The sequence below is a fragment of the Pinus tabuliformis genome, chromosome 4_2 (genome assembly GCF_031772625.1).
Source record: "Pinus tabuliformis cultivar Carrire ecotype Pingquan chromosome 4_2, CPIR1, whole genome shotgun sequence".
NCBI classification, from domain to species: Eukaryota; Viridiplantae; Streptophyta; class Pinopsida; order Pinales; family Pinaceae; genus Pinus; species Pinus tabuliformis.
In genome coordinates this window covers 622,366,157-622,438,245 of record NC_142304.1, presented here as the reverse complement: position 1 = coordinate 622,438,245, position 72,089 = coordinate 622,366,157, and the positions used below count along the sequence as shown (strand labels likewise).

Here is a 72,089-nt window from a genome sequence, read left to right as displayed (position 1 = left end):
ATGAAGATAAATATCTTCAAAATAGAAGTTTTTCATTTGCAACATAAATTATAACAACACAGTTCCTAATTATGATAGCAACATATACCTTTCCTCTAGAAAACATAAATTTGAATGCTAAAGATGCAACAATTGTTGTTAGGTTTTCTCAACTATAAAAAGAGTTTATTGAACTAGAGTTAATAAAAAGAATAGAGAAATTAACTAAAAAAATTGAAAGTTTCACAACATCACAGAAATTAAAAAGTAAAAGTGAGATAATAAAGAAAATGAACATTGAAACAAAATAGAAAAAACATATAGAATTATCATATAAATTGATAAAGTGAAAAAATATTTCCACTCCATTTTAATTATAAAGAAAACAACACTAAATATTTCTGACAAGAAATTCTGTCGGCCTCGCGACAAACTAGAGACTTCCCCCTTCACGGGGTGCATCTTTCGAGACTTCTAGAGTCCCTGTTAACGTTCTTTCATCTTGAAATTTCAGAATAAGCTGCTCACCTGACACCACAGGGCGTTTCTCATTGACTCCAGATTTGGTAAACCTTGCCTTTTCTGTCTTGCCAATTTTATCTGTGCACCTCAACATAACCTCTTCTTCCAACATAACCGGGTGAGCAGACTTTCCAGATCTTTCAACGATGAATCTTGTGTCCATCCGGCCATCCGTCGGACGAAACTTAATATCTGGGCCCACAAAAAGCAGTTTCTTCCCACGATATTTGCCATTCCAAATGGTAGCCAACCGATTTTCCAGCTGCTGGAACGGACATTTTGGAATATGATCAATTTTCCAGCTGCTGCAACACGCCCCCTCTCCTACTCGGGTACAACGTGGAGAAAAATTTGCAATATTTGCACCACTAATTCGTTCAACTCCGACTGAATATCGAACTTTTGATTTTCTGCACGACGAACCCGAAAGGAATCTTTCAATTTTGTATAGCTCTATGACTCTGGCAATATAGCATACTTTAAAAGAGAAATGAAGTCCACATTGCTGAGCCTAGCGTAATCAAGATCATAGTCTTTGGACAGTGTCTGTAACTCAGACGCAAGTGCAGCAACCTGACCATTTTTCTTTTGAGGTTTTGCATACTTTCTTTACCCTCTATAATTGGGAGTGAGAAAATCACAGCGGTGATATCCTTCAGCAAAGAACATTGTCTGTTTAGGCATAACAGTTGGCCTAGTACTGATATGCCTTCCTATGTTTAGGTGGAAACGAAACGAAACCGTGACATCATTTTCGGAATTTCTAACACCGCCTATCTTAAGTTTCTCCGTTCGTCTTGGACGTGTCCTCAAAGAAGTGGTGCCGGTGACCACAGAATCAGTCGGAGTTGCTGCAAGAAGATTATGATCTTCAACGCACAGATAAACATCATCACAAAGGTCCATTATATAGCGTATAAAATTGCATGAAACATTTTTCCTTGATGCATCTTTGAGATGGGTTTCTTGATGCCAATAGAGAACAGTGATGACTTGCTCCAAACGACATCACTAGAAGGTTATTGGAAAATTACTTAAGTTCTCATCCAGCCTGCCTCAAGCTTTTCTTATTTAATTATTCGATTAATAATGAATGAAATAAAAAATAATTATTTAATTAATCACTTTATTATTTAATGAATAATAATAATAAACTAATAAAAAAACCTAAAAAATTAATATTATAAATCTATGGTATATAAATCCTAAAATAAATATTATAAACCCTAAAATAACAATGGTTGACCATGGTTGATTTTCATATTGGCAAAATCTTTGTCACAATGCAACGTTGGATTATGGTTGACCATGATTGATTTTCATATTGAGACAAATTTTCTCACAATACAATCTTCTCCAATTGTTGACCAAGATTTACCATGGTTGATTTTTATGTTGAGACAATCTTTCTCACAATGGGCTGTTAGACCATGGTTGACCATGATTGATTTCCATATTGTGAAAATCCTATAACAAAGCCTAAGATAAATATTATACACCAATGGATATAAACCTTATGATAAATATTATAAATGCTAAAATATGAGTCATATTATAAACCCAAGGGATTAATTCTAAAACTCCAGCGTATTATAAACTCAAGGGAATAATATTAAACCCAATGGATTAATATTATAAACCAAAGGTATATAAACCCTAAGATAAATATTATAAACTCAAAGGATTAATACTAAAAACACAAGAGATTATAAACCCAAAGAACAAAGATTCTCTATTGTTGTCAATACTCATATACATTATGTATCTTATCTTAACATACAAATGTGTGCATTTAAGATTGAATATCATTGACTAATATTTAATTCATATACTATAGAAATATTGGATCAATTCAGGCATGTGACACCAGTAGATTTGAAAACTGTGTAGATACTAGGCATTGAACATAGACTTTAAAAAAATCCATTTTTAAACCTTTTCACATTTCAAAAAAATTCAATTATTCTTTTTTTTATATTGTTGTTTTATTATAATAATAATAATAATAAATTACTATAATCATAATCATAATATATTTTTATGGTAATAAACACTTTTACACCTATTTTGATATCAACTACAAAATGTTTCAAAAATAAAATAATATTTGTCTTCACTCCTATTTATGTAATTTCCAAATTATTCCAAATTCTGATTTAGTATGCAATCGCACCATCCAATAGACACTCTGATTTATTATGCAATCACAGTATCCAATAGACACTTGTAAAAGTTCTATGTCGACATGTTTGCAGAAGAAGAGGAGGAGTTTTGATAAGGTATTCCGATCGAATATCGTCCACTAACGATTAATGGTAATAGTGCGACAATTCATGCATGTCGTGACACTGGTAGGTTTGAAAACGACGTGGATACTAGGCAGTGCACATAGACTGCAAAAATATTAAGTCCATTTTTCTATTCTTTCATGTCCCAGGAACTAGATTTCCAAAACGCCATGTTCTCCGATATATGCTGGGCGTCATTCGACAATTCCATGTCAGATACCGAAGACGCCTGAGAGGGACGTGAGGGCTCCTCTTTACTACTATTGTGCAGAGAAGGCGCGGTCCCAGGGATTTCGTTCAAGGCATACTTGGAAGCGGCAACCTGGATTTGCTGAGGGGAAAGAGAAAAGGCGGACGGAATGGCGGGCACAGAATCTGGAAAGTTCAATTTAGTGTTGGGACCTCTCAGGCAATACATTGCGGCGTCAAAGGCTCGGGCGGCCTGCTCGGTAGTTTTGTAGGAGCCAAGATAGATCATGTCCCTCGATCTTGGTATCCGAATTTCTGATATCCACTTAAATTTTTGGGTTGTTTGTCCGCTATCTTCGTTAGGTTGAGCATGGCCATGGTTTTGTTCCTCCGAGGGAGGTATCTACATATTTGGGAACTCAGAAACTCTATTATTATTATAGTAATAATAGTGGGATAATTATTATTGGTTGCTATTTGCTAATATTCAAGCAAAACCAAGTCACTTGGAATCACTGGTTAGTAAACCCACATGCATTAACTCTTACAAAATGTCTCTCAAACTTAGGTTGTTAACTTATTCATTCACATTAAATCACTAGATTTAATTTAATTTTTAATGAAATATTTAAAAAGAATTATAGTTTCAATTCAATTAAAAATAATAAATGAATTTTATATTTTTAAGTTTGTTATTATAAATAAAATTAAAAATATTTTTTTTGAAAAAACTTTATAATATTTATGACATTAAAATAAATTAAAATAATAATTATTTGTATTCATAACAAAAACAATGATATTTCAAAGAATACTTAATTTTTTAATAAATTTAATTAATAAAACACATAGTTAGAAATTTAATATTTTTATATAGAAAGATGTGAAATATATATAAAACATAGATAATAGTTAAAAGTTAAGATTTATTTTATCATATTTGTTGGGTTTTGAATTGATAGTGAATAAATTTACTACTAAAAAAAGTGGTTAGTTTAAATCCCTCCATAGTTAACCCCCCAAAAAAATCAATTTACCATATAATTAAAATAATGATTCATGTTCATAATTATTATGTTTAGCAATTTTATATTTGATTTTAATATTAAAAAAAATATTACTTATAATAATCTTTGGTCTAATTTCCCTTTAAGCATGGTACACCATTAAGACTTTCGTCTACATATGACTAAATTATGAATCAATGAAATGTAGCAAATTAATCTAGAAAAAAAGATACTTGTAAAATATATATAAGGATCTAAACAAATCATCTAGGTTCAAATCTCCACTAGTGACATGATGAGTTATAAGACATTGATGTAATGGATTTGTGCTTATTAATATTATTGTATTGACTTCAAAGCTTATTAAACTTTTAATGGTATTTTTACACATTATATATATGTGTGTGTGAGAGAGAGAGAGAGAGTGAAATTCTTTTCCTTAATTTCATCTTACTTTATTTTATGAATTAATATATTATTTTTATTATCTACTAATATGACTTTTAATTTATTGATATATTTTTGATTCCAAAAAATATATATTATATTGTTGAAAACCACATAAAAATTTTCAATATTATTTTTAAAGATTAATAAGAAAACAATATTTCTATTAAAAAAAATTCATATACAATTTTAAAATATATATAAAAGATAGCAAGTTAAACATTTTACTTATGTAAAATAAATTATATCTTTTGATAATTTAGTCTACGTGGGAAAGTAAATCATTGGCAAAAACAAGTTTCTAAGTATATAAAATGCTTAATGTTTATACTATAAAATAACAATAAAGATTTCAATAAATTCATGCTTAATGTTTATATTATAACAAAATAATAAAGATTTCAATAAATTCATTTTATGTTAAATAAAAAAATAATTTAAATTCTAAATATATAAATATTTTAATACATTTATTTTATTTTTAAATACAAACATAATTTTAAATTTAAACATGGTTTTATAAGTGACTAATCAAATTAGATAAGTATAATTAGTAAATCCTTTGAAATCATTTTTAAATAACTGTATTTCTAACTCAAATAATTGTTCCATGACCGCATTTTCAATGAAATTCAAATCTGTCATCTTCTTCCATGCAAGAAATTTTGAAGCAACTTGTTTCTTTCCTTGAAAAAAGACATAAATATACTTACTTGTGAAAATACTCCTTCAACTTGTTGCCTTCTTGAATTTGATGATGATATAGATAATAGAAAACTTCTCCTTGATGAAGATAGTTTTCTTCAAGACTGATCCTTGGCTCCAAAGAGAGGGAGATCACCTTAGAACTTTTGATGATGATTATAACGTCCTTATTGATGATTATGACAACAACCTTGATCTTACTTCTCTTGGATGAGTAGACTTCAAGTTACTTTGATTTTAAGATTTCTTCAACTTGAGTAGAGGTAGGGTCTTTGTGGCCCTTTTCTTTGTTGATGACTTGAGCGAGGATCTCAAGACTTCTTCAGGTGTAGACTTCTTCTTCGATCTAGGGTTTTGACACTTCCTAGTAGATCTTGAATTCAAGGTTCTTTTAGGATGAGATGATCTTCTAGATCTCCTTTGATGCCCTTTCTAGAATTTCGGTCCTTGAATGCTTGATTGTCCCTTGATTAAATTCCCTTCCTTTACTTGTTACCTTAGCTCTAATACCATGTTGAGAAATCTAGGGCAGAGATATTAGACGATTTCTCTTATAATGATAACTGCTTGTGAGGACTTTCTACATTTCTTAATTAGGTTCTTCTTGTACTTGATTATTATTATGTGTTCTTCTTCATTAAACAACTACCAAACCATAAATAACAATGAGGCAAAGGACAGAAACTATAGGCTATAATCCAGGGCCAAAACGCCTCCAACCTTATAGGAAAACCCATAAGAATTCTTCTTCTTATAGAATCTTCAATTAACAAATTCCAAGACCTATACCCTTGACCAAGAACCCCTCCAAGATCAAGTCAATGCTTCTTCATTGAATAGCTTCTCCTTTTAACAAATTTGATCTATTCAGCAACTGCAACTGCAACTATAGCTTCGAATTTCCTAGAAACTGCAACTTTGACTTGCCCAAAAACTACAACTTCGACTTGCCTAAAAATTGCAACTTCCACTGCAACTTTTATTGCAACTTCAACTGAAACTTTACTTCATTACTTGGGTAGATTCTCCTTCTTAGAAAACGTGACTTCCAAAATAACTCTTCTTGGTGACCTAACTTTATTTCTATAACTCGACTTCACTAAAGCAATATGTGCCTTCATTCTTTTGCACGTGTAGATATAAGTAGCCAAAAATAAACACAAAACTTTGACTTTTTCTCCTTCCTTAGTCTTCTTCTTCTTCGCATTTTTTTTCGTCCTTATAATCGAACTTGTGTGAGTGAGAGTGTGTTCTCAAAATGAGGTTGAGTTCCCTATATATAGGCTTCCTTGATCCTCCTATTAGGCTAACTTGTTGCTCCATTAAGGCAACTTGATGCTTGCATGTTTGACCTGGTCTTGGAGGATCTTTTGACTCTAATTTGACTCAAATAATTTTTGTTACAATATGTAACATGCCCAAATGGGTCTTCAATACATGGCAATGATTCAATTGACTTTATGAAAAACCTAGAAGCACTAAATGGGTGCTTGCTTTAAAAATAAATTTTCGCTTGAGCATGAAACCCATGCCTCAAGAATACAAATAATACATTTATTTTTCTCTTTTCATTAAATACATAAAATCACGATTACGTATGCCATTATGAAGACCAAACCTAGTTACATATTTCAGCACTTGGAACTCCAAAATTGGATAAGAGGGGAGTGTCACATTCCACCTCCCTACAACAGGGCGCTCGGAAAAAGAAACCATGCCACCACTGCTGCTCTAGGGAAGAGTTCTTTATGTGGTCATTTGCTTTAGTTCTACAACACCTGCCTCCAGTAATGCCCCAAGTACATCTGGCCACTAAACCTCAACTATCTAATCTGGTCTCTAGCTTATCATAATTCCATCTATTATCAACACATCGGGTCTTCATGTTCACTAGTTGCTCCTTCTTCCTTCAAGGAAACAACACTTTGAGATTTCTGCCCATTGTTGTTCCTCAAATCTTTTGGGACTTGTCTTCCCACTATAGTCTTCCTGCGCTACTCCAGTGAAAACTAACATAGGGCAGGAGGGTTTCCACCTATCATCATCAAGTGTTGCTTCTCCAACAATGAAAATAGGCTACCACAATTGCTCCTCTGGCTTGCCAAACCTTCAGCTGCCACTCCTAGCAACCCTTAGAATCCATCCCAAGGTCTTCACTTCCACTCACATATGTGGGTGAAGGGTTATTTGTTGTAGTTCGTTGTTCGTGTGTGTAAAAATAACATTAAAAGTTTAATAAGGTTTGAAGCCAATATGATAATATTAATAAGCACAAATCCATTACATCAAATGCCTTATAACTCATCATGTCACTAGTGGAGATTTGAACCTAGATGATGTGTTTAGAGCTTTATATATATTTTACCTGTATCTTTTTTTCTAGATTAATTTGCTACATTTCATTGATTCATAATTTAGCCATATGTAGACGAAAGTGTTAATGTTTTACCATGCTTAAAGGAAAATTAGACAAAGATTATTATAAGTTTTTACATTTTTAAAAATTAAAATCAAATATTAAATTGCGAAATATAATAATTATGAACATGAATCATTATTTTAATTATATGGTAAATTGATATTTTTGGGGGTTAACTATGGAAGAACTTGAACTAGCCACTTTTTTTAGTAGTAAACATATTCACTATCAATTCAAAACCCAACAAATATGATAAAATAAATCTTAATTTTTAACTATTATTTATGTTTTATATATATTTTACATCTTTCTATATAAAAATAATAAATTTCTAACTATGCGTTTTATTAATTAAATTTATTAAAAATTTATATCTTCTTTAAAATATCATTCTTATGAATATAAATAGTCATTATTTAAATTTACTTTAATGTCATAAATATTATAAATTTAAAATATATATATATATATAATATAATATACAATATATGATATACAAAATATTATAAAGTTAAAATATATATATAGATAGATAGATATAGATATATAATTTTATTTATAAAAAAAATTACAATATAAAATTCATTTATTATTTTTAATTGAATTAAAATTAAAATTATTTTTAAATATTTAATGAAAAATTAAATTAAATATAGTGATTTAACATGAAAGAAACAATCTAAGTCATCTCTCAAGAGTGAATATATACAGGTTTATTAACCACTAAACGGTTATTTTAGATGATTTGATTTTCCTTGAATATTGGTAGATAGCAACCAATAATGATTATCCTACTATTAATTTAACAACTAAATTATAATATTTCCCCAAAAAAGAGATATTTACACTTAATTCCATTTTATTTATATATATAAATATTCTTTAGTCAAAATAAGTTTCTAAATAAAAAATTAACGCCATTAAAATTTGAATAACTAAATTATAATATATTTTCCCAAAACAAATTATATTTACTTTTGATTACAACTTAAATATATAAATAAACCTTTATTTATTCAAAATAACCCTGACAAAGTGATGAATAGAATTTGAATAATCTACTTATACGCATACCAGAATACCATAATTTTATACGAATAGCTTAAGATTTCGCCCAAGATTTTAGGAGATTCCACTGTTCGGAAGATTTAAAAGCTTATTAATTTATTAAACTTCTCGAAATTTTACATACAATCTTTAAAATATTAAATTTTAATATTCTTCCTTGCCAAATTCCAAGTACACATGATACCTTCCTGATTCATCCTGTACTCACTAATATCACTAATAGTAATCGAAATAGTTTGCAGGAAACGAACCAACCATACAAAGACAGATGTTAACAACTCATTCATTTCCAAAATGTGATTGGCATTCTCAGCCTGGTCTAGTGAAACTTATGCTTTGTCTTTTGAAACTGTACACAATCCAAAGCTAAATCCGAGCAAACCACCCTCTTGTTGTGTTGTTTCTCAGTTGCTTTGCTGAAATTTTGTTGGAAAATCGGAGTTGGCGCCATCGCCAACAATAGAACACGAAGAAATCAAATCGTAATCCATTTTGAGCTGATTACAGCCAAGTGCCGATACAAGAAGGGTGTTGTAGAAGCTGTGAAAATGTCAGCGAGGGCCATTGGCACTCATCATCAATCCCGCACCCCTTTTGTGCAAAACCAACGGCAAAGCAACGCAGAACTACACCGTCAGTGGGTTGGAAATGTTCGTCCGGTAGCCATTCCACCGAGATGAATGAGACAAGCTATCGGGGCAAGCAAATGATAGACTCCACGCTTGGCAACCTCATTAATGAACCAGGGTATGTAGGCATTTGAAAATTTAAACAGTGACCAATGTAGGCATTTGAAAATTTAAAACAGTAACCTATTAAATTATATGTAAAAGTTTTTTTTGAACCAGATTCTGTCTACATTCCATTACATTACCATTTGACGTTACCGAACCGTATACATTACACAAAGACCAGAAAGTAGCTTTTAATCTCGATCAATAAAACCACAACACAATCTTCACGCCTTATAAAGGATATGTCAAGTGACAACGCAAGAATCCCTGTGAGATCCACATGCCAGTGTTCGTATCGTTGGTTTCATACAAGCACAAGAAAAATTCTATAAAACTGACTTGTCTTTTATGAAAATAAAAATAAAGAAAACAATCATTCGACATAAATACAAAAATACACAAATGATAAAACCTTACAAAATATTTTGATAAAGAATCAAAATACAAAATACACAAAATGATAAAACCTTACACAACTTCACTCACACAGAGAAAAGATTGATCTCGTGATCACATGAAAGAGGTTTTCCTTCTCCCTGACCCTGAGATTTAAAGAATGCAGGAATAAAATCGACGACACATACTGGTCACCTCCGAATAATGGAAAAGCCATACAGAAATAGTATCCTCAGAATTAAGCCCGGAGGATGCCATGATCCGCGAGAGAGCCGAAATATCCTTTGATTTTCGCAAAGAATGGAGTCTTTGGAATAACTGGCCAGATTTATGATTTGGTTTCTAGAAGAGGAAAACGCAGCTTAATTTCAAATTTTCATTATCCCTGACACCCAGAGCTAACGGAGGTCATCGGATGCCGGATGGGTCCGCACGTCGAGGTGGCGATCTCACTCAACCGCTACTTGCCATTCTCTGTCAACTGAATCAGAATGTTTTCCGACCGGTTAGCATTCGCAGACAATTCCTCCACCTAGACTACTCCTAAATTATAATATGTGTTTCTTAAAACCTATGGCCACACCGAACGTTGATCCTTGCTTTATTTTAATGTAAATGTTTTCACTCATCAATGATGACTTTCACAATCTCGGTCACGGCACTCACGTTAAGTCCATCAAGACTTTTTATTTATTTTTAATTATTAGAATTTTTTATTGAAAAAGCGATTATTATTGTGATTGAAAAATATTTAAAATTAATGGTATAAATATTAGAATTATTTGTAAATAGTTACAACTGTTTGAATAGAAGAAATAGTAAGAGTTATCATAAACTAGTGATGCCTCAAGATAAATCTTTCTTGTTATGTGTATTTGTCCACAAACTTTTTGAAGTAGCCTTCCCTAATTGTTGCCTAATGATTCTACATTTAAGAAGATACAAATGAGGGTTGAAAATTAAATAGATTCGTCAAATGAAGATAAGTGACTAAGAGAACGGAACAAACTAGTTTAATATAGACAAACTCCTTCACATAAATCTTATCAAACCAATCAAGTGATGTGTCTACCCCAAAAAGGAAAAAATATTTGTTTATGAAAGGGAATGGAGAGTGAAGAATAATTGAATGGAGATATACATTATATAACTTTCTGTTCATTCCCCAAAATCTATAAAGTTTTTAGACCAAATATTTACAGATGTAGTTGAGACCTGAGCTTGCATATACAAAGTTGATGGGAGGTACAAGAGAATTAATAACCATACCAAAGGTTATTCTCCCAACTTACTATTGATCTGAAATTTAAAAAATTGAAGGTTTCGTGAAAAAGTTTGCAACCTAGTTTATGTCTTGTGGACAATGTATCGAAATTTCAAAAGCACATAAACTTAATAATTTTAGTTAATTTTTGTAGACATAACAAAAGAAAAATAGACAACATGAAACATCACAAAACAACAATTTGATGATGGAGTTCACCCCTCCTGACCTATGTCCCCGAATCCATCTTCCAATGTTGTCGCTTTATATTATATGCTCAAAATACTAATTACATGAACATACAATGCTCAAATCACAAAAATAATGTTTCCACTATGTTCAAAACACCCAAAAACCCCTGTGTAGGCTCTTCTTTGTCTCAAAAACACTGAAAAATGGCAAAGTTAGTCCTCGTTCTCCATTTCTCTCTTATTTGTCATGCAAATTCCATAATGAAAAAGCCATACAGAAATAGTATCCTGAGAATATCCTCAGAATTAAGCTCGGAAGATGCCATGATCCGCCAGAGAGCCGAAATATCCTTTGATTTTCGCAAAGAATGGAGTCTTTAGAATAACTGGCCAGATTTATGATTTGGTTTCTAGAAGAGGAAAACGCAGCTTAATTTCAAAATTTCATTATCCCTGACACCGAAAGCTAACGGACGTCATTGGATGCCGGATGGGTCCGCACGTTGAGGTGGCTATCTCACTCAACTGCTACTTGCCATTCTCTTTCAACTGAATCAGAATGTTTTCCAACCGGTGAACATTCCGACCGGTGAGCATTCCCAAACAATTCCTCCGCCTCGATAGACTACTCTTAAATTATAATATTACTTATGGAAACCAAGGGATATGTGTTTTTTAAAACCTGTGGCCACACCGAACGTTGATCCTTGCTTTATTTTAATGTAAATGTTTCACAATCTCGGTCGCGACACTCACGTTAAGTCCATCAACACTTTTTATTTATTTTAATTATTAGAAATTTTTTATTGAATAAGCGATTATTATTGTGATTGAAAAATATTTAAAATTAATGGTGTAAATATTAGAATTATTTGTAAATTTGATTGTTGTTAACATTTTAAGTTGTTTAATAATTATTTTATAAAATTTATTTAAATAGTTTTTATACTTTCAAATTTATAATATTATTAATTTAAAAAGGAAATATTATTTTGAATATTAATTTTTCATACATTTGAAATTTGTTTCTTAATGTTTTTTAAAGTTATTGTTGTATGAGACACATTCCTCACTTCACCATGAGGGAGGTGTAATTCTTCCGTGCTCAACTTAGGGTTAACACGTGTTCTTTTTAAAATAAAAATAAAATATTTTTAAATGCAAACAAAATGTATAGGTATAATTAAAAGAAAAAAATAAATATATCTATTTGATTAGTTTTAATTAAAAACATTATAAATATCAATAATCTCACTCTCATTGTGCTTATTTAATTTTTTGTTGACATCACAACACAGGAAATGTCATAAAAATATTTTATTCTCACTATGAACCATGAATAAAATATTTCAATGTTCAAGTGAAATGACATTATTTTATATCAACTTTAAAAAATACAAAGTAATTAAAAGTAAAAAAACAAAATTATTATTGCATAGATAGATTCTAGAGCTCAATATGAGCAAGATGTGTATCTAGTTTACAAACGCCCTTTTAAAATAAAAGAAAACTATATTCTAAATATAAAAGCAATGTCAACTATGATGCATGTGATGACCATATTGTAAGTAATTGTGACTAAAGGGAATGGGAATAGACCATAAGAGGGAGTAGAAAGGGAAAAAATCACAATTCTCAGATTAAAAGGCCTAAAAATGAAAGCCCAATGTCTCCCTTAAACTCAAGCAATATGGGGTGTGAATAACCAAAGCTAAATCAAAATAGGTTTCTCAAAATGGATCAAAACTATGTTGCCAACACCTCTCCGATTATCATAATAGGCGTATATTTCACATATATCATCTTACTCATCTCTTAAAATTAATTTATAATATTTATAATACTTGTCAACCTAATTTACATTTGAGAACTATGGGTTATGGAACACTACACATAACAAGTGAAAAAACTAACCGAGTCATTATAGAACAAAACCATTTATAATCATAACCCAACGATGATCAAAACCCACTCAAAAAAATAGTAGTAGTTCAACAAAGTTACAACTTCTAAACAAGTTGGTAACCATTGAAATGCCCATGGATTAAACTTAGAACACCAACGCAAGCTACTCATAAGCCATTTGGTTCCCCAATTAGTCATCTCCAACACTATCTAATATTGTTGCAACTCTCAACCCTATTTCTCTTGTGGCCTTGGTGTCCTACCAAGTATATAACTCTTCACAGTTTCCTCCAATTTCACCTCCTCGCGTCCTCCTTATCCATGCCAATCCAACAACCAACTTTCTTACTATAACTACTCAAGTCGATGTAATGGATCTTTTATTAATGAATGTCAACCACAGTATTTCAAACAAGCGTAATTAGTAGACCTTCAATTATGGGATAATAAAAAAAAATCCTATTTAATACTTGCATCACTCATTCTATCTTATACAAATGTGAAGTTTGAGGACAACTTATCTATAGAGAATATTGAAGAAGGATAGATTAAATCAAAATTAATTTAATAACGTAAACTATGAATATTAAAAGTATACACCTTATCATTCTCCTGGGGGTAGATCAACTAGTGATGGTCGTGAAAGTGAATTTTTTTGTTCTAAGAGGTTCTAGGTTCAAATCCCCCAAGTTTACCTGTGGGCTGCATATTGGGGGTGGCATGGTTCACCTATGGGTTACAGTGGTAGAAGTTGGAATCAACCTCGTGTCATGCAAGTACAAGGACGACCCAGTTGTCCATTCCTCTAGATATAAAAAAATACACCCTATCTTGTCCTCCTCATAGAAGAAATCCTCTCCCCCATTGAGTGTGTGGCCTAATATGATTTACCTAATTATTTCAAACTAATGACATATTGTTATTTTGAAGATTCAATGCCAAATTTGTAACCAAGTTATGAACCTCGAATAAATCGATCCTTTGATTCTATTGAATCAACAAACTCATAATGTCATCATGCTACATGATACAATGGTGCTCCAATTCATTGATCGTAGTGTAGGATAACAAAAGTTCTTCCTATTAAAATGAATTAGTCTTTGTAACTTCTCAAAATTCTTTTGAATTCATTGATATTTCTTTTGTCCATGTTGAGATGATTTTCTATCCAATAGAGATGACCTCATTCCCTAATGAAGAAATTGTTTTCCGGTTCTTGCTTCTAAAGAGAAGACTTTTTTTGGACCTATACAATAGGAAAGATCTTGAATAGGGTTAAGGAAAAACTTATATACTTCCATGAATTTTCATTAAAAGTTTTAGTAGTTCCTGAATCTAAGGATGAATTCCAAATAAAACCGAACTAAAAATAGTTACAACTATTTGAATACAAGAAATAGTAAGAGTTATCATAAACTAGTGATGCCTCAAGATAAATCTCTCTTGTTATGTGTATTTGTCCACAAACTTTTCGAAGTAGCCTTCCGTAATTGTTGCCTAATGATTCTACATTTAATAAGATACAAATGAGGGATGAAAAGACCATGAGGGTTGAAAATTAAATAGATCCGACAAATGAAAATAAGTGACTGAGAGAACGGAACAAACTAGTCTAATACAGACAAACTCCTTCACATAAATTTTATCAAACCAATCAAGTGATGTTTCTACCCCAAAAAGGAAAAAACATTTGTTTATCAAAGGGAATGGAGAGTAAAGAATAATTGAATGGAGATATACATTATATAACTTTCCGTTCATTCCCCAAAACCTATAAAGTGCTTAGACGAAATATTTACAGATGTAGTTGAGACTTGAACTTGCATATACAAAGTTGATGGGAGGTACAAGAGAATTAATAAGCATACCAAGGTTATTATCCCCACCATAACTAGGATTTAGTATTGATCTGAAATTCAAAAAATTGAATGTTTCGTGAAAAAGTTTGCAACCTAGTTTATGTCTTGTGGGCAATGGATCGAAATTTCAAAAGCACATAAACTTAATAATTTTATTTAATTTTTACAGACATAACAAAAGAAAAATCGACAACATGAAACATCACAAAACAACAATTTGATGATGGAGTTCACCCCTCCTGAGCTATGTCCCCAAATCCAGCTTCCAATGTTGTCCCTTTATATTATATGCTCAAAATACCAATTACATGAACATACAATGCTCAAATCACAAAAAAATGTTTCCACTATGTTCAAAACACCCAAAAACCCCTGCGTACACTCTTCTTTGACTCAAAAAGGCTGAAAAATGGCCAATTTAGTCCTCCTTCTCCATTTATGTCTTATTTGTCATGCAAATTCACAGAACTAGAAAAACTAAAAACGTTTTTGTCCTTTGGCAGAACTATCAGGCAACAATCTAGCGGGGGGACGACGGAGATTCTGCTAGAATTGGTGCATTTTTTTGAGTACTTGGTCAGGAACCCACAACCCAACTTCCACCCTTTTCTTCACTCATATGGTAGATAATGTGGTGAGGGGCATACGCCAGAAGCCACACACACATTGACACTCCACCCTTGGCCATGTTGTATGCCATGTGGCGGTACCCTGGTCCACATGCCAACACCCTACTACAATCCCTCTACCGATGGTTTCAAGGTTTCGAACATGACCGAGGCCAGGGTTTCTTGCCCCACCACTTTCGTCATGCCTATGGTTACACCACCACCATGTGACTTGGGGTTGGGGCCATGTGCCCTGCCCCCTATCGCCAACACACCAACATTTTTAAATTTGAATAAAAACTCACCATGTTGTATAAAAAACAAAATGTGTGATCCAATGGTATGGCAGTTAGTTGGTGAGGTCATGGGGTCGAATCTTGCGAGGTCAGTCGGATGTCCAAACAATATTTTAAACAAATGTCAACGTCCACATGGCGCCTCCTAATTGGTCGAGCCAAAACACAATAAACAATGAAAATCTGCCAATTTAACCTATACAACATGCCATGTGTTAGCTCAGGATTGGTCATCTGACTATCATACCTTCCCAGTCAGCCTACTGATGTCAGTGCCATGTCGCTATATGACCTTCCTAGTCAGTAGCCTAATCAACCCTACAACTTTATTTTTTAGATGTTTGTCAAAAACTTCAGAACGCGATAACTTTCACATATGTTGTCGAATTGATGTGATTCAAGCATCGTTTCAATCAGAATGATGAAATCTATGATTTCACAGTATTTTTTTTAGAGGATTTGATCACTTTTATTTTTGAGCATATTTTTGATCGCGTGGATCATTCCTCACCACTAAAAACTTTTCAACCACCAAAATCTTAATTTTACTCAACAATTAAGGGAGGGTATAACTCCCTCACTTTCCCAGGCCTAATTCACCTTTCTTTACTTGGATTCATACCTTTGAGCCCCACTCGAAGGTCTCCACATTGCCTTCGTGTGAAGTCCTTATTCTCCTATCAAGAATTGAGTCTTCCTGTAACTCATCTAAACATTTAGGAGAAAAATACTCTATAGATGGAATTTGAACATTCTCTTCCTGATCGTCAATCATTGGAGGCCCATACAATCTGAAGTTTTCCACATTCGCAATAGAATAAATTTGCATGTAAGGTGGAAAATCTAGTCATAAAGCATTGTTACCAATCTTTTCTAAGATTTTGAAAGGACAATATCTTATTGGCTTGATATTTTTACCTTCACCTTGATTTCTTTCCTTGTTGATATAAAACCAAACTTGATCTCCCACTTGGAAATCATGATCAACTCGATGATTTTCATGCCTTGCTTTGTCCACATCACAATGTCCATCTATTACAATATCTTTACCGTAGATGAAATCCAAAGGATACTTTAGCAAATAACCCAAAAAAGATTCAAATGGAGATACCTGCATAGATGAATGCTTGACATGATTGTAGGCATGTTGTATGTAAGGAAAATGCTTATCCCAAAGTTTAGGATGCTTGCCACAATATCCACAAAGGAGATGGAATATTGTTATGTTTACCACTTCTTTTTGGGATTCATTTTGTTGATGAAATATTGTGCTCTTCTTCAACTTTGTGTCCATGATTTCTGGTAAAATTTACCAAAACATCCCAATAAATCTAGAATCTTGATAAAAAATAATAGAAGTGTGTAACCCAAGGTGAACCCATCAACTTTTACATGTTTTGTAATGACCCTGATATGAAAAATCTCAATTCTTTCTTTATCTTTTTGAGACTCAATAGGCTTACTAGAAGAACTAGTAATTGCATATGAAGCTTTACCTTTAATTCCCATGGATTTGATTTTTGTTTCATCACCTAAATCAGATCATAGATCTTGTTGAGTTGTAGCAGCAATATTTTGTTTCCCCTTGTTATTGAACTTATTTGGTCTCATTTCTAGATGTAATTTCCAACAATGGTCTCCATCATGGCCTTCTTTTGAAAAATGTTTACAGGTAAGTTTCTCTCCCTGTTTCTTGACTGTAGCATTCTTTTTTCCTTTTCCTTTAAATTTCCTCTTTCCTTTGTCTCCATATTTGGATGGTTTCTTGTTAGTATTTTGAGGAACATTCTTTCCTCTTGATTCTAGATGAGTTTCCTAAACACATAAATCAGCTAGATTGGTGGGATTAAACATAAGTATAGTATGTCTCAAATAACTATTGTAATCCACGTATGTATTTAAGGATAGTGTCTTGTGAAGAAAAATCAACATCCAAGATTAAAGATCTTCTTCTAAATTACTGTGTGTAACTTTGGACACTGTGACCTTTAGCTTGTCTAAAATTTTCCAATCCATAATTGTTTTTCGCATATAGAGTAATGGATAAAATTTCCTTCTTAATGAAGCTATAAAATCATTCTAAGAAGAGACAACTTTACCACTTTTCTTCAAGTATTCTTGGGTTCTGGCCTCCCACTAGATAAGGGTTTCACTTTCCAAACGAAGAAAAGGAACTTGGATCTTTCTAAAATCATCCTTAATCTTTTGAATCCTACAATAGACTTCAATTTGACGAACCCAATTATCCAACTTTTCAACATTTACTTCCTCGTTGTACATAGGCAATTCAAACTTGACATCAAGCTTAAGCATAGGAGACTTAGGATGTCCTTTTAGGGATATAGGAGGAGTATGTATAGGTATTAAAGTAGTTGAAGAAGGAGGTGAGTATGGAGGTGAAGATGGAGGTGAAGGAGGTGGTGGAGGTCGAGGTGGAGGTTGTGGCCTTGGAGTCCTACCAAGTATTTAAATCTTCATAGTTTCCTCCAATATCACCTCCTCGGGTCCTCCTTATCCATGCCAATCCAAGAACCAACTTTCTTACTATACCTATTCAAGTCGATGTAACGGATCTCTTATTAAATGAAAATCAACCACGACATTGCAAACAAGCGTAATTAGTAGACCTTCAATTATGGGATAATTAAAAAAAACTCATTTAATACTTGCATCACTCTTTTTATCTTATATAGATGTGAAGTTTGGGGACAAATTATCTTTAGAGAATATATAAGAAGGATAGATTAAATCAAACTTAATTTAATAACATATAATTTGAATATTAAAAGTATACACCCCATCATTCTCCTCGGGGTAGATCAACTAGTGATGGTTGTGAAAGTGAACTTTTTTGTTCTAAGAGGTTCTAGGTTCAAATCCCCCAAGTTTACCTATGGGTTGCATGCTGGGGGTGGCATGGTTCCACCTACGGGTTACAATGGTAGCAGTTGGAATCGACCTCGTGTCATGCAAGTACAAGGCTCACCCAGTTGCTCATTCCTCTAGATACAAAAAAAATACACCGTATCTTGTCCTCCTCAGAGAAGAAAGCCTCTCCTCCATTGAGTGTGTGCCTAATATATTTTACATAATTATTTGAGACTAATGACATTGTCCTTTTGAAGATTCAATGCCAACTTTCCAACAAAGTTATGAACTTCCAATAAATCAATCCTTTGATTCTATTGAATCAACAAACTCATAATGTCATCATGCTACATGATACAATGGTGCTCCAATTCATTGAACTTGGAGTAGGATCACAAAATTTCTTCCTATTAAAACGAATTAGTCTTTGTAACTTCTCAAAATTATTTTGAATTCATTGATATTGCTTTTGTCCATGTTGGGATGATTTTCTATCCAATAGAGATGACCTCAATCCCTAATGAAGAAATTGTTTTCTGGTTCTTGCTTCTAAAGAGAAGCCTCTTTTTGGCCATGTACAATAGGAAAGATCTTGAATAGGGTTAACAAAAAACTTATATACTTCCATGAATTTTCATTAAAAGTTTTAGTAGTTCCTGAATCTAAGGATGAATTCCAAATAAAACCGAACTAAAAATAGTTACAACTATTTGAATACAAGAAATAGTAAGAGTTATGATAAACTAGTGATGCCTCAAGATAAATCTCTCTTACTATGTGTATTTGTCCACAAGATTTTTGAAGTAGCCTTCCCTAATTGTTGCCTAATGATTCTACATTTAAGAAGATACAAATGAAGGATGAAAAGACCATGAGGGTTGAAAATTCAATAGATCCGACAAGTGGAAATAAGTGACTGAGAGAACGGAACAAGCTAGTCTAATATGAACAAACTCATTCACATAAATTTTATCAAACCAATCAAGTAATGTGTCTACCCCAAAAAGGAAAAAATATTTGTTTATGAAAGGGAATCAAGAGTGAAGAATCATTGAATGGATATATACATTGTATAAGTTTCCTTTGATTCCCCAAAAGCTATAGAGTCCTTAAACCAAATATTTACAGTTGTAGTTGAGACCTAAGCTTGCATATAGAAAGTTGATGGGAGGTACAAGAAAATTAATAAGCATACCAAGGTTATTATCCCCACCGTAACTAGGATTTACTATTGATCTGAAATTTAAAAAATTGAAGGTTTCTTGAAAAGTCTACAACCTAGTTTATGTCTTGTGGGCAATGGATTGAAATTTCAGAAGCACATAAACTTAATAATTTTAGTTAATTTTTACATACATAACCAAGGAAAAATAGACAACATGAAACATTACAAAACAACAATTTGATGATGGAGTGCACCCCTCCTAAGCTACGTCCCCGGATCTAGCTTCCAATGTTGTCCCTTTATATTATATGCTCAAAATACCAATTACATGAACGTAGAATGCTCAAATCACAAAAATAATGTTTCCATTGTGTTTAAAACACCCCAAAACCCCTGCGTACGCTCTTCTTTGACTCAAAAAGGCTGAAAAATGGCCAAGTTAGTCCTCCTTCTCCATTTCTCTGCTATTTGTGATGCAAATTCACAAAAGTGGAAAAACTAAAAACATTTTCCTCCTTTAGCAAAACTATTAGGAAACAATCTAGCAGGGGGATGACGGAGATTCTGCTAGAATTGGTGCATTTTTTCAAGTACTTGGTTAGGAACCCGCAACCCAACTTCCACTATTTTTTTAGAGGATTTGAGCACTTTGATTTTTGAGAATATTTTTGATCCCTAGGATCATTCCTCCCCAGTAGAAACTTTTGGACCACCGAAATTTTAATTTTACTCAACAATTAGCGGTGGGTACAACTCCCTCACTTTCCTAGGCCTAATTCACCTTTCTTTACCTGGATTCGTACCTTTGAGCCCCACTCGAACGTCTCCATATTTCCTCTGAGTGATGTCCTTATTCTCCTATCAAAAATTGAGTCTTCCTGCAACTCATCTAAATATTTAGGAGAAAACTATTCTATAGATGGAATTTGAACATTCTCTTCCTGACCATCAATCGTTGGAGGCCCATACAATATAAAGTTTTCCACATTCGCAATAGAATAAATTTGCACGTAATGTGGCAAATCTAGTCGGAAAGCATTGTTACCAATCTTTTCCAAGATTTTGAAAGGACCATATCTTATTGGCTTGATATTTTCACCTTCACCTTGAAGTATTTCCTTGTTGATATACAACCAAACTTGATCTCCTACATCGAAATCATGATCAACTCAATGATTTTCATGCCTTTCTTTGTACTTTGCTTTGCTTTTCTCAAGCTATTCTTGTAGTCTTGGATGCACTAGTTGAATTTGTTCAATGAACTTCTTGGCCTTGTCCACATCAAGATCTCCATCTATTACAATATCTTTACCCAGGATGAAATCCAAAGGATACTTTAGCAAATAACCCAAACAAGCTTCAAATGGAGATACCTGTGTAGATGAATGCTTGACACAATTGTAGGCATGTTGGATGTAAGGCAAATGCTTATCCCAAAGTTTAGGATGCTTTCCACAATATCCACAAAGAAGATGCAATATTGTTATCTTTACCACTTATTTTTGGGAGTCATTTTGTGGATGAAATATTGTGCTCTTCTTCAACTTCGTGTCCATGAGTTCACATAAACCTTACCAAAACATCCCAATAAATCAAGAATCTTGATAAAAAATAATACAAGTGTGTAACCCAAAGTGAACCCATCAACGTTTACATGTTTTGTAATGACCCTGATATGAAAAAACTCAATTCTTTCTTTATCATCTTGAGACTCAATGGGCTTACTAGAAGAACTAGTAATTGCATATGAAGCTTTACCTTTAATTCCCATGGCTCTAATTCTTGTTTCATCACCTGAATCAGATCTTAGATCTTGTTGAGTTGTAGCAGCAATATTTTGTTTCCCCTTGTTATTGAACTTCTTTGGTCTCATTTCTGGATGTAATTTCCAAAAGTTGGTCTCCATCATGGCCTTCTTTTGAACAATGTTTACAGGTAAGTTTCTCTCCCTGTTTCTTGACTGTAGCATTCTTTTTTCCTTTGCCTTTAAACTTCCCCTTTCCTTTGTCTCTAGATTTGGATGGTTTCTTATTAGTATTTTGAGGAACAATCTTTCCTCTTGATTCTAAATGAGTTTCTAAACACATAATTCATCTATATTTGTGGGATTAAACATAAGTATCGTATGTCTCAAATAAATATGTAATCCACCTATGTATTTAAGGAGTGTGTCTTGTGAAGACAAATCAACATCCAAGATTAAAGCGCTTCTTCTAAATTATTGTGTGTAACTTTGGACACTCTGACCTTTAGCTTGTCTAACATTTTCCAATTCATAATTGTTTTTCACATATAAGCTAATGGATAAAATGGCCTTCTTAATGAAGCTATAAAATCATTCTAAGAAGAGATAATTTTACCACTTTTCTTCAAGTCTTCTTGGGTTCTGGCCTCCCACCAAGTTAGGGTTTCACTTTCCAAACGAAGAGAAGGAACTTGGATCTTTCTAGCATCATCCTTAATCTTTTGAATCCTACAACATGCATCAATTTGACAAACCCAATTATCCAACTGTTTAGCATTTACTTCCCCATTGTACATAGGAAATTCAAACTTGACATCAAGCTTAAGAAAAGGAGACTTAGGATGTCCTTTTAGGGATCTAGGAGGAGGAGGTGAAGGAGGTGGTGGAGGTGGAGGCTTGCTCCCATTACCACCATTACCTTTTGATTGATTTGAAATTTCTCCTTGCAACCTTTCTATCCTCTCATTATACAAGAATTTCACCATATCAGACATATCATAGGAAGCCTTTCTAAAATCTATCTCATCCTCATATATCAGCTCCTATCCTTCTTCATGTGTCATGACTGGTAGAGTTTTTGGAGTTTTTGACCTCCTTAAACAAATTTGAGGGCTTGGTTCTTCAGGTACTCCTTATCGTCTCTTCAACTTAGACCTTCAAATAATTCAAAAACACTGACAAAATAGTCAAGCCTTCAAAATAAAAATGCTCTAATACCGAACTGGTCTAAAATTTAAAAATATGAAGGCTTCTTGAAAACGTTTGCAAGCTAGTTTATGTCTTGTGTAAAATGGGTCAGAATTGAACAAAATAAACTTAATAATTTTAGTTAAGTTTCACAGATGTAACCACATAAAAATAAACAACATGCAGTATCACAAAACAACAATTTGATGACGAAGTTCACCCCTTTTGGGTTACGTATCTCGGTCTAGCTTTCAATGTTGGCCATTTATATTATATTCTCAAAATTTCAATTACATCAATGTACAATGCTCAAATCATAAAAATAATGTTGCCATTGTATCCATAACACCCAAAAACCCCTGTGTAGGCTCTTCTTGGGCTTAAAAAGGCTAAAAATGGCCAAGTTAGGCCTCCTTCTCCATTTCTCTACTATGTAACTTTCACATTCAAAAAGTTGGCAAAACTGGAAACATTTTCCTCCTTTTGTAGAATTATTAGGTGATAAACTAGCACGGGGATAGTGGAGATTCCATCGAAATTGGTGCATTTTGTCAAGTACTTCGTTGGGCACTCGCAAACCAACTTCCAACATTTTCTTTGGTTATATGGCATAAAATGTGTTCATGGGCATTGGCTAGAGGCCATGCGCCCACTGGCACTCTTCCCTTAGTCATGTTGTATGCCATGTGGTCACGAGCTAGGCCACGTGTCAGCCCTCTGCTATGGACCCTCCATTGATGGTTCCACGACTTTGAACATGACTAGGGCCATGTATTCTTGTCCCATCCCCTCCATCGCTCCTATAGTTACACCACCACCATGTGACTTGGTGTCAGGGACATGTGGCCCACCCCTTCCCACCAATGTGCCAACATTTGAAATTTAAATAAAAACCTCCCACGTTGTATAACAAACACAACATGTGGTCCAACAGTATGACAATTAGTTTGTAACAGTGAGGTTGTGGAATCGATTCTCCTCGGGTCAGTTGGTTGAGCAAACAATATTTTGCAAAAATCCTGAGGGCCACGTGGAATCTTCCCATTGGGCCATGTGGCACCTCCTAATTGGTCGAGCCAAAACACAATAACTAATCAAAATTCGACAATTCAACCTGTATGACTTGACACATGTCAGCAAAGGATTGAATTGTCCGACCACCATACCTACTGAGTAAACTTGTTGATGTCAACTCCACATGATTGTATGTCCTACCTAGTCAGTACCCTAGACAACCCTACAAGTTGACACTTTAGTTGCTTGCCAAAAACTTCAGAAAGTGATAACTTTCACATACGGTGTCAGATTGAGGTGATTCAAGTGACATTGGAATTATAATGATGAGATCTACGATTTTGCTCCAATCTTGAGTGATTTTGAGCATATTTTTTATCCCCTAGATCAACTATTGCCCTATTCTAACACCTACAAAATCCATTATCCCATTGATGAAAAATATAATATAATGGGATCCTTCTGTTGCGAAAACCAAAATTAATGAACAAATGCATAAGGTACTACAAAGGATATTTCAATCTCCCAAATTGATGCAAATGGAATGATGAACCATCTACTCAGTCACGAGAGAACATAATAAGGGTTTCACTTTCCAAACAAACAGAAGGAAGTTGGATCTTTGTAGCATCATCCATAATATTTTGAATTCTGCAACAAACATCAATTTGACGAACCCAGTTATCTAACTTTTCAGCATTTACGTCCCCATTGTACATAGGCAATTCAAACTTGACATTAATCTTAAGAAAAGGAGAATGAGCATGTCATTTTATAGATCTAGGAGGAGTATGTCTAGATGTTAAAGGAACTAAAGAAGGAGGTGAGTATGGAGGTGAACTTGGAGGTGAAGGAGTTGGTAGAGGTGGAGGATTTCTCCCATCACCACCATTACCTTTTGGTTTATTTTAAATTTATCCCAAAATATCATTACAATAACAACATAATTCTCTACAAATTATCTTTTTACTTAGAATCAAATTTCACAATGCTTATATGAATTTTTAGGGCTTCAATACCATAGAAGAGTAAAATTTTGAAATTTCATCCCCGTATTTGGCCCAAAAGTGTAACCCATTTTCATACATTAACCCATGTGTGTGTGTGTATGTAATATGTTGGTAAATATACTTGTTTATATATCGATATAATATGTGTATGTAATCTCTTGTTCTTATGAAAGAGAATATATTGACGATACAAGTAGGTGAGTCAGTATTAGGATAAATGAAAACAAAAAACAATTATTATGTAGAATCGTATAAACAACCCTAATTTAGTTGAGAACTCAAACATCTCAAAACACCATATTTATTTTCAGAAATTGAAAATAATTGCTTCTATTTGTAACAATAATAAGGTACACATAAGAGTGATGATGGAAAATGAATAACAAAAATATAACTTTAAATATAGTGTGTGCTAAAATTCATGGGCACCTCAAAACCAATCATCTAAGTTAAAATTAATTTTAATGTTGCCACCTCTCTTTATACTTTGTCCCTTTAATGAAAATTGAAGAAGAATCATAGCCAATGTTTCTTGTACATGCTTTTCCCAATGAGAAACATATTTATTGTTTGAAAGATTTTGTCTCTCTTGATGATGACCTTTTCTTTCAAAGTTCAAAATGTCAAATTTTTTAGACATTCTACTTAGGAAAGATTTTCCACTAATTTATCTCCAATATATATATGGAAATACCATAATATCGTACGTATTTTTTGTCACATCTCATGTATAGATTATAATTATCATTATTGTTAATAAAGACCAAATTCAATATTATACATTTGCATCCTCCCTCAAGATTAACAATTATCATTAATGTTAATAAAGAGCAAATCCAATATTATACATTTGCATCCTCCCTCAAGATTAAATTAGGACTAAGAAGGGGGAATTATATTAATCCCCATTGAATATAATTTTTCTTAATCCCACTCGGTGAATAATGAAGGGACATAATCAGAATTTCCACATGTAAGGTTAATATGTTGTGCGGATTTGGTGAAGATTGAAGAAATTTAGAGTTCCAATGGGAAGATAACTTTTTTTCCAATTGGAAAATATATATCATAAGGTGAAAAAGTGAATTTGAATGTCAACACATACACATACATTAGCCATTTGTTTCAATTTTATGCGGAAATTGGATAAACTTCTCAAGATTTCAAGATTCGGGGAAAATATCAAATAACCAATTTTCAATAATGATAAAATCTCAAGATCATGTTTTTTAGCCAATGATTTTGGTCTTTTTTCATGCACTATGATAAACATAGACATTTTTCACATAAAAGTGCATATTTATATGCAAAGAAATAGTGAAATTGTAATGAGTGTGAACTTGTAAGATCAATAGGTCTATGTATAAAATGTTAGGACGATCTTTTGAATTACCATTAATTAGTAAGCCATGATAGGTCTATTTCATTTCAGCCCTTGGTCAAAACGAATTATGATTTCTTAAATAGACGGAAATATTATAATATTTTGAATCTCATTTTGTAATCCTATGGCCCTTAAAAGGTAGTATTATTTTGTGAATCACTAATTTATGTTTATGGTATCGCTAAAGTAGTATATGGTGGTTTTGAACATAGTTATAAATATTATAGATATGGGGTAAGAGAGCTTGCCAATTTTCTATATTAGTTTTGATGTAAAATGATTTTAATATATTCAAAATACAATATATCATTTTTGTTAATATTTTATACACTTGAATGCAACATGGTAATAGCAAGAAGAAAAATTAGTTGTGCTTATTTAGAAATTTTTAGAATCAAGAACAATATATAAGGGAGAATAAATGATGGCTCTTAATATTTCACATTCTTTCTAGCTCTCCTATTACAATAGCATCCAGGTATTCGCCCAATTATTGAGTAAGCCTTTCTAATCGTAGTGCTTAGTTCATTCTTAGACCTAATCAAAAGGTGAGGAAAAATAATGATAGTGGGGTTACTTGGAAGCTTGGAGAGAGTGAGGTAGTGGTATATATTATTATATTATAATAATAATATATATATATATATATATATATATATATATATATATATATATATAATATTATTGTAAATATATTAGGGATTAAATTAAGCTTATGCGAAATAATTAGAGCTAACATAATATGTTCTTAGTTCATAGTAATTGTGAGGATTCAAAATTAAACTAGGAGTAAGTGAAAATCAATTTATGATTCCACTATTTTGTATTGTCATTTGTGTGTAATTATGTTAGTGATATTGGAATTTTTTTTATGAATATATTTTATAAACTTTACAATCTTACACAACTGTGTTAATTTATAACAAACAACACATTCACAACTACATGTAGAATTGATGGGCAATAAGCTGGTCTTTCTTCAATCACAACTACTGGGTCTCGATTTCGAACTGCTACTACCCGTGCTTCCTTCTCCCCTCCAGCAATCTTTGCTCCTGCCGAAGCATAGTTTAGAAGAATTACTAACATGGTTACATAGCAAGCACATTTCAAAAGATATAAAAGATATATATGATATTTCAATTTACAAACTACAGTTAGAATATACTTTCACTCAAACATGGTTTAAATATAGGGAACGTGGGGACACTGTAAGAAATGAATATTGAAATTGAGCCCATGAAAGTAACCAACTTCAATTTTTTTTTAGCAACATGGCTAATTTGTCCATTGGTGGACATATGCGATGTCACTCGACCGCAAACATAAATCAGTAGACAAATGCAATGCCGGTGGACTGCAAACAAAAAATATTTTTCATGAATTCGCTTACAATAAATTGATTTTCTTTTGGGAATTGTTGATCACGCGGTAAACTGGCCTTTTCACGTGGTTAGTAGTTTAGCTTGCAACCCTGTATTCATATAATACTATGGTTTCAACTCAAAATCTCCCTACCATTCTAGTCATCCCAAGTTTCAATAATGTCCTCTGGAACAGGCTACATGAACGACCTTCCAAGATAAGTTGGAAACGACCATTTTATGGGAACAAGGTCCACATCCACAACAACATTGCGTTTATGAATGGAGGTTCTGCTGTTTCGATTTAGATTGGATTCGTTCTACGTGGTGATCACAATTTTTGTTTATTTGTAATGAATTTTTTGAAACCAGAGTGAAACACTGCTACAATATTTTCGAATATGAAGTCTCTGGTGCCTGAAATATTACATTCCCTACAAAAGTGGTGAAGAGAATGTTTGTAACGCTCATTGACTTGCTGCTGTTGGTTGACTAATGCCATGTGTTGAGCCATAAACCCCCTCCCTACTGCGCATGTATTCAAACATTTTATGGATATCAACTTTGAATGAAACAACACACTAGAAATAATTTTGGTGGGATGCGTTACCTAAAATTAAACCAGGCTATGTGGATAGTATGACAACCAACGAATAGAGTAGCCACATAAGAAGGTGAATCGTTCTAACTTCAACTGGTCCCTTTGTGTAACGCCCTGGCATCTTGGGCAGGGGCGCGCTCCACACCTTACACGGCGGAGACTTGACTCGTGGGCAGAACGGGCGAAGTCGACCCGTGCACGATGACCCGACGGCGGTTGGGCGGACAGCGGTTGGGCGAAGCTTGGACGCGGGTGTGGTCACCCGACCGGGCAGACACACACGGGACAAGGTTCGGGCGGACGAACGTTGGACCGGGCAGACACACACGGGACGAGTTCGAGCGGGCGGACATCGGACCGGGCACACATTAACAGGTCGACCCACGGGCGCACCGCACACGGGCGGGCGACCCATGGGCGACCCGCGCCAAAAGACAACACGACCGGGCAGAGAACACAAGTGTAAGGCGCGGGCGGAGTTAACAAGGCGCGGCAGAACAGTCGTGCAGCGGGCGAGCTGGGTAGGCGACCCGCCGTGCGACGGGCGAACAGTAACAACAGTCGTGTAGCGGGCGAGCCGGGTGGGCGCCCCGCCGTGCGACGGGTGAACAGAAACATGTCGGCGGATGTTGGGTGGCGGGCGAGCCGGGTAGGCGCCCCACCGTGCGACAGACGAACACACACGCGGGCGAAAGTTGGGTAGCGGGCGAGCCGGGTAGGCGCCTCGCTGTGCGACGGACGAGCGGACACAACAGGAAAACGGAAGTTGGATAGCGGGCGAACCAGGTAGGCGCCCCGCTGTGCGACGGACGGGCAAACATAGCAGCGAACCGGAAGACGTGTGAACGGGCGAGCCGGTGGGCGTCCCCGCCATACGACGGACGGACGAAGCAAACGCGGGCGAAGGTCAGTGTAGCGGGCGAGCCGGGTGGGCGTCCCCGCCACACGACGGAAGAACGCGGAACAGCAACAACGTGCAGCAGCGAACGGGAGCGGGCGGCGACAGCGTACAGTAGTGCGACATGGGACGAGCCAGCATAACGGGAGGTGCGCATGGACTTAATAAAACAGTGCGAAGGGGAGACCGAAGCTTATAGAGGGCGTAGGTCGCCCTTGCCTTAAGGCAAGGGCCGACCTGCCCATAAGAATAATTCGGGGCTTCTATGCATACATTTGGGGGTCGGCTTGGACAACGACGCCCCTTCAACAAACGAGCTGGAAAGCGTATAAATAAACAGCACTGAGGTTCATTTGGGAGAAAAGCAAGGAAGCAACGAACAGTCAAGCACTTCGCTCTTGGGCTCGCTCTTGAGACAAGAGGATATAGTGCGCAGTTCTTATGCGCACTTGGTGAAAAGAGTGCGCAGAACCGGGATTGAATTCAGAGGTCGAAGTCGGTCACAGTGAGACAGTTTCATGCAGAATATAACGGGGTAGAGTTCGAGAGCTCGGGTGAGCTCGGCCCTGCTATGGGTATATTGTATTGAACTGTTGTAATCGGCATACGTGCCTTGGTTGTAATCTTAAGTGCAGGCCGTGGATTCTAGCCCGGCGCACTTGTAAATTGAAGATCTTCATATATAATATATTGGGCGGACTCAACGGGAGTTGCCCCTCCCATTCTAAGTTGTTCTTGCAATTGTTCTCGGTTTTATATTGCATTAATGATATTATGAATGTGTGTAAGGATTGTGAAGATTAATTATTTACGGTTATAAGTGAAGGCATGTTTAAATCAGTTTTAAGCTTTGTGAACTTGGTTAAGGCGTAGTCTACAAACGTAAGCTTGGTAAAAGCGAGCGTTTGGTAGTGCCGCACCCTGCCGGGCACGGCGAAAAAAAATTGGCCGTAGACTGGGGGCGTGACAGGTGGTATCAAAGCTCGGTCTAGAGCTGGTGAGCAAGGTTGCTCACACACTTGAAAGTTGGCGGTGGACAAGGTTCTTGCAGGTGACTTGGGGTAGCCGATGAATGGTCAGTACAAGGTCGCAAAAGAAAATGGCCACTAACTCTCAAGCCGGGTCTAGCCATACAATGAAGGATCCCGCAAAAGATCCTCATCTTGAGTTCATGGAGAAAGTGATGGAAAAGATGGAGACTTTAGAGTCTTCTTGGCACCAAGACGTGGATTCACTTACAAAGGAACGTGAAGCTGTCTTGAAGGTCAGAGAAGAGCTTGTAGAACTCCGCACACGACATGAGGAACTCAGAACTCAGTACGAATACACAGATGTTCTGTGTACACAATTGGAAGAAAGGCTCAAGGAAGTCGAAGATTCGAGAGACCAGGGCCTTGCAGAAATCACAAACTTGAAAAAGACTCTCGACAAGGTGAATAAGAGTCTTGATCAAGCCCAGGACGAGATTGCAATATTGAAGAAAGCCATGAGGAGTAACTCGGGAGGAGGAATACCTCATGTAAAAGTCAAAGAGCCAGAATCATATGACGGTACAAGGAGTGCAAAGACTCTTGGTAATTTCTTATGGGACATGGAGCAGTACTTAGAACGATTGAATCTGCCGGATGGAGAAACACAAGTCAAGGTGGCCGCTCAGTTCCTAACAAATGATGCCAAGATGTGGTGGCGGAGAAGGGTGGATCAGATTGCCAATGGTAATGCTGAAGACATCACTTCGTGGGGTGACATGAAGAAAGCCTTGCAGACCCACTTCAGTCCTCAAGATGAAACATGGGAAGCAAGGACAAAAATCAAGTTCATCAAACAAACCGGGAGCTTACAAGCATATTTGCGAGAATTCTCAAGTGCAGCTTTGGAACTTCCCGACATGGCTGAAAGGGACAAGGTATTCAACTTTATTATTGGGTTGAAACCTTGGGCACGCAATGAGGTGAAGAGACAAAAGATCAGAACACTTGAGGAGGCTTTTGCTGCGGTTGACAGATTGGTGGACCACTATGATGAAACTTCTAATAAGGAAAAGAAGCCCGAAAAGCCGAAAGAAAAGAAGAAGGAAGAGACCCCGAAATTCGATGATGGAGCAAAGATGAAGAAGCCTTTGAAGTATTGGTTATGTGAAGGACCACACACGGTGAAAAATTGCCCATCTAAACCAAAGGTGGCCGCGGTCACTCAGCCTGCTGAAGAGGATGATAATGCTTCTGTAGGAATGATGCAGATACTTGGAGCAGCTGCTACTACAGAAGTGACTTCTAGAAGAGATCCGGAAAGAAATCGGTTGGAATATGTTCAAATGAAGATTGGTGGAGCTGATGTACTCACGATGGTTGACAGTGGGGCTTCACACAACTTCATGAGTGAAGACACCGCAAGGAGACTTGGACTGAAATTTGTACCTATAAAGGCACAAATGAAGACAGTGAATGCTCCTCCGATGGCAATCCTTGGTATAGCCGAAAAGGTAGACACTACACTTGGTGAATGGACCAGAAAGGTGGACTTCACCATAGTGCGGATAGATGACTATGAGGCAGTATTGAGGATGGAATTTATGAAACAGTTCGAAGCTATGGTTGTCCCACATCTAAGGAAGCTCTTCATTTATGATGGAAGAGTTGATGTACCCATTGGTGTTCCAACCATTGGTATGACCAAACCTGATCATAAGTTAGGAGGGATACAGATGGAGGACGAAATAAAGGTAGACAAGCGATTGTCTACAATGGAGGCAAAAATTGCAGAACAATCCGAGGTCATCCGTGCACTTTCAGATAGCATCTTGGACTTATCAAGAAGGCTAGAGTTGGTGGAGGACGATGATGATGATGAACTGGTTGTGAGGCCGAATGTCCGAAAGGAAGATCGGGAAGCATACCTACAAAGGATGGAAGTGGAGGATCCCGATAGGTGGATCGAACTGATTAGTGAGAAAGAGCTTCCAGGCTCTTCTCGCTCCAAATTTTTCTAGATAACATGGAGGAAAGGGCTCATTGTTAAGCTGCTCATGGCAGTGAGTCCTCAACATGGTTGAGCAGGTATGGTGTTTCTAAACATGCTGCAGAAGATGGGGTTTCCATGGACCTGGGCATGGAACCATGGAGATAAGCGTTGGCACATGGTTAAGATGTGTGACACTTGTCATACATGGGCAGATTGACTCTTGGAGATGTCTTGGTGAAGGAGTCACTAGGACGGAATGTTGTCGGGATGACAACGTCTTCAGGTGGAGGAGAATGTAACGCCCTGGCATCTTGGGCAGGGGCGCGCTCCACACCTTACACGGCAGAGACTTGACTCGTGGGCAGAACGGGCGAAGTCGACCCGTGCACGATGACCCGACGGCGGTTGGGCGAACAGCGGTTGGGCGAAGCTTGGACGCAGGTGTGGTCACCCGACCGGGCAGACACACACGGGACAAGGTTCGGGCTGACGAACGTTGGACCGGGCAGACACACACGGGACGAGTTTGAGCGGGTGGACATCGGACCGGGCACACATTAACAGGTCGACCCACAGGCGCACCGCACATGGGCGGGCGACCCATGCCAAAAGACAACACGACTGGGCAGAGAACACAAGTGTAAGGCGCGGGCAGAGTTAACAAGGCGTGGCAGAACAGTCGTGCAGCGGGCTAGCTGGGTAGGCGACCCGCCGTGCGACGGGCGAACAGTAACAACAGTCGTGTAGCGGGCGAGCCGGGTGGGCGCCCCGCCGTGCGACGGGTGAACAGAAACATGTGGGCGGATGTTGGGTGGCGGGCGAGCCGGGTAGGCGCCCCGCCGTGCGACAGACGAACACACACACGCGGGCGAAAGTTGGGTAGCGGGCGAGCCGGGTAGGCGCCCCGCTGTGTGACGGACGAGCGGACACAACAGCAAAACGGAAGTTGGATAGCGGGCGAGCCGGGTAGGCGCCCCGCTGTGCGACGGATGGGCAAACATAACAGCGAACCGGAAGTCGTGTGGACGGGCGAGCCGGTGGGCGTCCCCGCCATACGATGGGCGGGCGAAACAAACGTGGGCGGAAGTTAGTGTAGCGGGCGAGCCGGGTGGGCGTCCCCACCACACGACGGAAGAGCGCGGAACAGCAACAGGTGAACGTGCAGCAGCGAACGAGAGCGGGCGGCAATAGCGTGCAAAGGTGCGACATGGGACGAGCCAGCATAATGTGAGGCGCGCGTTCATGGACTTAGCGAAACAGTGCGAAGGGGAGACCGAAGTTTATAAAGGGCGTAGGTCGCCCTTGCCTTAAGGCAAGGGCCGACCTGCCCATAAGAATAATTCGGGGCTTCTATGCATACATTTGGGGGTCGGCTTGGACAACGACGCCCCTTCAACAAACGAGCTAGAAAGCGTATAAATAAACAGCGCTGAGGTTCATTTGGGAGGAAAGAAAGGAAGCAACGAACAGTCAAGCACTTCGCTCTTGGGCTCGCTCTTGAGACAAGAGGATATAGTGCGCAGTTCTTATGCGCACTTGGTGAAAAGAGTGCGCAGAACCGGGATTGAATTCAGAGGTCGAAGTCGGTCACGGTGAGACAGTTTCGTGCAGAGTATAACGGGGTAGAGTTCGAGAGCTCGGGTGAGCTCGGCCCTGCTACGGGTATATTGTATTGAACTGTTGTAATCGGCATACGTGCCTTGGTTGTAATCTTAAGTGCAGGCTGTGGATTCTAGCCCGACGCACTTGTAAATTGAAGATCTTCATATATAATATATTGGGCGGACTCAACGGGAGTTGCCCCTCCCATTCTAAGTTGTTCTTGCAATTGTTCTCGGTTTTATATTGCATTAATGATATTATGAATGTGTGTAAGGATTGTGAAGATTAATTATTTACCGTTATAAGTGAAGGCATGTTTAAATCAGTTTTAAGCTTTGTGAACTTGGTTAAGGCGTAGTCTACAAACGTAAGCTTGGTAAAAGCGAGCGTTTGGTAGTGCCGCACCCTGCCGGGCACGGCGAAAAAAAATTGGCCGTAGACTGGGGGCGTGACACTTTGTGTCTCGCAATGAAAATGGAAACAACTTTTCTGCCTCTGTCCCCTCACTTCTCCTTTGCGGGTTTGCCTACAGTATCTGAAATGGCTCCTTCCAAATGCATTCAAATCAAAATTACCTAGCTCCTTCCAAATTCATTCAGTTCAAAACTAAAATTAAAATTTTGAAATTAAAAATTTAAACTTAGTTTAAAAGAAATCCATAAATATTGGATGTGTGATTAACATCCGTCCATCCGGATACTATAGAGGCTGAGGTACGTTGAAAAGACACATGACGGCGAAGAGTTTGCAGTTGCAATTTTTTCACAAGTTTCCGACTTTGCAGTGTGATGGGTTTCTCTGTTTACATAAACAGACGGTAACGGAGATGGAGAGGGGCCCAGCTGGTCACGTCGACAGTCCCATAGAACCCGCAGTCGAGACAAGCTCGACGAACTACAAGTAGAGCTTTTTTTTTCAACAGAAACAACAAGCAGACCTGTTCGTGCAAGGTAGGTGAACTTCATTGAATTATAGACAGAAAATAATTGACACTTACAAAATATGTACTGTGGTTGAAATTTCAACGAAAAATGGCTGTCATTGACTATTTTAAACGTCGGGGACTATGTGTCATCGACATTTTGACACGTCAAAATCTACATGTGATGGTTGATGATGTGTCCATTTTAATTTTTGTGAAAAGTTATTTTTCAAACTTTGTTGATTATTTCTTTAGTTTACTAAAGAAGTTATAAGAAAATATACTAGAAATTGTCTCAAAAGGTACAAAGAGAGGCCGATAAGATTATTAAATTGGAATTGTTGAATTTTTCTAGAAGAGTTAATTGGTTTGTGGAAAACCTTGTTTTCTTAGACTGGATCATTGTGCAATTTCTTTTCAGGAACACATTGAATGTCTTATTTCATTTTAGAGTAAGTTAATTACCCAAAATCAAGAAACCTTTATAGATGGCCAAGCATATACGAAGAATACATCTCATTCATATGCAATACCAAATCTATCTTTTCTTTTATTTGAGTAAAATTTCAAAAGCATGAACACATGCCATTTCATATGCACAATAAACCCAACTTCTGAAATTTCAATGCTTGGATGCATCCCATTCATATGTTACAGTAAACCCATATTTTCCTTAAATTTCAATCCATAAACACATCCATTCATGAGCCATAACAGAACCACAAAAAACAAAACCAAGCCCTGTAATGCCAGAGCATTATCCCCATTCAAAAGCAAGGAAGCAGCGAATATAAACACTAGTGTTCCACAGTATTGACTGTGCAAACTAATCATTGCCATCTGGAAAATCAAGAAAATAATGACGATGACCAGTTAAGGAGATGATAGTGACCCTTTTTCTGGCCTTCCTCGGTCGCCTTTCACCCGGGAGGCTTCATGCTCGCACACATGACGAAGAATGTCAACTTTAAAAGCTGCAACGTTGTCCTGCGACAAAACAAAATTGGACAAACCAGTTCCGGAAATAAGATCTGCCTAAGATTTTCCCCCGTGGCAATCTGATCAGAGTTTTTGCATAATAGGGCTAGGTACTTATGCGCCCTCTACTTTATAACACATATACAATTTGTGCCCCACCCCGAAACCCTGGAAAACCTTGTTTTACCCACAATTAGGTCATTTTTTTCCTAAGAATATACACATCAGTTTCTTCATACACATACTCCGGATAGAAATCCTCATGGGGTACTTTCTCCACAGTGAAATAATTAGGAAAAAATTGCCAAAAAATTTGATGGGCTTCTGGAGATCGTATTTGATAACCTAATAGAATTACAGTATTCGCTCCAGAAAGGGCATTCATGGTGGAAATCAAAGGCTCCACAGTATTCTCCAAATAAACAACATCCATGACAACAATGAAAGCAAATGGAAGCTTCAGTACCTGAATCTGCTTCTCGTTGTTCCAATAGAGCTGAGAAATCTTCACTCTTCCAACGTCGGATCCCTGTTTTTCGGCCGAGGCGAGGGAGGTCACCGCCGTGTTTTTCTTCACGTTGCGTTTGAGGGCGAGCGGAACGGGGGCGATGTCGGTCAAGACCACGTTGAGGCCGAGCAGGGCTAGGCCCATTCCGGTGATGCCGCAGCCAGTCCTGAGTTCGATTCCGCGTTTGTTCTTGAATTGGAAGATTTGGGTGTATACGGGATTGGGGTTCGGGGTTGGGGTGAGGAGGTAGCGTTCCACAAATTTCATGACGACGAGGGAGCAAGGCCAGATGGAGGTGCCGACGTGCACAACAACAACAACTGGTAGACCAAAGAAACGATTAACTCTGAGGCCAAGAGTGACATAAAAGAATGGGAAAAAGTAGTAAAAATATCTTGTGAAAAGAAGGCAACTCAACTGATATTTGGAAAAAGCAGTCACACTTCAAATCAACAGTTGAAAGTGTCTCACCTGATCAAACAGAGCAGGGTAAAAGTGTTGACGATTGTTGATGCATAGGAAGGCCTATCAGCCTAATTATATACAAAATATAAAACTAAATTAAAATAAAGATTATATGCAAAATATAAAACTAAATTAAAATAAGTTAGACATTTAGACATATTATAGCCAATAAACAATTCTAAAAAAAGAAACTTTATATATATATATATATATATATATATATATAATTTTTTTTTTGGGTTCATAGTTAATTATTTAGACTTTATGGTTATATATATATATATATCTTTTAACTTATTTTTGTTTTAAATTTCCTTTTATCCAATATTAATACTAAATAATAACATTTGTAATCTTGTACTCTAGTTCACATTTAGCTCCATTAACCTATTTTACATTTTTTTATTAAAATAACTCCAACATATTTTTTTATCACTCTCATAATATAAGAAAGACTTTATTATAATTTAAACATTATTTTTTTCTAGTAAATTTTGGACAATTTTTTTCCTTTAAGTTGATCAACATTTTTACAATTAATTCTGTCTAAAGAAAATAATTTCAAAAATCTAATAGATATAAATAATTTTTCACTTCACTTGACACATTTAAAATTGGACACTTTCTCTAATAAATAATAATTTTTAAATTTAAAATTCATTATAATATTATAATTTTTATTTTCATTTATGATCATTATAACAGTACTTTATAATATTGATAAATCAAAAGTAAAAGAAGATATATATATATATATATATATATATTTGATTAATAGTGGTTTAACTTTAACTTCATATAATATCTGTTATCATCAAAATCTCATTTTAAAAATATCTTTATTTAATATTAAAATTATATAGTGACATATGCAATTTTGTAATTTACTTTTCATTCATTTCAACTAGCCTACCTTGTTGTAAATGTTTGCTAAAATAGCTCCACTATATGTACTTATCACTCTCTTGACATAAAGGTAAAGACATTATGTGATAATTAAAGCAGTGTTTCTTGTGGACAATTTTGTTTCTTCAAATATGCAATTTTTTAATCTATTTTTCATTCATTTCAACTAGCTTGCGTCATTGTAACTGTTTGCTGAAAAAGCTCCTCCACTATATTTACTTATCACTCTCCACTATATTTACTTATCACTCCCTTGACATAAAGGTAAAGAAATTATGTTATAATTAAAGCAGTGTTCCTTGTGGACAATTTTGTTTATTCAAAGTACTTTTACAATAATTTTTATGTCGAATACAAGTTAATTCAAAATTTTAATAAACAAATTCATTCATATTTATCAAATTTCCAAAACATTACAAAATCTGATTCAACAGACTATTTAATTGCAATATCCAATGGAAAACATTGATTTAGTGGACTATGTAATCACAGTATCCAATGGACAGATCTAGACGTTGTACAAGATGAATGTTTGCAAAAGAGGAGGAGTATTCTAAACACACAAATTCATGCATTTAGGATCAAATATCATTCACTAATGTTTGCATCATATACCAGCACAAACAAATTAGTAAATATGGTTGATATACGCCATAGGCATATACAAATAACATGCACAACCACATTAGTAAATGTGGTTGATATGTGTGGAAAGCGTATAATTATGATTATTATGATTGTTATTATTAATTCATATTTAATTAATTGTGAATGAATTAATTAATAATGAATGAAATAAAAAATTAATAATTTAATTAATCACTTTATTATTTAATGGATAATAATAATAATAATAAACAAATAATAAACTGAAGAGATTAATATTACAAACCTAAAGTATATAAACCCTAAGATAAATATTATAAACCATAAATTAAACATGCTTAACCATGGTTGACCATGGTTGATTTTCATATTGACAAAATAATTGTCACAATGCGACGATGGACTATGTTTGACCATGATTGATTTTCATATTGAGACAAACTTTCTCACAATACAAACTTAGACAATTGTTGACCATGATTGACCATGGTTGATTTCCATATTGAGTCAATCTTTGTCACAATGACATGTTACACCATGGTTCACCATGGATGACCATAGTTATCACAATGTGACATTGGTCCAGGAGAAAATTTTTGTCACAATGCGACATTGTACCATGGTTGATTTTCATATTGAGACAATATTTGTCATAATGCGACATTGGACCATGGTTGACCATGATTGATTTCCACATTGTGAAAATCCTATGATAAAGCGTAAGATAAATATTATACACCAACGGATATTAACCTTATGATCAATATTATAAACGCTAAAATATGATTCATATTATAAACCTGAGGGATTAACTATAAAACCCCAAGGTATTATAAAGCCAAGGTAATAATATTAAACCCAAAGAAATAATAAACCCAAGGGATTATAAACCAAAGAGAATAAGGATTCTCTATTGTTGTCAATACTCGTATGCACTATGTATATTATCTTAACACACAAATGTGTGCATTTAGGATCGAATGTCATCCACTAATGTTTACACCATATACTATAGAAATATTGAGTCAATTCATGCATCTCGTGACAATGGTAGGTTACTAAGTATAGAATTAAAAAAATGTTCGGAAAAACTCAATTGTTCTTCCTTTTTATATTATTGTTCTATTATGATAATAATAATAAAAAAGAAAAAAGAAAAAAAAGGAACTATATTTTTAACTTATTTTTGTTTCCAGATATCATTATTCAATATTATTACTAAATAGTAACATTTTAACATTTTAGTATAGATTTTATTCACTTCAATTAATTTACATTATAGCTATTTCATAAAATAAAAACAATTTATCTATCACTTTCATAATATAATAAAGTATTTCTTATGATTTAAACATTATTCTTTTCAAATAAATATGGACAATTTATTTTTTTTAAACACTTTTATGGTGATAGACACTTTACAATTTTTTATATTTTCAAAACTAGATAAACATAAACAATGTTTCACTTTACTCATTTGCTAAATTTAAAATTTAGAATTATATATATATATATATATATATATATATTCAATCTCATTATAGTATTATAATAAGTACTTTCCAAAAATAATTAAAAAATAAAAATATAAAAATATAAAAATCATTTTAATTAACTTTCACTTCCCATAATATTTATTAGGTCAAAATCTTATTTTTAATATATCTTTATTTCACATTAAAATTAAATAATTACATTTTCAATTTTGTACTTTACTTTTCATATTTAGCTTACTTTGTTATAGCTATTTGCTGAAATAACTCTACTGTATCTACCTATCACTATCTCTAAATAAAAAAAATACTATAATAATTAAACACTATTCCTTTCAAATAAAGGTGGACAATTTTGTTTTCTCAAAACACCACTTTTTTTAATAGTAATAGACACTTTTACACGTATTTTGATATCAACTGCAAAATATTTCTAAATAAAAAAACTACTAAAATAATTAAACACTATTTCTTTCAAGTAAATGTGGACAATTTTGTTTTCTCGAAACACTACTTTTATGGTAATAGACACTTTTACACTTATTTCGATATAACTGCAAAATATTTCAAAAATAAATTAATATTTGTCTTCACTCCTATTTATATAATTTCCAAATTATTCCAAATTCTGATTTAGTATGCAATCCCAGCATCCAATAGACACTCTGATTTAGTATGCAATCCTAGCATCCAATAGACACTCTGATTTAGTATGCAATCACAGTATCCACTAGGCACTTGTAAAAATTCTACTGGCGACATGTTTGCACAAGAAGACAAGCAATTTTGATAAGGTATTCCGATCGAATATCGTCCACTAACGATTAATGGTAATAGTGCGCCAATTCATGCATGCCGTGACACTGATAGGTTTGAAAACGACGTGGATACTAGGCAGTGCGCATAGACTGCAAAAAAATTAAGTCCATTTTTATATTCTTTCACGTCCCAGGAACTCAGCTGTCTTCAAAGTTCCACAGCCTTATGTCAACCTCCTCCTCCTCCTCTGAAGTCGGTATGAGCACCAACGCCAATTCTTTGTCAATGGATCGGATTTTTTCCAAATTCAAATACTGAGTACCATCTGGTTCTGCAAACAGAGATTTCCAAAACTCCAAGTCCTCCGATTTATGCTGGGCGTCATTAGACAATTCCATGTCAGATACCGAAGACGGCTGCGAGGGAAGTGAGGGGTCGTCTTTAGTATTATTGTGCACAGAAGGCGAAGTCCCAGGGATTTCGTTCAAGGCATACTTGGAAGCGGCAACCTGGATTTGCGCAGGGGAAAGAGAAAAGGCGGACGGAATGGAGGGCACAGAATCGGGAAAGTTGAACTTAGCGTTGGGCCCTCTCAGGCAATACATTGCAGCGTCGAAGGCTCGGGCGGCCTGCTCGGCGGTTTTGTAGGAGCCAAGATATATCTTCTCCCTGGATCTTGGTATCCGAATTTCGGATACCCACTTCCCCATTCTCGCAGTCGGATTCCCTTAAATTTCCGGGATGTTTGTCCGCTATCTTCGTTAGGTTGAGCATGGCCGTGGTTTTGTTCCTGCGAGGGAGGTATCTCCATATTTGGGAACTCAGAAACTCTATGATAGCTGGGATGAAAATAGTAATTCGACAACGCATCGGTATATTGCAATGTTATTACAAAAAATGGAGGCTGTGGACAGAGCTTGCCAAATGGAAAGGCGATTTAGTACGGGGAAATGAAATACCATTCCCTCTCTATATATACACCAGTGTATGCAATCAGCAGAGTCACGAGGAACTGAAATTCTCCGTGTGCTTTCCGCGGGCTGCCCCCTCTGGGCTAACCTCAAACTACGAGGGCATCCATGATCCCTCATCCCCTTACGTCTCCCGTTTACGTGGACATTTGGGCCCACTTCTCCGTTTCCGTACGTTGAAATTCATTATCTAGAAGTACGTTGACATTCATCGACATTCATTGCCCTCGCGCCGTCTAATTCAATTCAAGCTCAGCGTCACCGCACTCTCGGTCACGGCACTCACGTTAAGTCAATTAAGATTTTTTAATTTATTTTTAATTATTATAATTTTTTTATTCAAGGAGCGATTATTATTGTGATTGAAAAATATTTAAAATTAATGGTGTAAATATTAGAATTATTTGTAAATTTGGTTGTGGTTAACATTTTAATTTGGTTAATAATTATTTTATAAAATTTATTTAAATAATTTCTATACTTTAAAATTTATAATATTATTAATTTGAAAAGGAAATATTATTTTGAATATTAATTTTTCATAAATTTGAAATTTTTTTGTTAATGTTTTTAAAGTTGTTGTTGGATGAGACACATTCTTCACTTCACCATGAAGGAGGTGTAATTTCTTCGGTGTTCAACTTAGGGTTAACACGTGTCCTTTTTAAAATAAAAATAAAATATTTTTAAATGCAAACAAAATGTACAGGTACAATTAAAAGAAAAAATAGATATATCTATTTGATTAGTTTTAATTAAAAACATTATAAATATCAATAATCTCACTTTCATTGTGCTCATTTAATTTTTTGTTGACATCACAACTCACGGAATGTCATAAAAATATTTTATTCTAACTATGAGCCATGAATAAAATATTTCAATGTTCATGTGAAATGACATTATTTTATATCAACTTTAAAAAATACAAAGCAACTAAAGGTAAAATAAATAAATAAATTATTATTGCATAGACACATTATAGAGCTCAATATGAGCAAGATGTGTATCTAGTTTACAAACGCCCTCTTAAAATAAAAGAAAACTATATTCTAAATATAAAAGCAATGTCAACTATAATGCATGTGATGACCATATTGTAAGTAATTGTGACTAAAGGGAATGGAAATAGACCATAAGAGGGAGTAGAAAGGGAAAAAATCACAAGATTAAAAGGCCTAAAAATGAAAGCCCAATGTCTCCCTTAAACTCAAGCAATATGCGGTGTGCATAACCAAAGCTAAATCCAAAGAGGTTTCTCAAAATGGATCAAAACTATGTTGCCAACGCCTCCCCGATTATCATAATAGGGGTATATTTCACATATATCATCTTACTCATCTCCTAAAATTAATTTATTACATTTATAATACTTGTCAACCTACTTTACATTTGAGATCTATGGGTTATGGAACACTACACATAACAAGTGAAAAAACTAACCAAGTCATAATAGAACAAAACCATTTATAATCATAACCCAAGGATGCTAAAACCCACTCAAAACAATAGTAGTAGTTGTTACCACTTCTAGACGAGTTGGTAGCCATTGAAATGCCCATGGATTAAACTTAGAACACCAACGCAAGCTACTCATAAGCCATTTGTTTCCCCAATTAATCATCTCCAATACTATCTGATATTGTTGCAACTCTCAACCCTATTTCTCTTGTGGCCTTGGTGTCCTACCAAGTATTTAAATCTTCATAGTTTCCTCCAATATCACCTCCTCGGGTCCTCCTTATCCATTCCAATCCAAGAACCAACTTTCTTACTATACCTACTCAAGTCAATGTAACGGATCTTTTATTAAATGCAAATCAACCAGGACATTGCAAACAAGCGTAATTAGTAGACCTTCAATTATGGGATAATAAAAAAAAACTCATATTTAATACTTGCATCTCTCTCTTTATCTTATACAGATGTGAAGTTTGGGGACAAATTATCTTTAGAGAATATATAAGAAGGAGGGATTAAATCAAACTTAATTTAATAACATATAATCTGAATATTAAAAGTATACACCCTATCATTCTCCTCGGGGTGGATCAACTAGCGATGATCGTGAAAGTGAAATTTTTTGTTCTAAGAGGTTCTAGGTTCAAATCCCCCAAGTTTACCTATGGGCTGCATGTTGCGGGTGGCATGGTTCCACCTACGGGTTACAATGGTAGTAGTTGGAATCGACCTCGTGTCATGCAAGTACAAGGCTCACCCAGTTGCTCATTCCTCTAGATACAAAAAAAATACACCGTATCTTGTCCTCCTCAGAGAAGAAAGCCTCTCCTCCATTGAGTGTGTGCCTAATATGTTTTACATAATTATTTGAGACTAATGACATTGTCCTTTTGAAGATTCAATGCCAACTTTCCAACCAAGTTGTGAACTTCCAATAAATCAATCCTTTGATTCTATTGAATCAACAAACTCATAATGTCATCATGCTACATGATACAATGGTGCTCCAATTCATTGAACTTAGAGTAGGATCACAAAAGTTCTTCCTATTAAAATGAATTAGTCTTTGTAACTTCTCAAAATTCTTTTGAATTCATTGATATTGCTTTTGTCCATGTTGGGATGATTTTCTATCCAATAGAGATGACCTCAATCCCTAATGAAGAAATTGTTTTCCTGTTCTTGCTTCTAAAGAGAAGCCTCTTTTTGGCCATGTACAATAGGAGAGATCTTGAATAGGGTTAACGAAAAACTTATAAACTTCCATGAATTTTCATTAAAATTTTTAGTAGTTCCTGAATCTAAGGATGAATTCCAAATAAAACCAAACTAAAAATAGTTACAACTATTTGAATACAAGAAATAGTAAGAGCTATGATAAACTAGTGATGCTTCAAGATAAATCTCTCTTATTATGTGTATTTTTCCACAAGCTTTTTGAAGTAGCCTTCCCTAATTGTTGCCTAATTATTCTACATTTAAGAAGATACAAATGAAGGATGAAAAGACCATGAGGGTTGAAAATTCAATAGATCCGACAAATGGAAATAAGTGACTGAGAGAACGGAACAAACTAGTCTAATACGGACAAACTCCTTCACATAAATTTTATCAAACCAATCAAGTGATGTGTCTACCCCAAAAAGGAAAGAACATTTGTTTATGAAAGGGAATCGACAGTGAAGAATCATTGAATGGAGATATACATTGTATAAGTTTCCATTCATTCCCCAAAAGCTATAGAGTCCTTAAACCAAAATGTAGTTGAGACCTAAGCTTGCATATACAAAGTTGATGGGAGGTACAAGAAAATTAATAAGCATACCAAGGTTATTATCCCCACCGTAACTAGGATTTACTATTGATCTGAAATTTAAACAATTGAAGGTTTCTTGAAAAAGTCTACAATCTAGTTTATGTCTTGTGGGCAATGGATCGAAATTTCAAAAGCACATAAACTTAATAATTTTAGTTAATTTTTGCAGACATAACCAAGGAAAAATAGACAACATGAAACATCACAAAACAACAATTTGATGATGGAGTGCACCCCTCCTAAGCTACGTCCCCGGATCCAGCTTCCAATGTTGTCCCTTTATATTATATGCTCAAAATACCAATTACATGAACGTACAATGCTCAAATCATAAAAATAATGTTTCCACTGTGTTCAAAACATGCAAAAACCCCTGCGTACGCTCTTCTTTGACTCAAAAAGGCTGAAAAATGGCCAAGTTAGTCCTCCTTCTCCATTTCTCTGCTATTTGTCGTGCAAATTCACAAAAATGGAAAAACTAAAAACTTTTTCCTCCTTTAGCAGAACTATCAGGCAATAATCTAGCAGGGGGATGACGGAGATTCTGCTAGAATTGGTGCATTTTTTCGAGTACTTGGTCAGGAATCCACAGCCCAACTTCCACTCTTTTCTTCACTCATATGGTAGATAATGTGGCCAGGGGCGTAGGCTAGAAGCCACACACACACTGACACTCTTCCCTTGTCCATGTTGTATGCCATGTGGCTGTACACTGATCCACATGCCAACACCCTGCTACAAGCCCTCCGCCGACGATTCCGAGGTTTTGAACGTGACCGAGGCCAGGGCTTCTTGCCCCAACCCTTTCATCATGCCTATGGTTATACCACCACCATGTGACTTGGGGTTGGGGCCATGTGCCTTGCCCCCTCTCACCAACGCATCAACATTTTGAAATTTAAATAAAAACTCACCATGTTGTATAAAAAAACACAACGCATGATCCAATGGTATGACGGTTAGTTGGTGAGGTTGTGGGGTCAAATCCTACTAGGTCAGTCGATCATCCAAACAATATTTTGCACAAATTTCAAGGGCCACGTGGTGCCTCCTAATTGTTCAAGCCAAAACACAATAAATAATAAAAATCTGCTAATTTAACCTATACGACCTACCATGTGTCAGCTCAGGATTCGTTATCTGACCATCATACCTTCCCAGTCAGCCTACTGAAGTCAGTGCCATGTCACTAGACGGCTTTCCCAGTCAGTAGCCTAGTCAACCCTACAACTTGATTTTTTAGATGTATTCCAAAAACTTCAGAACATGATAACATTCACATATGTTGTCGAATTGATGTGATTCAAGCGTTATTTCAATCAGAACGACGAAATCTATGATTTGGTACTATTTTTTTAGAGGATTTGAGCACTTTGATTTTTGATAATATTTTTGATCCCCCGAATCATTCCTCCCCACTAGAAACTTTTGGACCACTGAAATCTTAATTTTACTCAACAATTAATGGTGGGTATAACTCCCTCACTTTCCTAGGCCTAATTCACCTTTCTTTACTTAGATTCATACCTTTGAGCCCCACTTGAAGGTCTCCACATTGCCTCTATGTGATGTCCTTATTCTCCTATCAAAAATTGAGTCTTCCTGCAACTCATCTAAATATTTAGGAGAAAAATATTCTATAGATGGAATTTGAACATTCTCTTCCTGATCATCAATCATTGGAGGCCCATACAATCTAAAGTTTTCCACATTCGCAATAGAATAAATTTGCATGTAATGTGGCAAATCTAGTCGGAAAGCATTGTTACCAATCTTTTCCAAGATTTTGAAAGGACCATATCTTATTGGCTTGATATTTTTACCTTCACCTTGAAGTATTTCCTTGTTGATATACAACCAAACTTGATCTCCTACATGGAAATCATGATCAACTCGATGATTTTCATGCCTTGCTTTGTACTTTGTTTTGTTTTTCTCAAGCTATTCTTCTACTCTTGGATGCACTAGTTGAATTTGTTCAATGAAGTTCTTGGCCTTGTCCACATCACAATGTCCATCTATTACAATATCTTTACCCCAGTTGAAATCCAAAGGATACTTTAGAAAATAACCTAAATAAGCTTCAAATGGAGATACCTGTGTAGATTAATGCTTGACACAATTGTAGGCATGTTGGATGTAAGGCAAATGCTTATCCCAATGTTTAGGATGCTTGCCACAATATCCACAAAGAAGATGCAATATTGTTATCTTTACCACTTTTTTTTGGGAGTCATTTTGTGGATGAAATATTGTGCTCTTCTTCAACTTCGTGTGCATGAGTTCACATAAACTTTACCAAAACATCCCAATAAATCGAGAATCTTGATAAAAAATAATACAAGTGTGTAACCCAAAGTGAACCCATCAACTTTTACATGTTTTGTAATGACCCTGATATGAAAAAGCTCAATTCTTTCTTTATCATTTTGAGACTCAATAGGCTTACTAGAAGAACTAGTAATTACATATGAAGCTTTACCTTTAATTCCCATGGCTTTGATTCTTGTTTCATCACCTGAATCAGATCTTAGATCTTGTTGAGTTGTAGCAGCAATATTTTGTTTCCCCTTCTTATTGAACTTCTTTGGTTTCATTTCTGGATGTAATTTCCAAAAGTTGGTCTCCATCATGGCCTTCTTTTAAGCAATGTTTACAAGTAAGTTTCTCTCCCTGTTTCTTGACTGTAGCATTCTTTTTTCCTTTGCCTTTAAACTTCCCCTTTCATTTGTCTCCAAATTTGGATGGTTTCTTATTACTATTTTGAGGAACAATATTTCCTCTTGATTCTAAATGAGTTTCCTAAACACATAATTCATCTAGATTTGTGGGATTAAACATAAGTATAGTATGTCTCAAATAAATATGTAATCCACCTATGTATTTAAGGAGAGTGTCTTCTAAATTATTGTGTGTAACTTTGGACACTCTGACCTTTAGCTTGTCTAAAATTTTCCAATTCATAATTGTTTTTCACATATAAGCTAATGGATAAAATGACCTTCTTAATGAATCTATAAAATCACTCTAAGAAGAGATAATTTTACCACTTTTCTTCAAGTCTTCTTGGGTTCTGGCCTCCCACCAGATAATGGTTTCACTTTCCAAATGAAGAGAAGGAACTTGGATCTTTCTAACATCATCCTTAATCTTTTGAATCCCGCAACAGACTTCAATTTGGCGAACCCAATTATCCAACTTTTTAACATTTACTTTCCCATTGTACATAGGAAATTCAAACTTGACATCAAGATTAAACAAAGGAGACTTAGGATGTCCTTTTAGGGATCTAGGAGGAGTATTTCTAGGTATTAAAGGATTTGAAGAAGGAGGTGAGTATGGAGGTGAAGGAGGTGGTGGAGGTGGAGGCTTGCTCCCATTACCACCATTAACTTTTGATTGATTTCAAATTTCTCCTTGCAACCTTTCTATCCTCTCATTATACAAGAATTTCGCCATATCAGACATATCATAGGAAGCCTTTATAAAATCTATCTCATCCTCATATCATAGGTACTCCTTATCCTCTCTTCAACTTAGACCTTTAAATAATTCAAAAACACTGACAAAATAGTCAAGCCTTCAAAATAACAATGCTCTAATACCAAACTGGTCTAAAATTTAAAAATTTGAAGGTTTCTTGTAAACGTTTGCAAGCTAGTTTATGTCTTGTGGGAAATGGGTCAGAATTGCAAAACAAAATAAACTTAATAAATTTAGTTAAGTTTCACAGATGTAACCACATAAAAATAAACAACATGAAGTATCACAAAACAACAATTTGATGACGAAGTTCACCCCTTTTGGGTTACGTATCTGGGTCCAACTTTCAATGTTGGCCCTTTATATTATATTCTCAAAATGTCAATTACATCAACGTACAATGCTCAAATCATAAAAATAATGTTGCCATTGTATCCATAACACCCAAAAACTCCTGTGTAGGGTCTTCTTGGGCTTAAAAAGACTGAAAATGACCAAGTTAGGCCTCCTTCTCCATTTCTCTACTATGTAACTTTCAAATTCAAAAAATTGGCAAAACTGGAAACATTTTCCTCCTTTTGCAGAATTGTTAGGCGATAAACTGGCACAGGGATCGTGGAGATTCCATCGAAATTGGTGCATTTTGTCGAGTACTTCTTTGGGCACTCACAACCCAACTTCCAACATTTTCTTTGGTTATATGGCATAAAATGTGTTCATGGGCATCGACTAGAGGCCATGCACCCACTGACATTCTGCCCTTAGTCATGTTGTATGCCATGTGCTCGCGGGCATGGTCTCTAAAGGTGGTGCAAGTTGTAGGGGCCTTCCAAGACATATGTGAAGTATCAAGCCATTGTATTGTTGCATGCAATAGAGGAAACATAATAATGAGGAATCCACATAAAAGTGAATTGTATGGTTTGATAAGGTACTACTCAATGTGCCATAAGTATACACACTCCACTTTGGAAATAATGAATTATATGAAGAAGAGGGCCAAACTAAATGAAGAATTTGAGGGTAAAAATAATTGAGATGAGCGTGTTAGACCCATGTTGAGGGGTTTGAAGACAAGCCAAAGAAGAGGGTAAATCTTTCAAAATCGATATGAAAAGATATTTCATAGCCCTAACAATAGATTTAATTGCACTTTTGTATCTTGAACTGCCTTGATTTGTAATAGATCGAATACTACGTGCAATGAATATAAATCCTAAGATGAAGACCAATTACTTGCTCCGTTAATTACTTAGACATTGCATGAACAATTTTGGTGAAGGATGAGAATATCATTAGATTTGAGTTTAGTTCAAAGAGATTGTTGTAGTTGAGGTCGTTGTAGTTGAGATAGATACACCAACTATAGAGGCACATGTTTGGCATCAATGAATGGGAAATCCCACCCACGAGTTGAGTTTGTATAGAAAATATTAATTGAAAACTTAGGTTAGTCTTTCATTAAACCAAATGAAAGTTTAAATAGCTATAGATAAATAAAACAACCTCACAATACTAGTGTGCAAGATCTTAAGGAATATCAACTAAATGAAATAATAAATCCAATTAAAGATATTATCTCAACTAGTGACAAGAATAGGAAACTAAAGGCTATTCATCACCCAAACCAATAATGATACTCTCCTAGTACAAAGGATATATGGAGATAATAATTATCAATAACCAACCCCGAAAGAATAGATGACCTAACCTAGTGACCTATCATACCTACATAATTTACCCCAAAAATATAAATAACCATTCAAACTCATATATTGCACTAACCCACCTAATTTCTAATGCACCTCTTTAATCTACCTAATCTTCTAATGCATTGGCCCATATGATCTACTAACTATCTATCCCATATAACCTATCCAACCCACTAACCTACCTGATACGTTCAACCCACATAACCATGTTGACCTAACTTACTTGGGTCCACTCTAAGTGGAAGCTAGCGAGAAGTTAAGACACATTAGTTTGACACTAATGGGTCTATAACAACATAATGAGAAGCTAGTTCGATAGTAACAAGATGTGAGTTAAATCTCATTGGGAGATTGAAAGGGATTATCTTGATTGGATGCTAACGAGACAATGCCACGACACAAATACAATGCTAATACGATGTAAATAGACTATAATTAGTATTTTAAAATGGATATAAGAACATATAAATTCATGCAAGAGGATGCAGAAAAGGGTTTCCAACTAAGACATAGAAAGTAACTCCATGTATTGCTTTTCCCAATTTGGGCACTCAAGGATGTAAAAAAAGGCAGGTAAACAACATATTATAGTAGTGACAACATTTCCATGAAATATAATGTGGTTAAATATAGGGATAACGATATAATATTTTTAATACAACAACTGAAGCATGAGAAATAAAAAGAAAAAATCCTAACAAATTAGGTGATAACTTTAAGGATTTATATTCTTAAGAGAAATCATTGCAAAATACTACTACAACAATGATTATCGCAACTAATGTTTTCATTTTCCTAGTACCATGAATTTTAGCGTTATGGGAGAAAATACTAGATAAATACATTAAGATATGAAAGTTGAAGTAGAAATTATTGGGGAACCGAAAAGCATGATATTTGGGGTATCATCTGAAAATAAATATCCTCAAAATGGAATTTTTTCATTTGCAACATAGATTATAACAACACACTTCCTAATTGTGATAGCAACATATACCTTTCTTTTAGAAGACATAGAAGATGTAAATTTGAATGCTAAAGATGCAACAATTAGTGTTAGCTTTTCTCAACTATAAAAAGAGTTTAGTGGACTAGAGTTAATGAAAAGAGTAGAGAAATTAACTAGGAAATTGAAAGAATCACAACATCACGGAAATTAAGAAGTAAGGATTAGATGAAAAAGAAAATGAACATTGAGGCGAAATAAAAAAACTATATAGAATTATTATATAAATTGATAGAATAGAAAAAATGTTTCCACCCCATTTTAATTATAAAACAAACAACACTAAATATTTAAAAAACAAGTACAAGAACACATGCCTCTGGCAATTCTCTAAGCTTCAAGCTACTAAGAAAGAAATGAGACGCTGTGTTTGAGTAGGAAAAATATTTCCACTCCATTTCAATTATAAAGAAAACAACACTAAACATTTCAAAAACAAGTACAAGAAAGCATGTCTTTTGCAACTTACAAAGCTTCAAGCTACTAAGAAAGAAAAGAGACCCGTGTTCAATTTATTTTTAAATAATGCATTACATAAAACTCTCAAATTGATAGAACAATATGACTTATTTATAGAAATACATTTAAATTTATTTATTATACCATTCTTGTTACAATTAATATATTATTTATCAATTTCTTTTATCGTTATTCCATTCTAAATATTCATGTTTTTTTTTTCTCCCAATGTAATTTTTTCGATCTTTACAAAGATACTATATAATAGAAATGATCATTGTTGAATTACTTAAATCACAAGAGTATAAGGTAAAATATATGATTATCATAATAACAATTATGTATTTTAAAAAATATATAGTTATAAACGTATTTAAATTAAATTACTGTTTAAAATAATTATAAATTAATAAAAAAAAGTCATATCTTAAATTAATAAAACAAAAGTCATATCATCAATTTTCCACTTTAGTTTTTAAAAATTAGAAAAAAAATTGATGCATTTAATTCTAAATATTATATATATTTTTTTAATAATTAAAAACTTTCTTATTCATTTTTATTTAATTTTATTTAAATTTACACTTAAAATTTTTATTCATAAAATACATTATATTTTCAAAAACAAATTACATTTTATATTTATATTGTATTTCAATATATTACAATTGTATTGTTCTATAATTTAGTATAGAGGAGATGTGTAGGCATAATGTAAGTAGGTAGGTAAGTATGTCAACTTTTTTAAATGTTTCGAAAACATTTCGACTCAGTATGGGGTGATGCTGTAGCGATGTAAATATTTGTAAACATTTAACATTTACATGTTAACTGAATTAAAAAATAAAAATAAAAACGTAAAATTAATAAAGAGCCTACTATAGGAGAGATATAGAAAAAAAATCGGTCTCGCTGATATTGTAGTAGTGTGAACATTTAACATTTACATATGAGTTGAATTAACAAAAAAAAGGTAATGTTGCAATGTCCATAAATGAGTGTAACCATTTCAATGTTGGCTCAATTATGAATAAAAAATTAAAAGTAATCAAAATAATAAAAATCAACTTGTTATATTGTACTTTTACTTTTATTAATAAAATTATGAAGACCATTTTAGATAAGGGAAAATCATAAAATACAGATAATAATAAAATAGATAACATATAAATAGTAACTGTAAATTAAGATCCATTTTACCATATAAATTAAAACAATTGGTGCACCTAGAGTCTTGCTTTGGAAGGAGCTAATAAATTGAGATGTGAAGTGGATAACTTAATTGATTGTTGAGGCACAAGGAATTGCATAAATTTTGGTGGTAGTAACCACTAGAAAGCCTTTCATTGAAAAATAAAACCACTAGTAATTCTATACATTTAGAGTTTTACTCCTAGAGAAGTGCTAACGAAAAGATAAATAATGGTGGGAAGTAACTTCTGATAAATATACCTGTTTACATCTTATTTCTATCCATTTTTTATGCAATTAGTTTTTTAAATTATGATGGGAAGTAACTTATGTTAAATACATTATTTACATGAGCATGAGCTATTTTCAAGGATTTTATTTTTGGATGAAATGATCACTACACAAATATATAGAAATCATGCATGAATATTGAAACCATATCCATAAATTATGGCATAAAATATGTAATGAAATGAACCACATGACATTATATTATGTGAAAGCTACAATAAGACCTTCAAGTTATTGTCCAATCAAATGATTGAAAAATATATTTTTAATAATATTGAAAAATGAATATTTATGTTTCAAAGTTAAACAGTATAAGTTGCAGTCATCATTGTTAAAATAATAATGTTCAATGATCAAATCAATTCATCAATTTCTTCCTTGGTAGAGACTAATAAACATTAGAACACTTACATCTCATGTTGCTAAAATTAAAAACAACCATAACAACTAAATAAATTATAATTTTATTTTACATTACTATTAATTATAAAAGCAATAAAATATAAGTTAAACATATATAACTCCTGAATCTTGGTGTTCAAACTTACTCAACCACTTGCCTAGCCTCAGAGTGGATCTACCCTTCTCACATACCCATAATGAAAAAAAAATATTTAATTAAATACATAAATGTAAATGGATATTTCTGATTATCGACTCATTATATGTAGTATTAAATTTAAAAATAACAACCAATCTATGTGTACATTATTTTATAGGTACAGTGGTAATTGGATTTACTATGGAATATGATGTTTACTTTAATACACTGATATTGCATTGTAATCATCTTATGTCATTCAGTTCATTCGTTCCAAGGTGAATTTAATCCATAAGGACAGTTTGTAAATTTGGAATCACCTAACCCGATAATCTGTACTTTGACTTAATTGTAATCTTATGAATTGGGTGATTGGCTACCCTAGAATGGCAAACCCACTGTCTCTGGAGCCTTCTTCGTGGTGCCTAGTTGTTCCACCATGTGTAGGAAAGTGTGTTTCATCGACGGTCTTCTGTCGTTTTCCAGATCGAACAGTGGGAAGAGTTGGCCATCGGTCTAAGCTCTGCCTTGGTATGGAAACCTGTCATTTACTGTGTTTTCCTCTAGGCAGTTTGGGCTCTGGCTCTCTGTTGAGTTTCCTCCCAGGTAAATGGATCTGACTTATACTTTCATACCTGCTGTAGCGCAATTATTTCATAGTTTGAGTTACTTCCATGGAGTTTGAGGGCCTTCCTCTGTTCTGCATTTCGTCCATCGTGACCGCCATTGCTTTCGGATGCAGTTTGGATGATAATATTTCTTGGTCGGGTATGTCATTTCGACTCCCATTCTCATCAATTGTTTTTCTTTCTAGATTTCTCTTTTAAACTATAATCTAATTCTTGGTGCTTTTCTATGTAGGTTTTGCCAGGATTTTTCATGCTCACATGATGAAGGCTTTGAAGCCCCTTCTCCACCTACCAAAACCCAAAATCCTTAAGCGAGGACTCATTGGGTATGCATGAGGAATTTTTGTTGAGTTCATTATGAATAGGGGTTTTAATGTCTTTTCCTATGATAGGTGAATTTCAGACTACATGCGTAATAATGGTTTCGGGACTATGTATTTTTAAGGCTCCGAGCCATTAGCGTAACTGAAGGGTTACACCCTGCATGCACCTGTCCTAAGTTGCAATTTCTGATTTTACAATTCAACGTTTAATGTAGCAATCAGGGTTTGTGAGCTCTATGGATTCGTGATAAAACCCTCGTTATGGGTTCTGTTTGTACTCGTCCTTTTTTGGACTTAAACCTTATGGTTTCTTCAGTTTAAACACAAATAATTATTGTTATCTCCATTCTGTTACTATGCATGTATTTTCAAGTCTTTTTCCCTTTTCAAGAATTTGTAATTTCTAGTTCTGTGTGTGTTAAGAATCTTGGAATTACTGTTCATTTTTTTTAGACTTGTATTGCGGCACTGCACTTGGTTGTTAACTTGCATCATACTGTTATGGATTTTACAATGGTTATGGTTTGGCCAAGGTTGTTTCTGTTAACGGGCGCATCATGCAACTAATTTCTTGGTTGGAAAAGTTACTAAGTATAATGATTTATTGAACATATTTCCATTTATGCCCTTTTAAGTTAAGTTGATTCTTGAAACCCTCCATCCTATGTTCTTCTCACCGAGGGTCACCGTGGTTCACGATCTTCCTTTTTCTCTACTCGGATTGGTATTTTCTTGTTCTGAGAACGAGGAAAAACCCTCATGTCTCACCCAATCCTCCAGGGTACGTTTACTCAGCTGCTATGAATAATGGTAGTATTTTTTGCATTCTTCTTAACATAACGGTGATACACAAGCTTCTCCTCTACGCGGAATTTGTGGAAAAAAGGTAATTATTGTTTAACATTTACCCTATCTACTAGTTACATACAATCTTTTATTTATCTACTAGATTTATGAATTAACAGTGAATAATTTCACTTAACTATAGGTTCACAGTATTTTCTTCTTTTACTATATCTATGAATTAATAGTAAATAATTTCACTTATCTCCATGTTCACAATATTTTCTTCTTTTGCTGTATCTATGAATTAACAGTAAATAATTTCACTTATCTATCTATTTTTTCCTTTGATCTCAGATACCTTTTATCCTCTTGATCCCTTCCTTGAAATAAATTTCTCAAGGAGGTAATTAGGGTTGGGTAACTACCCATCCTAACCGCTTGAGAAAGTAAAATTGTCATTCTTTAGACATTTCAATCCCATGTTAAATTAAACAATTACTGCCATTGTTCTGGCATTTCAATTTTCATGCATTTTTAATCAAAATAAACTAATTATATAAACTTAACAATATTCAGTTAGTTTAAAATGTAGTAAATAAATATTTACATTCACGGGGGACATAACATCTTCCCCCCTAAGATCAAACATCGTCCAGATGTTCCTTTGCCAAAAATAAATTCAAAAAAATTTCCTTCATAGTCTGTTCATCTTCCCAAGTGACCTCTTTTGGCCCGAAGTGCTGCCACTGCACTTTAACTTGGGTGATAACTCGTCCCCGCAGCATTACTTCTGTCCAATCAAGTGTACCCTTGGTTCAACCAGGAACTCGACTTCCGGTTTGACATGTATGTCAAAATAGAAATTTTAGTCAGCTCATGAAATTAAAACATAAAACAAATTTAAAATTTTTATATGCATATATATAAGATAGGCCAAAAATATTTTAGCTCCTTGACTCACCTGTATATCCTGCCAATTGATTATGTGTTTGGGATCATATATATATATATTTTTAATACATAAACATGAAAAAAATTATGCACACGAATATGGCTGGGTAAAGTAAGTTAATAAGTCACGGGTCCAATTCAAGCTAAAATTTGAAAAGGTCCGCAAAATTGAGGTGCGAATTTAGCACATCCATTCCATTGTAGTGTACTTTTCTTGGCTCGAACTCGAACATAGACATGCTCTCCCACATTGAATTCTCGGAAACTTCTTTTCCGATCAGCATAATTCCTTTTTTGGTCTTGAGTGGCTTTTAAATTGGTTCGTACTCCTTTGACCATTTCTTCCATTTCTACTAGCATATAAGGTTCAAGCGTTAAATTATCTTTTGGACCACCCCAATTCGAGGTATTCCTACATTTATGCCTGTACAAAACTTCAAAGTGACTCATTTGTAAAGAAGTATGATGACTGTTGTTATATGCAAAATCTACTAGATGTAAGTACTCTTCCCACTTAAACGGATGTTTCATTATATAAGCTCGAAGCATATCCTCCACTACTTGGTTTACTCATTTACTCTGCCCATCTATTTGAGGGTGGTAAGAAGTACTAAAATAAAAGTGAGTCCTTTTGAAGCTTTATATGGAAGAAAATGGCACACACTGCTTAGTTGGAGTCAATGAGAAGATCGATTGATGTTAGGATGGGATGCTTTGCAGGAAATGGGATAGGTGGTAGGAAATATTAGACAGAACATCAAAACTGCACATTCCAAGAAAAAAAGCTATGTGGACAAGAAAAGAATTCATAAATAATTTAAGACTGGAGACCATGTTTACTTAAGAGTAAAACCAAGAAAAGGTACCTCATGGTTTTGTGGGCCTTTTGAAATCTTGGACAAAATTTGTCCAGTAGCATATCAACTGGCTCTTCCCAACAATATCTTTCACGTGTCCTTATTAAAGAAATATGTTCATGATGGTTCTCACATTATTAATTACAATATGATACAAGTGGAACTAAATGGAGATTTCTTGCTAGATCCACTCCACATCTTAGATTAGAAAGAGATCTTCCTCCAGAATCGAGTCATCATTGGGGTTAAAGTGCAGTGGAGGCACTTTACACCTAAGGAGGCTACTTAGGAGCGGGAGGATACAATGAAAGAAGCTTATCCAACATGGTTCAAGAAGTATGCAAATGAGCAATAAACACCAAGTATGGTGTTAATTTAAAAAGAGGGGGAAGATGTAATACCCCTCTGTTTCTATGTAAATATATATATTTTTTTAGATTGAACTATTTTTAGTTGTGATGGCGAAAAAGCCATGATAAAATTGAATTAAAATAAACAATAAAGTATGATGATGTAATAAATGTATTTTATTAATGAAAAGGAAAACTTGAAATTACTTGGGAAAGAAACACTTCATTTAAAGGGAGTATTTCTAAGATCTAGAAAGCAATATTGACGGGTAAGATCAAGATAATCTTCCCTTAAATCACTCCTTAAAATCCCTAGGAGTTGATTAATAAGATTTAATATGATTGGAGATAAATCTATTAAATAGCTCAGTGTAGAAAAAACACCAAGTAAGGGTGAATAAAGTTTCATGGGAGAAAAATATGGGATTGAAATAAAAAAGAGAAGATATCTTTTTCGAAAAAAAAGAAGAAAAAAAAAGAGAAAAGCCTAGGCTAATAGGTTAGAAGACCCTAGAAAGCGGGATGCCACTAAGGAATGATCTGCTAGGGATGTAAGGCATAAAATACCTTATCTCGAATCATAAGAGTTTGTTGATTCCATTGGCAACTAGTATCAGCTCAGGGGGAACTGGTGGTTCAGTTCTCGATTGGGTGGATAGTGTGCTTCCCAAGTACAATTTCTACAATAAATCCATTTACTAAATATGTGTATGTTATTTTTGTGAATGGAATGAATTCTGGTAGAGCACTGTATTGGATCTCAGCTCTAATAACAATGTGTGAGAATTTTTCTTTGAATGTTTATATTAATTAATTTTTTGGAAGGATGACTTCTACAACAAGTTCGATTAGGAAATTCGTGCATGTTATTTATGTGAATGGAATAGATTATGGCAGAGTATTGGATTAGATCATAGTGCTAACAACTATTTGTGATTGTTACCTTTGTGAACATTTCTATTAAATAATTTTCTGGAATGTATAAATTTTGTGCATAATATTGGGATGGATATGAGTACTAAGCACTGCGTGTGTTTTTTTTCCTTTGACTAAATAATTAAGTGAATGATATAAATCTTATAAAAAATACTGTACAACAAAAAATGAATTACATTTATATATCTGAGTTTGGGGATGCGGTCAAAGGATATTTTGTGAAGCTAGGCTGATCTCACTGTTGGAATTAATACAATGGTTAACTCAAAGATGTAAAGCAAATAACATAAACTTAGCTTGATGTGCAAAGGAAATACTTGTGGGAAGTTGCAAAACCTTGCAGCAAGTAGGAGTAAGATATTGTCATTCTACCAAGTAAATGGAAGTAAAATCAACCTTTCAAGAGTGCTAGAATCAATCTACATATATGTACAGGAAATTGAAGATATGTACAATTTATAATTATTTCTATTGAAGAAAACAAACTTATTTCCATAGGAAGGCATTGAAATTAAATTATTCCTTGAAGGGTTAAGGCCGTTATCTTAATCGAATTGATTATAAGGGCCACATTAAGTCGACATACTGAAATTATTCATACTCGTAGATTAAATAAGGTAGTATTCTTATGCAGCGATAGAACAAAAGGATCTAAAGGCGTTTACGTGAAGAAAGCCTTGCTGGTAATGCAAACAATATTATGTAATTTTATATATTTTAACATCATAGGACTGAAACAGAACATTTGAGGATTTTTGTCTAAGTCTCTATCACAAATAGGTGAGTTAATAGAAGTAAAGATTAGATGTGCATAACTACATACCTAGCGAGTTGGTGATTAACATTTCTACTTATAATGCACCGGTCATGACATCCACTTAAGGAATTGTCCCATATTAAGTTCAGTTCAATAGAGAAAGGAAGCAATTATACCATTTTCTATTCATTCAAACTATTCAGGCAGTGCGCAAAACTAACAACAACATTTTCAATCTCGTAACATAATTCCACAAGAATGAAATAGGAAACTCTATAGTTTATTTCAAGAACATAATTGATTTAACATACAGTCCCATATGGATCTCTATTCTGAAGGGTAACAATGTGCAAGAATTCAGACACAGAAGCGATGACCATGAAGCCCCAATGAATGGAGGTATAGAATTAAAATTATACAATGTACACTGAGTAGCTTAATTGATTACAAAACCTGAGGGTTTAATAGATATACTTAAAATAGAGGAGTACATTTGGCGTATGAAACCTTAGGTGAGCCAAAATCACTTAACAGATCTCGAATAATAGATAAACCTATACTACAGTTTGAGAGGTCGGGAATGACCACTCAGTTAACTCTTGGCTTCTCAAGATAGACCCAATATCAAGTCTGTGGCACGAGCAAGGTATCTCAAAACTAAGAAAAAAAGAATCGTTTTTTTTAACCGACCTAAGCTAGCATGGTTGGAGTTAGCGGTTGTAATGTTGTTGTTGCAGGTAGCATGGATATAGGGAAATGATATGCGATCATACCTATAACGCAGTAAAAGGAAAACATAAGATAAGGAAATTACATAGAACCAAAATGTGGAGTGATATATACAATAGGTGCACAATTATGAATTTACCTTGTTAGTGAACAATTGGTCATAGAAGGAATCTCGCCATATTTTTCAAAATTATTTTGAGAGAGAGCTGCTAGAAAACCAATAACTAGATCCAAGTAAATAAAAATGTACAAGAGTAGGGGAAGAAACGAGATGAACTTGCAAAAAAAAAAAAATCTACATACTCATACCCATGTATCGAAGGAGGATATGGCCATGAGATTGTGAATTGATGAGGTAACTGTAAGTGAAGAGGTCCCTCAAGAAACGAAAATGAATCCATCAAAAAGGAAACAAAGGGAATAAAATAGAGGCGAGCCACAAATTATATAATAAGGGTTATAAATGAGTGCAAGGTGCCATAAGTCCAAACTATCCCTATAAGGGTACCTGTGACACCTAAACAGAATAAAAGAAGTTACCTGTCGGTTGAAAAAAGGGGTCAATTGTTGTAACAATTTTTCTCTTCCAGGTGACTGGAAAGGTATATGCTCTGAACCTTCTACTCAACCACGACACGCCAAGACAGGAAAAAAAAATATAAACCCTGGAAGCTAGGGAAATATAGAAGATAAAATCATTAGCAAATTCCAGAATTGGTATGAAGTGAGACAAACTTGATAATTGAGTGAAGCATCAGAAAAATTAGTAAGAGTCAAAACAGAATAGTAAATGCATTACCAGAGAACGTAGGAACCATATATAATTTCACACCTGAATGTAAGATTTCCTTACCTAGTAGTAGAGGAGGAGTAGGCATTGCCATGCTCTGGGAAAATTACTTTCCAACATTCAACCCCTGTTAACGATTGCCATGACTGTCGGACAGATTATCCCTCTCACTAATAAAAAGGAGAAAATGGGTTGGATACCTAGTGAATAGATAGAGTTAGGGTTTCTTGAGGGTGGTATCCACCGTTAGATCAACTGAATGAATTGCCACTGTCCACGCTGGAATATGTGATAGCCCATGTGAAGTTCACGTGAACCAGGGTCGCGTGTCTACCGATGATTCCCTCATAGCATTGGGGACCATAGGTGCCACCTGTGGGTGAGTTATGTGACTATTAATGTAGAAAGTCTACCTGAATGATTGTAATCCACCACTTGCAGTTAAAACATCCCATCAAATTTATGTTGTGACCAACAATGTAGGTAGACACAAGCTAATTTTAATGTGTGAAGTATACCAAGGAGGAGGAGTATAGCGTATAGGTCCCTTCACCATCGAACATGTTTGTCATCTTGAACCCTCTTAGTATCAGAAAGATGATATACTCTTTTACCCCAAAGTGATTTGGAAATGGACCAACATCTAGTTTCACTTCTAAGATCATCAGAATTAGTTCTTACCTTTGCAATGATCATTTTCTTTTTAACACTAGTCAAGACAAAAGCATAATACAAGGTCATCATAAAAGGGACATTGTTCACAAAAGCTTCTTCCAAAATACATTTTTTTTGGGTCATTCACAATTCAATTTTATAAATTTACATAAATCTAAGTTATCTAAATATTATATATTATAAAAAAAATTTCAGCATATATTTCAAAATAAAAATTATATTTATATTTAAAAAAATATTATATCAATATTTAAAATTTTAAAATTTATATTAATTTGAAAGTATGTGTAGTTCATAATTTTTTTCCCTTAGATACATACCCACCATTTGTAATAATTTATAAGAAATATGAATTTTTATAATCATGGTTTTAAGTAATGAAATTTCTATTGGATAGAAATTTATTTCTTTTGTCAGTTAAGAAACTATTTAATTTTATTAGTTAATTAAAATTTGACGCAGCCCGGGCCTCTCCCAGGCCGCTCCTACCAGGATCCTTCTTGTATTTGTCCATGACAAAATACCTCTCATTTAATTGTTAATCAAATCTCTATTTTAAGACATTTTCAACCACTGGTAATGCAGAAACTTATCCTTCGATTTCTGGCAATTTCACAAGTTATTACTTGAAAGCGGAGACAATTCACTCCTATGGTTCCAACCATAACTTTTTACATACAGATTCAAGTCCATCCATTTCCATACTTCGGACATTCCCTAAACAACCTCTAAATATATTGGCTGCATTCAATTAATGAGTGCGCCTTACCTTTAACTTAATCTGCTGTTGGTAAAATCTTGACAGCGACACACAATATAGATATATAACTAAGTTATATATGCACACGCAACATATATATATCTTGTTATATAGACCACGGGATTTCTTACCTCCTCTTGCACCGTTGATATCGCGCTGGTTAAAGTCTGGACTCTCTGCTCGTCCATACAAATTCGGTCAACATATCCATAACTAAAGGCGTCCACACATTAATTCTGCGTCCACACATCAAACTGCGCCTTTGGTATCAGCGACGGTTAAGAGCTGGCGTTGTAATGTACGAAGACTCGTTTATGTGTGGATCGCACCGGCTCACAGCTATAAACAAGGCTTGTATATATGTCCTCAGGTTCTGGTTACCCGCTGAATCATCATGGATTTACTGCACCTACAGGTTGTAACTTGTATTAATCGCTCCCCAAACTCTGGTCCTCGTTCTATTGCAATATGGTTCGCGCTGTTGGCAACAAACAAATGTCAATATCGTTTTAACCTCTGATAAACTCCAGGCTCATTCTAAATAATACGTTGCTCCCTCTTATGCAACCGAAGCCCATTCGCAGGCTGCCTCGTCGAAAACCATGGACCGGCGTTACCATATAAAAGGCACGGCTCTTCAATAGAGTAACAGCTATACACGTTCGCCTTTTGTTCTGGTTAAGTGCATATATATGTGGATAAGCCGAATCACAATAAAAACGCCGAGCGCCTCAATTCATTATTCAACACCCACCAGTTCATTAAGCGTGGGAAAACAACATCCGCAGTTCAGTAAAAACAAAGGATTGTCCTCTGATTTTAATGGAATCAAATTTGAAGGCACAGTCAATTAGTAGACGGAGGAATAAAAGACCATTCACGCTATCTCAGAATTCATTAACGCAAACATGTTCATACACGACTGAATTCCACATATTCATATTTACATAAAAACAAGCATTCATACAGAACCTTACATTCATGGCCAGATATACAATCTATGGCCCTTTTACAAACTGCCCGAAGGCTCCCAAGGAGAACTTCTCACACTCACTCCCTCACGCTCACTCTCCCATGCCTTTGAGGCTTCATAATTTATTAAACTTAGCATGATCTAAAATCCTAAAATTACTCAACAAACCCTTAAATCTCTCAACATCCCTAAAATCTAGATCTATCCCTAAAGTTTTGCAACTAAATCTAATTTAAATAGATTTTAGGTGTGGACTCAACTAAGTCCCGTACAAAGCATTTCCACTTCCTAGAATTTCTATCTAACTCTATTTTCTCTCATATTCCTTAAAAGAATATTTACAAAATCCTCACTTTCTCTTATTTTATTAAAAATAACAAATTAATTAACAAAATATTAAAAATTGTCACACCCCCTATAATCACATATTTACAAATGAAAAAAATGGTCTTGATGCTCCTGCATCAAAATTTATTTTTTGTTCGTTAAAAAATTATTTAATTATATTATTTAATATTTTACATTAAAGTGATTGATTTAATTTTAGTTATTTTTAAAAACATATTTTTAATCTTAATTTTTTGTTTAATTAGAATTTTAAACTTTACAAAGTTTGTGAATTTAATTTTTTTTCATTTTATCTATAAATCAACCTTTTTATTTTTACAACATTAATCTTTTAAATTTTTTTATCTAGCAATTTCCATGTAAAACTTAAAAACATTTATTTTTATTTTTACATTATTATTCTTTTAAAATTTACTAATATTTCAACAATATAAACTTTATAAAAAATTATTTAAATTTTATAGTATTTTATTAAAATTAATAATAAAAATATATAATTTTAATTTTTTTAATTTAAATTTTCTTAGCATTTTCTAACAAATAAATTTATTTTTATTTTCAATTTCATTATAATTTCATAATTTTAATTTTAATTTAAAATAATTAGAACAATATTTATATTATGATAAATAAAATTTAATAAAAAAAAAATTATATTTTTAACTCATTGTTTTAACAATATTATAACTAAATAGTAACATCTATTGTCTTGTAATCTAATTTTCATTCACATGTAATCTTATAATCTAGTTTCTTTTAATTTTTATAATCTACTTTATAGCTATTTCCTAAAATATCTTCATCATATCTCTCTATCACTTTGATGATATGAAAACCATTTGTTATAATTCAAACATTGTTTTTTTCAAATAAATATAAACAATTGAGTTTCTTTAAAACACTTTTATGATGATGGACAGGAGAAAAAAAAAAAGAAATCTAATAAAAGTTAATAATGTTTCACTTCATTCATTTGATAAATTTAAAATTTGATCATTTTTTTAACAAATAAATTTATTTTTAGTTTCAATCTGATTACTATATTATAATTTTTATTTTTATTTATGATAATTATAAAAATATTTTATATTATTATTAAGTAAAAAGAATATATATATATATATATATATATATATATATATATATATTCAAATAAATATAAACAATTGAGTTTCTTTAAAACACTTTTATGATAATGGATAGGAGAAAAAAAACAGAAATCTAATAAAAGTTAATAATGTTTCACTTCATTCATTTGATAAATTTAAAATTTGATAATTTTTTTAACAAATGAATTTATTTTTAGTTTCAATTTGATTATGATATTATGATTTTTATTTTTATTTATGATAATTATAAAAATATTTTATTTTATTATTAAGTAAAAACTATATATATATATATATATATATATATATATATATATATAATTTTGATTTAAGAATAAGTTCACATAATAATATCTCATATGGTATCTATCATCGTCAAAATGCCATTTTTAAAATATCTTTATTCAATATTAAAATCAAATAATAAGATTTATAATTTTGTAATTTACTTTTCATTCATTTCAATTAGCATATATCTTTAAAATATCTTTATTCACTGCACTATTGTAGTCTTTTTTTCATTCATTTCCACTAGCCTACCTTATTGTCATTGTTTCTTTGGAATAGCTCCACTATATCTCCCTATCCCTTTCTTGACATAAAAGAAACAATGTTCATTTCAAACTTTATTAAAAATAAATAACTTTTGACTTCACTCCTATTTATCAAATTTCCAAAATATTCCACACGCAACTTTAGTAAGTCTGTTTAATTTTTTAATTTAAACTTTCAAGGATATTTTTGAGGAATATAATTATTTTTATTTTCAATCTTATTATAATATTATAATTTAATTTTAATTCATAATAATTATATCAATATTTTATAAAATAGTTAAGAAACTTTGCTTCTAGTATCTCATTCTGTATCGACTTTCGAGACAATGACTTTTGTCTATCAGCGCATATCAATCAACTAGATTCCTTCTTCTCGGCTTATAGTCAATTGTTTTAGCTTTATGGTAAAAGGGTTATACATATATATATATAACTTATTTTTGTTTTAAATTTTTCTTATCCAATATTAATACTAAATAATAACATCTATAATCTTGTACTCTAGTTCCCACTTATTTTACAATTTTTTATCAAAATAACTTCGACATATTTTTTCATCACTCTCATAATATAAGAAAGAATTTATTATAATTTAAACATTATTTTTTTCTAGTAGACTTTGGATAAATTTGTTTCTTCAAGGTGATCAACATTTTTACAATTAATTTTATGTCTAAATGAAATAATTTCAAAAACATAATAGATATAAATAATGTTTCACTTCACTTGAAAAATTTAAAATTGGACATTTTCTCTAATAAATAATAATTTTTTAAATTTAAAATTCATTATAATATTATAATTTTTATTTTCATTTATTATCATTATAACAATATCTTATAATATTGATAAATAAATAGTAAAAGAAGAAAAAAAATCTATTTAATTAATAGTGGTTTAACTTCAACTTCATATGATATCTCTTATCATCAAAATCTCATTTTAAAAATATCTTTATTTAATATTAAAATTATATAGTGACATATGCAATTTTGTAATTTACTTTTCATTCATTTCAATTAGCCTACCTTGTTGTAAATGTTTGCAGAAATAGCTCCACTATATGTACTTATCACTCTCTTGACATAAAGGTAAAGACATTATGTTATAATTAAAGCAGTGTTCCTTGTGGACAATTTTGTTTCTTCAAATCTACAATTTTGTAATCTACTTTTCATTCATTTCAACTAGCCTACCTCATTGTAACTGTTTGCTGAAATAGCTCCTCCACTATATTTACTTATCACTCTCTTGACATAAAGGTAAAGACATTACGTTATAATTAAAGCAGTGTTCCTTGTGGACAATTTTTTTTATTCAAAGTACTTTTGCAGTAATTTTTATGTCGAATAGAAGATAATTCAAAATTTTAATAAACAAATTCATTCATATTTATCAAATTTCCAAAACATTCCAAAATCTGTTTCAGTAGACTATTTAATTGCAATATCCAATGGAAAACTTTGATTTAGTGGACTATTTAATCACAATATCCAATGGACAGATCTAGACGTTGTACAAGATGAATGTTTGCAAAAGAGGAGGAGGAGTCTTAACACACAAATGCATGCATTGAGGATCAAATATCATTCACTAATGTTTGCATCATATACTAGCACAAACGCATTAGTAAATATGGTTGATATACGCTGTAGGCATATACGAATAACATGCACAACCACATTAGTAAATGTGGTTGATATGTGCGGAAAGCGTATAATTATGATTATTATTATTATTAATTGATATTTAATTAATTGTGAACGAATTAATTAATAATGAATGAAATAAAAAATGAATTATTTAATTAATCGCTTTATTATTTAATGAATAATAATAATAATAAACTAATAATAAACTGAAGAGATTAATATTACAAACCTAACATATATAAACCCTAAGATAAATATTATAAACCATAAAATAAGCATGCTTAACTATGGTTGACCATGGTTGATTTTCATATTCACAAAATAATTGTCACAATGCGACGTTGGACTATGTTTGACCATGATTGATTTTCATATTGAGACAAACGTTCTCACAATACAAACTTAGACAATTGTTGACCATGATTGACCATGGTTGATTTCCACATTGAGTCAATCTTTGTCACAATGACATGTTAGACGATGGTTCACCATGGATGACCATAATTGTCACAATGTGATATTGGTCTAGGAGAAAATTTTTGTCACAATGTGACATTGTACCATGGTTGACCATGGTTGATTTTCATATTGAGACAATCTTTGTCATAATGCAACATTGGACCATGATTGACCATGATTGATTTCCACATTGTGAAAATCCTATGATAAAGTGTAAGATAAATATTATACACCAACGGATATAAACCTTATGATAAATATTATAAACGCTAAAATATGATTCATATTATAAACCTGAGAGATTAACTATAAAACCCCAAGGTATTATAAAGCCAAGGTAATAATATTAAACCCAAGGGAATAATGATTCTCTATTGTTGTGACTACTCATATTGGGGGTGGCATGGTTCCACCTACGGGTTACAATGGTAGCAGTTGGAAATGACCTCGTGTCATGCAAGTACAAGGCTCACCCAGTTGCTCATTCCTATAGATACAAAAAAAAATACACCATATCTTGTCCTCCTCAGAGAAGAAAGCCTCTCGCCAGCACGCCAACATTTTGAAATTTAAATAAAAACTCACCATGTTGTATAAAAAAACACAACGCATGATGCAACAGTATGACTGTTAGTTGGTGAGGTCGAGGGGTCAAATCCTGCTAGGTCAGTCAGTCTTCCCAACACTATTTTGCACAAATTTCAAGGGCCACGTGGCACCTCCTAATTGGTCAAGCCGAAACATAATAAACAATCAAAATCTGCCAATTTAACCTATACGACCTACCAAGTGTCAACTCAGGATTGGTTGTCTGACCATCATACATTCCCAGTCAGCCTACTGATGTTATTGCCATGTCACTATACGAACTTCCTAGTCAATAGCCTAGTCAACCCTACAATTTGATTTTTTAGATGTTTTCCAAAAACTTCAGAACGTGATAACTTTCACATATGTTGTCGAATTGATGTGATTCAAGCATTATTTCAATCAGAACGACAAAATATAAGATTTGGCACTATTTTTTTACAAGATTTGAGCACTTTGATTTTTGAGAATATTTTTGATCCCCCGAATCATTCCTCCCCACTAGAAACTTTTGGACCACTGAAATTTTAATTTTACTCAACGATTAATGGTGGGTATAACTCCCTCACTTTCCCAGGCTTAATTCACCTTTCTTTACTTGGATTCGTACCTTTGAGCCCAACTTGAAGGTCTCCACATTGCCTCTGTGTGACTTCCTTATTCTCCTATCAAAAATTGAGTCTTCCTGCAACTCATCTAAATATTTAGGAGAAAAATTTTCTATAGATGGAATTTTGACATTCCCTTCCTGATCATCAATCATTGGAGGCCCATACAATCTAAAGTTTTCCACATTCGCAATAGAATGAATGTGCATGTAATGTGGCAAATCTAGTCAGAAAGCATTGTTACCAAGATTTTAAAAGGACCATATCTTATTGGCTTGATATTCTTACCTTCACCTTGAAGTATTTCCTTGTTGATATACAACCAAACTTGATCTCCTACATGGAAATCATGATCAACTCGATGATTTTCATGCCTTGCTTTGTACTTTGCTTTGCTTTTCTCAAGCTATTCTTGTACTCTTGGATGCACTAGTTGAATTTGTTCAATGAAGTGCTTGGCCTTGTCCACATCACAATGTCCATCTATTACAATATCTTTACCCCAGATGAAATCCAAAGGATACTTTAGCAAATAACCCAAACAAGCTTCAAATGGAGATACCTGTGTAGATGAGTGCTTGACACAATTGTAGGCATATTGGATGTAAGGCAAATGCTTATCCCAAAGTTTAGGAAGCTTGCCACAATATCCACAAAGAAGATGCAATATTGTTATCTTTACCACTTCTTTTTGGGTGTCATTTTGTGAATGAAGTATTGTGCTCTTCTTCAACTTCATGTCCATGAGTTCACATAAAATTTACCAAAACATCCCAATAAATCGAGAATCTTGATAAAAAATAATACAAGTGTGTAACCCAAAGTGAACCCATCAACTTTTAAATGTTTTGTAATGACCCTGATATGAAAAAGCTCAATTCTTTCTTTATCATTTTGAGACTCAATAGGCTTACTAGAAGAACTAGTAATTGCATATGAAGCTTTACCTTTAATTCCCATGGCTCTGATTCTTGTTTCATCACCTGAATCAGATCTTAGATCTTCTTGAGTTGTAGCAGCAATATTTTGTTTACCCTTGTTATTGAACTTCTTTGGTCTCATTTCTGGATGTAATTTCCAAAAGTTGGGCTCCATCATGGCCTTCTTTTGAACAATGTTTACAGGTAAGTTTCTCTCCCTGTTTCTCGACTGTAGCATTCTGTTTTCCTTTGCCTTTAAACTTCCCCTTTCCTTTGTCTCCAGATTTGGATGGTTTCTTGTTAGTATTTTGAGGAACAATCTTTCCTCTTGATTCTAAATGAGTTTCCTAAACACATAATTCATCCAGATTGGTGGGATTAAACATACGTATAGTATGTCTCAAATAAATATGTAATCCACCTATGTATTTAAGGAGAGTGTCTTGTGAAGACAAATCAACATCCAAGATTAAAGCTCTTCTTCTAGATTATTGTGTGTAACTTTGGACACTCTAACCTTTAGCTTGTCTAAAATTTTCCAATTTGTAATTGTTTTTCACATGTAAGCTAATGGATAAAATGGCCTTCTTAATGAAGCTATAAAATCATTCTAAGAAGAGATAATTTTACCACTTTTCTTCAAGTCTTCTTGGGTTCTGGCCTCCGACCAGATAAGGGTTTCACTTTCCAAACGAAGAGAAGGAACTTGGATCTTTCTAACATCATCCTTAATCTTTTGAATCCTGCAACATAATTCAATTTGGCGAACCCAATTATCCAACTTTTTAGCATTTACTTCCCCATTGTACATAGGAAATTCAAACTTGACATCAAGCTTAAGCAAAGGAGACTTAGGATGTCCTTTTAGGGATCTAGGAGGAGTATTTCTAGGTATTAAAGGATTTGAAGAAGGAGGTGAGTATGTTGGTGAAGGAGGTGGTGGAGGTGGAGGCTTGCTCCCATTACCACCATTAACTTTTGATTGATTTTAAATTTATCCTTGCAACCTTTCTATCCTCTCATTATACAAGAATTTCACCATATCAAACATATCATAGGAAGCCTTTCTAAAATCTATCTCATCCTCATACATCAGCTCCTATCCTTCTTCATGTGTCATGACTGGTAGAGTTTTTGGAGTTTTTGACCTCCTTAAACAAATTTAAGGGTTTGGTTCTTCAGGTACTCCTTATCCTCTCATCAACTTAGACCTTGAAATAGTTCAAAAACGTTGACAAAATAGTCAAGCCTTCAAAATAACAATGCTCTAATACCAAACTAGTCTAAAATTTTAAGAATTTGAAGGTTTCTTGAAAACATTTGCAAACTAGTTTATGTCTTGTGGGTAATGGGTCAAAATTGCAAAACAAAATAAACTTAATAAGTTTAGTTAAGTTTCAAAGATATAACCAGATAAAAATAAACAACATGCAGTATCACAAAACAACAATTTGATGAGGAAGTTCACCCCTTTTGGGTTACGTATCTCGGTCTAGCTTTCAATGTTGGCCCTTTATATTATATTCTCAAAATTTCAATTACATCAACATACAATGCTCAAATCATAAAAATAATGTTGCCATTATATCCATAACACCCAAAAACCCATGTGTAGGCTCTTCTTGGGCTTAAAAAGTCTAAAAATGGCCTAGTTAGGCCTCCTTCTCCATTTCTCTACTCTGTAACTTTCACATTCAAAAAATTGGCAAAACTGGAAACATTTTCCTCCTTTTGAAGAATTGTTAGGTGATAATCTGGCACGAGGAAAGTGGATATTCCATCGAAATTGGTGCTTTTTGTCAAGTACTTCGTTGGGCACTCGCAACCCAACTTCCAACATTTTCTTTGGTTATATGGCATAAAATGTGTTCATGGGCATCGGCTAGAGGCCATGCGCCCACTGGCACTCTGCCCTTAGTCATGTTGTATGCCATGTGGTCGCGGGCTGGGCCACGCGTCACCCCTCTGCTCCGGACACTCCATTGACGGTTCCACGATTTTGAACATGACTAGGGCCATGTATTCTTGTCCCATCCCCTCCATCGCTCCTATAGTTACACCACCACCATGTGACTTGGGGTTGGGGACACGTGGCCCACCCCTTCCCACCAATGTGCCAACATTTGAAATTTAAATAGAAACCTGCCATGTTGTATAACAAAACACAACATGTGGTCCAACGGTATGACGATTAGTTTGTAACAGTGAGCTCGTGGAGTCGATTCTCGTCGGGTTAGTTGGTTGAGCAAATAATACTTTGCAAAAATCCTAAGGGCCACGTGGAATCTTCCCATTGGGACATGTGGCACCTCCTAATTGGTCCAGCCAAAACACAATAACTAATCAAAATCTGCCAATTCAACCTGTATGACCTGCCACATGTGAGCACAAGATTGAATTGTCCGACCACCATACCTGCTGAGTCAACTTGTTGATGTCAACGCCACATGAGTGTATGTCCTACCCAGTCAGTACCCTAGACAACCCTACAAGTTGACTTTTTAGTTGCCTGCCAAAAACTTCAGAAAGTGATAACTTTCACATACGGTGTCAGATTGAGGTGATTCAAGTGACGTTGGAATTATAATGATGAAATCTAGGATTTTGCACCAATTTTGAGTGATTTAGAGCATATTTTTATCCCCTAGATCAACTATTGCCCATTTCTAACACCTACAAAATCCATTATCCCATTGATGAAAAATATAATATAATGGGATCCTTCCATTGCGAAAACAAAAATTAATGAACACATGCGTAAGGTACTACAAAGGATATTTCAATCTCCCAAATTGATGCAAATGGAATGATGAACCATATACTCAGTCATGAGAAAAAAACATAAGGGTTTCACTTTCCAAACAAAGAGAAGGAAGTTGGATCTTTGTAACATCATCCTTAATATTTTGAATTCTGCAACAAACTTCAATTTGATGAACCCATTTATCCAACTTTTTAGAATTTACGGCCCCATTTTACATAGGCAATTCAAACTTGACATTAATCTTAAGCAAAGGAGAATGATCATGTCCTTTTAGAGATCTAGGAGGAGTATGTCTAGGTGTTAAAGGAACTAAAGAAGAAGGTG

General features: G+C 34.2%; 1 protein-coding gene and 1 pseudogene across 1 annotated transcript; both read right to left on the bottom strand.

The window, feature by feature from the left end:
• Positions 1-35,769: 35,769 nt before the first annotated feature.
• Positions 35,770-40,316, bottom strand: LOC149170865 (uncharacterized). The gene is made up of 2 exons (XM_089425754.1): positions 40,277-40,316; positions 35,770-36,404 (listed from the first exon to the last, which is right to left on the bottom strand). The coding sequence occupies exons 1-2, from the start codon at positions 40,314-40,316 to the stop codon at positions 35,770-35,772; spliced, it is 675 nt and encodes a 224-aa protein (XP_089281880.1).
• A 194-nt stretch (positions 40,317-40,510) lies between these two features.
• Positions 40,511-41,124, bottom strand: LOC149170864 (ethylene-responsive transcription factor ERF012-like; annotated as a pseudogene).
• Positions 41,125-72,089: the final 30,965 nt, after the last annotated feature.

Excerpts from the sequence above, each read along its gene's own strand:
- LOC149170865 (XM_089425754.1), bottom strand. The coding sequence starts at position 40,316 with ATGTCGCCAGTAGAATTTTTACAAGTGCCTAGTGGATACT. Across the intron at positions 36,405-40,276 it reads ACAAGTGCCTAGTGGATACT|TTGTTGTTGTTGTGCACGTC; the intron begins GTGATTGCATAC and ends TTGGTCTACCAG.